The sequence below is a fragment of the Centropristis striata genome, chromosome 1 (genome assembly GCF_030273125.1).
Source record: "Centropristis striata isolate RG_2023a ecotype Rhode Island chromosome 1, C.striata_1.0, whole genome shotgun sequence".
Classification (NCBI taxonomy): Eukaryota; Metazoa; Chordata; class Actinopteri; order Perciformes; family Serranidae; genus Centropristis; species Centropristis striata.
In genome coordinates this window covers 13,027,514-13,099,602 of record NC_081517.1, presented here as the reverse complement: position 1 = coordinate 13,099,602, position 72,089 = coordinate 13,027,514, and the positions used below count along the sequence as shown (strand labels likewise).

The 72,089-nt window shown below is 38.5% G+C and overlaps 1 protein-coding gene across 1 annotated transcript; it reads left to right on the top strand.

The window, feature by feature from the left end:
* The first annotated feature begins 47,761 nt into the window (after positions 1-47,761).
* LOC131978346 (homeobox protein OTX1 B-like) lies at positions 47,762-56,792 on the top strand. The gene is made up of 4 exons (XM_059342334.1): positions 47,762-48,255; positions 50,541-50,785; positions 51,539-51,690; positions 55,356-56,792. Exons 2-4 carry the CDS (start codon positions 50,689-50,691, stop codon positions 56,157-56,159), a joined length of 1,053 nt encoding a protein of 350 aa, XP_059198317.1. The 5' UTR covers positions 47,762-48,255; positions 50,541-50,688; the 3' UTR covers positions 56,160-56,792.
* Positions 56,793-72,089: the final 15,297 nt, after the last annotated feature.

Here is a 72,089-nt window from a genome sequence, read left to right as displayed (position 1 = left end):
CTTACCTTAACCCAAGCCATCTTTTCCTAAATTTAACTGAGTAGTTCTATTTATCCCACGTTTCAAACTGTGACTGTTTCACTGTATTGTTGTGTATATATATATATTATTTTTAGTGTTATTGGCAAACAACCTATTGTGTGTCACCTACTTAAACGCCCTGATACAGGCATATGCTATGTCATGACCGCTGCACTCTTCCAATGAACAGCGACTGGCTCTGCCACCTGTTTGTTCTAGGCAATCCAAACCCTTTCGCGTTTGTCGTTCTCCGTTGGTGGAACGCATTACCAGTTCCTACCAGAGCAGGGGCGTCCCTCTCTACCTTTAAAAAACTCCTGAAGACCCAGCTCTTCCTTCTCTCCTAGCACCACATGACAACTCTACTCCTTAAAGAATCCTCACTAGCACTTATTGCTGCACTTATGGCTCTTATCGAACTATACCTTGATTGTTCCCCTTTTTCTGTAAGTCGCTTTGGATAAAAGCATCTGCTAAATGACTAAATGTAAATGTATTGTGTGTGTAGGTATGAGGACGTGTTACTAGTTACTAGTTACTAGTTAAACCTGAATTTGTAACCAATACAAAAATACACCTTTTTCAAGTTACCTGAAGGTGTGTTTAGCAGTTATGTTGTAGCTTTCGATCATATCATATATTCCTCCTTGGCAGACAGATGTTGTAGATGTTTAAATTGCCCTTTTTTCTGATCCTTTTGATGATTTCTCATCCATGTTGGCTGAACAGTTGAGTTTCAAGATCCATTATTGACCTGAGAAACAACAGTTTACAAATGAGATTAATCTTCTGATTAAGATCATGCAATGTGGTCGAAAGCTTCCCAAAAGGCATTGAGGTCATATTATTTTTTCCAACATCCAGAATAAAGAATTGCAGAATTTTGATTCAGATCAGAAACTTTCTATTCAGCGAACAACCAAAGAAGATTCCTCTTCTGCTCAATATACTTTCAGCGTTCAGTACTTGATGCGACCAATACATTTGTATGACCAACACACTGTTTAACCCATTTAAGCCAGGAAAGCATTACCGCATTTCTACCATTAAAACCGGGAGCGATGTTGCGTTATTCTACCATTAAGGCCGGGAAAGCAGATACGTTGTTTTGTAGTATTTGTATTTTTTTCCACCTATTTAGGGTCTCTTGGCCAATGAAATGCATCAGAATCATGATCAGAATACATGCGGGAGGGTCGCAATGCAACATTGGACATTTCCAGAACTTTGAAATCATGGCGGAAGACGACTATAGCGGAGGAGCTCAGAAGTGAGTGACGGAAGCGATCTAGATGAAAACAGCGCCAATGATTTTATTGCTGATCCGAACTTTGAACCCTCAGAACCAATTGACCGGCATTTATGGATGAGGAATATGTTTTTAGACGACATATTTGTCATACGACATTCATTACCATTAACTGCTTATCCGCATTCGAGTTGCTGGGGGGCTGGAGCCTATCCCAGCTGACATTGGGCGAGAGGCGGGGTACATCCTGGACAGACTATCACATAGAGACAGACAATCACACTCTCATTCACACCTACGGGCAATTTAGAGTCACCAATTAAACCTAAGTGCATGTTTTTGGACTGTGGGAGGAAGCCGGAGTACCCAGTGAGAACCCACGCTGACACGGGGAGAACATGCAAAGTCCACACAAAACCGCAGGCGGGAGGCGAACCAGCGACCCTCTAGCTGTGAGGCGAGAGCGCTAACCACTACACCACCATGTAGCCCTGGAGATAATAATAATATTATTAATAATATATTAATAACAATAATAATAATTGATGGTGATGATGATATAAGAAATCATGACTGTTTATGTCTTATATTACTTCATTCGTTGTTGAGTACCCTGAAAAGTGCAATATATAAAATGTGTTATTATTATTATTATTATTATTATTATTATTATTATTATTATTATTATTATGATAATTATTATTATTTTTATTACAGTAGGCTAATGAGAACTATGTCTATTTCTTCCAGTGGTCATATCATGTTTGCATCTTGCTAATGGGCATGTATTAGTATTATGCATAGGATTTTTATTCAGTCAAATGTAACATTTGCTGAGTTTGTTCATTTTTTTAAAAAATTTATTGAAGGTTTGGACAAATAAACTCAACTTCTCATGAAAGCCACAGGTATAAGCTCTCAAATACTTTTTGAATTTCATTTCTATCTGCTACAGAGGCTGAAAAATCTTCTGTTGAATTTCCAGAAAAACTTTTAAAATTGCCCATAGGTTTTCCAGGCATTTTTTCCAGGCATTTTAGGCCTTAATGGGTTAAATGAAGCTCTGAGACGCAGCTAGCCGTGGGAGCCTGCTACTAACCTGCAGCTTTAACTTTAACTTAATGACAAAAGCAAACAGCATTTGTACATAAAACTCCAGACATGCTGGCTCCCTGGTATTTGTATACAGTATGTACATACAGTAATGTCTTTACTTTTGAATAACAAGGTAATGATTGAGATGCTCAAGTGGATATATAACAGCCAATAACGTCCTCTCTGCATGTTTTGCATAAAAACAGATGACTGTTTAACTGTTCACTTCTGCACAAACACACAATCCAGAGTATCACAGCACAGTATTAAATAAATGTACACTCATCACTGTTTGTGGCTTAGTAATGTTGTCATCTGACTTCACAAGAATAATTATTACTTCATTCACTCGAGGGCTTGTTGTTTTAGTATTTGATGAAAGGACGGTGATGCACTCGTTCTTTTCGGTAGGACAGTCTCGAAATCTGATGCTGAACTAAAGTTCCTAACCAACCCAGTCACCAAAATAAATGTTGGCAGTGTACGCTTCTGCAAACCAAAAATTTGAAATACTAAAGAAACGTAGGGATCAAAATTACTGGTTAAACGTTAGGTTAAAATAACAAAGATAGGCTTAAAGAATGCTTAAAATGATAAAAACACTTTGTCAAAGTTAGGCATAAAAAACACTGATTTAAAAGTTTGGTAAAATAACAGTGCTTGAGTTTAAAAAAATGCTTAAATACTTAAACACTATGTTTAAAGTTAGGCATCAAACTATTGGTTTGAGGTTAGTTAAAAAAGAACGGGATTTGCCTTAGAAAATTTTTTTAAATACTGACACTGACACTTTAGTTAAAGTTAGGCACCAAAACCAATGGTGTAAGCTTTGGCATTAAAACCGGAAAAACATTAGTAAAGAAACTTAGGGATCAAAACTATGAGTTTAAGGTTAGGTAAAAATAACAAAGCTAGGCTTAAAAAACTAGACAAATAAAGACACTTTATTAAAAAAAATTAAAAAAGTGCTTAAATCAAAAACACTATGGTTAAAGAACAGGGTTTGGCTTAGAAAAACATTTAAAATGCTGAAATACTTTAGTTAAAGTTGGCCAACAAATCACTGATCTAAGGTTAGGTATAAATAACAGGGTTCTGCTTTAAAAAACCTTTAAGATACTGAAACACTTTGAGTTAAAAAACACTTAAATACTAAAACACTATGATTAAAGTTAGCCATCTAACTACTGGTTTAGGGTTAGGTAAAAATAACAGAGTTGGCTTAAAAAAGATGTTTGTTCCACGCATAATTTCTAACAACATTAGACAGAATAGTGGGGCAGCTTAGCTAGAAATTATATAAGGATTGTGCATTTTATGATTGAAGCGTCAAATTTGGTACACTTGTAGCCAAAGACATATAGAACAAAAAAAGATGTGGAGGCATGACAAATTTTCAATTTGGCGGCCATTTTCAGGATGGCCGCCATAAAGCCAGCCAGTGATCGCCTGTTTTGAGATTAAATTTCACATTAACAATGGATAATAGGTGATACAAACATGAAATTTGGTAGAGTAGCCAGAGAAATGGGGAACATGTAGAGGTATCAAGACTTTTCAATATGGTCTTGATCCCACCACATGTTCCCCATGTCTTTGGCTATAAATGTACCAAATTTGATGTTTATATTACATATTATCCATTGTTAAGGCGAAATCTACTATATGTTATCTTTCTAGAAACAGTTGTCACTGCTGGCCATCTTGAAAAATGTCTGCCATATTGAAAATTTGTCATGCCTCCACATCTAATTTTTGTCATATTGAAAAGTCTTGATCCCTCCACATGTTCCCCATGTCTTTGGCTATAACTGTACCAAATGTGATGCTCCTATCACATATTATCTATTGTTAATGTGGAATTTCATCTAAAAACAGTTGTTACTGGTGGCCATTTTAAAAAATGGCCACCATGTTGAAAAGTCTTGATCTCTCTACATGTTCCCCATGTATTTGGCTATAACTGCACCAAAATGTATGTTTCTATCACCTATTATCCATTGTTAATGTGAAGTTTAATCTCAAAACAGTCGTCACCGTCTTGAAAAATGGCAGCCATATTGAAAATTTGTCATGCCTCCACATACATTTTTTTTCTATATGCCTTTGGCTACAAGCATACTAAATTTGATGCTTTTATCATAAAATGCACAATCCTTCTGGTTATCTGCCCCATTAGAACCACAACTTCAGAACAAGACTTCCAACCACAGGATGCAAACACAGATCGTGGCTTTGTCGGTCCCACCCGCCCAACTTCTGGTGCTATAAACTTTATATTGTTACATCACAACTGCAAAAAACATATCCAGGTACATGCAATGCCTGCATGTTTTGCTGGCATAAACACTGAAGATCAACGTCTCTGTGGTTTGCAGAAACGTACGATTCCAACATTTTTGGAAGGTGACAGGGCTGATCAAAACAAATATACAGGTTGGTTCAAAATCCAGTTATACAAGAAACAGAAATGCACAGTCAGTCCTATCTGATCTTTGGAGCTAAATCCTGTGTGAGACTGAAGCTGTGTGTCCATGTGTTTTAACCTGCCTGCTCTCTCTGTCCCTGAGGGGGAGACGAGGGGGGAGGCACTGCGGCCTCTGGGCTAACGGCTGTGAATGGACTCCCATTAGGACACTGTTATGAGGTCTCCATCATTAGCATCTCTGCCCATTGTCTCCTCAAACAATGGCAACAAACAAAGCATTAACATGGAAATGGGTGAAATGTACCTAATTAGTTTTCTCTGCTGGTATTGTTAGGCTGAATAAAGATGGGGTTAAATTGTTTTGGGATCCGCCTGTGTGAGCTCTGAAGCCCCACAGCCGCAGCCCTGCAGTGGCTTCTGGGAATTCAGCAGGAAAAAAATAAAACCATCCTTATCGTTGTGTAGCCATGTTGACATCTCAATCAAGGAATCAACAACAGGAGCTGTCCAGATGTTTCTCTGAAGAGCCTGAAGTTAAAATCACAGCAGCTGGAAGTGAATGATCAACAGTGTCTTGAATTAGGATTAAAGAATTATTTTGAACATTTGAAGCTTTTTTTTTAATCATTGGACAAACATCCCATAATTTCCATTCAGCATATTATTATTGCAGTGGTCTGAGTTAAACATGACATCTGCACCTCCTCTTGGCTTTGTTTTGTGGCCTGTGATGTAAGACTTCGGCCAATCACAGAATATTTTTTGGAGAGACTGACCTCCTATTGGCTGTTCTGCCATTACAGATATGCATCCCTTCAGATGATGAAAGCCTGATTCAATGGCAGAAAAATTCTGCAGTGAAAGTTGCTATTCCAGCATTAGCAACAATAGCCTGCACTGCAGAGCAAACCAAGAAAAGGAGGACTGACTTCACTAGAGTTGATAAGAGATTAGAAACGTTTTCTAACTTCTGTCCAGCTTTGCATCACCAAGTTCACTTCCGGTAGTTACATGCATTTATTTAACCTTTTTTTAACTACTACCCATGTACTTTTTTGTCGCCCAAACCTAAGCAACCATTTTACAACATGTATGATGTATTTAAAACAGTGAAATGATGATCTTCTACCACCAGTAAGGGCAGTAGCACTACTATGGGTCGTATCTCAGGGTAGGAACTAATGACAAATGGGGTCGTATGTGGAAGAGGAGTGTCAGGTTGTCTCCTTGTTCCCCTAAACCTGCCTGCGATCTACAGTTTGCTGCTGAGCTCCTCTATTACCAGAGGTCATAATTTAGCTGTGGTCCAGTCAAAGTCTGGGATTAGGAATTTCCCAGTTAAAATTTCTAACGTCCGAACAGAAAAGGTTCCAGCTGCACAATGCCAAATCTAAACAAAAAAACATGGCTGACTTTGACAAACGAAACTGAACTGTCAACAGTGCAGCCTCCTGCAGATATAATTAAAAAAGTGATGCATAAACTAACAGACAATATTTTATGTAATTTAATGGCACTTTTGCACATATGCAGAACAGGTTTCACTAAATAATAGTATGTATTAGTTGTATTTAATACAGTCAAATACACTTTATGCTGCCTGTTAGTTGATGGTGCTGCCATCGTTATGTGACGCCAGATAACTCATTACTCAGCTTATATCATAAACTGTATCCATACTGTATTTGGTTTTTTAGCTTACACTGGATAATCATGCTCTCATTTTTTCATGTGAGGAGGTGTTTTATCAAGGGGAATAAAATTGGCTCCTGTTTGTTTTCTCAAGGTGATTTCTGTTGTTGCCATGTGTATGTGGGGAGAGATATTTGCAAGTTCAACCATCAACAGCAGACCTTCCACTGGATGCGATACCACTGGATGCGATACGACTCCGAAACGGGTCCATCCGCAACGGCTGCGTATCTCCACAGTCCGTCAACACCTATGGTCAACACACACCGGATCCGTCTGTGATCCGCACTGTTGCGGACAGCGGAGTCCCGAGGACGCACAAGATCTTTATTATTATTGGACCATATTAGTAACTTACCATCCACTCCCATTACTCCTGCAATGGTTTTCCAAGCCACTTCCTTTTTATGGTTGTCTTTATATGAAGGATGTGACGGGTCACAGATAATTGTATGATTTTTGACCTCCAGAATCAACATCTCTTCATCCATGGTGTCATTGGGGTGAAAACTCAAAACTAGACTTGAAGTTGGCAGAATTTAAGGTTAAGTTGCCGGGCCGTAGACTTTCATAAGCTATGATGCCCATTTTAGTTGACTAAAATGTTAAAAGAAAATGTTTTACTGCAGTTTATAAACCACACATTTTTACAATGGAAGAATACAAATTGATTTGGGCCTACACTGATGATACATTTAAATTTAAAGAAATAACTTATTACTTTGTATATTTTTGGTCACAGCCTCTGGGAGCTACTGCAGATGGCCTGAAGAGCCTCATGAGGCTCCGGAGCCGCAGGTTGCCTACCCCTGATTTAGACCGTTCCAGCTCTTTCTCTATGGCAAAAAGAATAGCTTACTTCATAATTTTTTCCATCAAATGACTTAAAGATAACGTGGAGTTTTCGACAAGCAAAATATGGAGCAACATTTTGAGAGACTGGGTCCCTGTCTTGTTTTGGCCTCATGCAAATCACTGATAGCTGGTGGCGCCAACATGCTAAGAGTCGTGGAATAATTACACTGCAAGGCTGCGAACATAGATGTAAACAAAGCATTACAAAAATCGTTTTTGCAAATATCTTATGAGGAGGCAAAATGCCATTTTAATACAGCCTTGAGGGTATGCACAGCAGTTTTTGGTGAGAAAGTAAACACAACTCTGTTTGTTGACAAGAAAACTCCACAGGGCATCTTTAATTTGTCCTTAAAGTCCTCATGTAAATGATTTAGTTTGGCTCCAAAATAAGACTTCGTCACACGTCCAAAAATTTGACTCCTACTCCGAAACAGACCCACAGAAAATTGGAGCCTTACAAGCATTAACTTCTTTATCTATTTTAAGAGAGAGACCTGTGGACATTCAGAATCAGTTCATATAATTTAATTATCAGAGGTGTTCAAATGTTTTACTTTAAAGCTGCCAGTGGTGTTGACCAAAGAGTGTCTGGAGTAGTTTTTCAAAAACATTAGTTGTAAACTTTGGTTTTGCGCCCAGTAAACATTTAGTATTTATCAAGAGACAGTGAACATCTGTGTAATCACAAATATACTTTTAAAGAGAAAATATGCTCCTTGATAACAGGTTAAAAATAATAATGGTAGGGAACACTGTGTGGCCGAATCACAGACCTTTGTCAGATGATGTTATATATTTGTTTCTGTGGATTCTTCGGTAAGTGCTTCTGTTTTGCAACAGGTTATTTTTTTTTGCTTGTGATGAACGTCAGGGAGTAAGCTGATCGTGGATCAGCGCCTGCGGGCGCCGGCTGCTGAGCTGCACTGAAGAGCAGGATTAGGCCTGTTCATAGGCTTTACTGGGCTTTAATCTTTAATCCAAAACCATAATATAGACCGCACCTTCAGTGGCCGCTCATTGCAACATAAGATAAAACCATCTCTCAAACACTTGAGTGTCAGAGGCCACTCAAACAAAAGCTGTTTGTTTTACGTCCCCAGAGCCGGCGGAGGTCTGATTGTGGGAGTGTGAAGTGACCACACAGATATGGAGCCTGCGGCGATCTCAAGTCTTTAATATGAACACGTGGGAGATTCTACAGGACTGAGACTCAGGACTGTTTCTATTGAACCAGCACAGAAATATATTGTTTTGTTATATGTGTCAGTACTCAGGGACCAGACTTTGACCTCCACAGTTGACACATTTATTTCACACACATGGTGGCTCTTACTGACATTTTTCATGCAGACCTTCTCTCTTAACATGTTTATATAATAATTTACACACAGTGAGACACGGAGAGATGATGTGGGGATGGGACTGAGACAGACAGGTAGGCAGGGTGGCTCGGTATATTCAGTGTTTATGTTATGAATAGTGTAGATATACTTTCAGTAGCTTGAATAGTGACATTAGTGCAGCACATGAGACGCTGGCGGGCTGCCATAGTCTAGGTAATTAGTGGGAAATCCTTACGCCACTATGTAAAAAAGCAGGAATGTTGCCAATATCATGATATGCCTTTTCTTTACTCATAAAAAAAATATACCGGTATCATCGTGAGCAATACGATATGGCACACCCCTACTGTGAGCTACTTTGATTTTTTAGCCTGCAAATGAGCCACATTATCTCTGACAAATACTCGTCGTACTCAAGTGGAATCTTGTCTTCGCTCATTTGTTACTTTTTTTAACTTCACTTTTACAACAGTAACAATCACAGAGTGAAAGAAGCTGTGAAGAGATCAGCTTGAAAACACAAGAGAGACAATGGAGACAGATTTGAAGTTAACGATGAGCGTTCGCTGCGTTAAAGTCACTGTTTCACAATAAAAGGAGGTTACAGAGGTGAAGAGACATCTCACCGCCTTGACGCTAATTAGCTGCCTGATAGCATCACTGATAAACTGCAGCTGGTCAACAGGACAGCAGTCATTCTGTTTCACAAATACATACAGTTTAGACATGAAATAATCTTATCTTACTGAAGTAAAAGTACAATTAACACACTTAAAATACCCCATTACAAGTAAAAGTCCTGCAAAAACCTACTTAAGTCCATCCTCTGAATGCTCTTGGTCTTTAGTTTGTGGTTGTAAAGTTTCATGATGCTGTGATTATCCTAGAGGTCACAGCAGCTCATTTTATACACTGAGCTTAAGTTTTAATATATATATATATATATATATATATATATATATACAGTATATATATATATATATATATATATATATATATATATATATATATTACAGAAGGCACAAATAACACACATGTACTGCTCGATAAAAACTCCTATACATTTTTTTGGACTTGCATGAGATTAGCATAAAGTGAGCATGTCTGCAATGATTATTTCACACAGCACAGATAAATATGTGTGTAGGCCTGTCGGGATGATTACAGTATGGATTTATTGTATGTTATCTGGACATGAGCAGGACATGTAGGTCTGTTTACTTAATAATGTCAGCAGCACTTTATCCAACATGTTTATAAGACCTGGGCGCAGCGACTAAATAGAAGAAAACAGAAAAAAACAAACATAATTTCTGCTCTCTTCTTTTAATTTATTAAGGAGATTTAAAAAAAATTTTTAAATTCATGTGTGAATGTTCTTAAGAATTAAAAGTTCATTGCTCTCTGAAAGGGTGTACCTGCACAATAATCTTATTATCATGATATCAGCAGCATAACTTGGTCTTAAAATCACAACACAATATATTGCCTAACAGAAATAGCTGTCATGACATGACAGTTATCATCAAGGATTCACTCCTCTCAGTAGCCATCTTCTATAAAATCTTGATTTAATGGGGTCAATAAACATGAGCTTGGTGCTGATTGATTGACAGGTGTCTCAGCCAATCACAGTCAGTTTCCTCCTCGTTTTTTTCTGGCTCCAAGATGGCAGCAGCGCTTTAGAAACACACACACACACACACACACACACACACAGAGTTTTCCAGAGTGACATCATCTCACTTCCTCCATCAACAGTCTCTCCGTGTCCATCAAAGCCTCTTCCCGTTGGCCCCGCCTCCCTGCTCTCAGAGTGGAAGGCTGAGGGAGTTTCCCAGCCTGCCTCTGTGCCGCCGGCCTCGGGGTTAATAGGTGTTCAACCCTCCTATTATCCAGCAGCGTTTGTGAATTACCAGCCGAGTGATGTTTACCACTGATATCATATATATGCTAATGCCCAGGCTTAATTGGAGGGGAGGGGCCGGCGGGCAGGAGGGCGCGGGGTTGCGATCATGTGTAAAATTGATTTGTGAAGGTTGATATTTGATGGACGGCGGGGGGGCCGGGGGCTTTTTTTGGGGGGGGGGGGGGTCTGGCGCCACAAACTTCTTCTTCTGCTGAAACATTTGCGTGTTCTTCCCTCCCTGAATGTTCACTATCACTGTGGAAAAACAGGAGGTTTTTCATGTAAGTTTGAGAGGGATTAATCCTCTACCCTCTTTGCATAATTCCACTATTTAAAGGTTATTGTTTCTTGTATTAATTAGTAATGGGTAGTAGTTAAATTTGCCATTTGATAGTGAGAGAATTCCCCAAACAAATTTAGTTAATTACTGTAAAAGCTCGGTGATAGTCACCAGAGAGCCGAGGAACGCCAGCTGAATGTTTGCACAAAAATCAAGCTGTTGAATTGTCACAAAAAGGTGAAAAAGCACAAAGTGATCATACACAGTAATTATAATAATAATAATAAGGGGTTCAAAAATCTCAGCATTTTTCACATGCTGCCTCAGTTTCTGACTAAAAACCGATGCAGATAATTTGTGCTCAGTAATTCAAGACGATTCAAAGAGTTTTCCATTCAACAGAAAAATGCAGGAAAACAAGAAATAAAAGAAACACAAGACAATATTGAGACAGATATAGACAGACAGATATAGATATAGAGACTTAAAGAGTCTGCTAAAATAGAGAAAAATAAGAATAAAACAGATTAAAGATATAAGATTTTGCAGGATTTTCAATATTAAAATTAACTAACATCATGACAGAAGTCAAGATGTTTATTTGTTTATTTGTTGTGTTAAAGAGATAGCAACCAAAATTAGCATGCTAACCATTTAGCCCCAACACAGCCCTAATCAATCAGAAACTCCATTAGAAAAACAGACATTTTAAAAGTATCTATAGCCTGTGTGTCCCATGGAGAGACCTGCCAAAGCATCAATTCAGACTTTCATTGTTTGACATCAAGTTGTAGTTATTTTGGCTTTACTTTTTATTTGTTCAATGCAATTAAATCACAGCTCAATCTGATTATTTTGGGTTCATACTGATGTATTAGTGCTGTACCTGCAGTCATCCAGACACAGCTCCTGGAGAAGGTGATGAAACTCACTGAGCTGTGTGCACCTCCTGATCAGATTATTAATCCAGACATGACGTAGTTTGGTTTTCAAGTAAAAGCAGCAATAGTGCTTATTTTGGCCACGCTTCATGGAAAATAAAGGCGGCATTGTTTATACTTTTGAGCATGAAAGTTGCTGGAGGGGAGATGGGACCTATGTTAATGTCCCGCATGAAACCAAAAGTAAAAGTAATGTCACCTAACTTCTGTGTATATGTCACTATGACTGCTATAACAGTCCTCCTCATAACTACTTCACTTTTGGTATTTATGTGCATTTATTTTACTTATTTATGCCTAACGAGGAACTTCGTAGCCCTAACTATCTAAATATATCGTCCAACAAAAAGTGGTATCCTGACCTGTGTCTCAGTGAGATTACCTGTAAAAAATAAAGGTTAAATAACAATTATAAAATGTTGGTGTTCTTGTGGGAAAACGTATTTTTCCAAAATATTTAACATTTTCATGAGCCAAGATAGGCGACTATATTTTTTAGCTTTGTGGAAATGCATTTGTAAAGAGGTTTTAAATGTTTATGTTGGGTTAATAAATCTGTGAATTTCCTACAATTAAAAATCAGCAAAATTGAAAATACGTGGTTTTCTCTGGACAGCAGCAATCAAAGCACTGGTATAAATGCTTTAAGCCTCCTGTTATGTTGCAGGTCAAATTGACCCATTTCAAAGTTTAAAAACCAAAAACAAATACTTAAAAGTATTTTTTCAGGATGAAATTTCTTCTGCTTGGCTTAATAAGTGTTATCAACATATGAAATAAAAATGGTTAATTTCACATATTTGCATCTTTATATTACATAGGTACTGAGGTGATTTGTGTTACTTTATCAACATCACTCCATCAAAGAAAAAAATTAAAAATGCAAAACATTTTTTTTTCAAAAACTCAATGTCATATAAAACTATTGTATTTTATATGTAGGTCTTTCCAATGTACATTTAAAAAAAAAGTTTTAACATTCATTGTTTTAAATGAAAAACAAGTGAATTATCCTCAGGTAAAGAACACCATTGCACTCAATATTGATTGATATGGTTAGTAATGGAGTAATTTATGAAATATAAACAATGTTTATTGAGATTTTTTGGGTCTAATTAAACATAATGCTGTTCCTGAGAAACGAACATAACAGGAGGGTTAAGAGAAATCTCACATGCACAATATCAAGTGACTGTCATTTAAACACGCACAGTTTTATAGTTTCATTTCCACACTGACTGAGCCACTGATTTTGTTTTTCAAAATCTGGAAGAAAAAAACTTTTCTCTTGGACAAAGTCTTCGTCTTGCAGCTCTGCAGATCCAGACTGAAAATCCAAACCAAAGTTTTCCACATTTCAGCTCAGACTGTGAGTCTTAATGTGTAAATGGAGCACACTGAGACAAATATGTTTTACTTTGATAAGTTGAATTTGAGCTGCGCTGCCAGCCGCTGCTCGCTCATTGTGGCTGCAGCCGAAGGTTTTAAGCCGGCGTACGTGAGCCGCATGGCTAAACGTCTGCTGGCTTTGAAACAAACAGCCCGCAAACGCTTTAAGTATATTATCAGCCAAGTTCTTTTAGGAACGTATTGCTAAAGGAGCTTACCATTTAATTAATGTAACTTCAGCGAGATTACACCCGGCCCAGCCTTGTAAGCAGAGGCACAGTCTTATTGACCTCCTATGCAAGAGCTTAAAGACACAAGAATGGCGTTTTTACTCAACTTTGATGGGATAACTAGTATAATCGTTCACAGGGAAGGGAGGAATAAAGTGTTTTAAACATAATACCCTTCCAAACTCTGAGTGGGCCTGTGTGTCGCTCAAGTGCCACACTGACACAGCAGCTCTGCGTCTCATCAACCTTGACTTTTTAAAATCTTTTACTTAAAGATTCTTCAGGCCTGTTTAGCTGTGAAATGATGCACACAAAGCAGCTTTCAGCAGATGTGGAAACATATCAAGACCTTTTTTGTTTCTTTTTTTAGCAAAATCTGGAGTAAACGTGGTGTAATTTGTAGGTTTGTCTTCACTAATATGTCTGTTGCGAGGATATAATTCTGTGACCCTCCTGTTTAGCATCTATAGGCACTATAAAAACATTTAAAAAATACTTTATAACGCACTATAATGTAGCTGTACACTGATTCAAGTGTTAATAATGTATTTTTCATCATCTTTTAGCAATCAGCATTATTTTTATCTCAAGTTCTTAACAACTTGTATTCTGCTTTTATTGTAAAGCACTTTGTTACTTTTTGTTTGAAGGGTAAATGTATTATTATTTTATAAAAATATTTATAACTCTTTCCATGGACGCACACAAGTGGATGCTGCTGTATGAACACATAATGTAGTAGAACTCTGTTGTAATATTATAAAATGTGTCTGTATTATAACTACATTATCATATAATTTATTACATGCTCATGGTTATCAATGCTCAGTAGTTAGAGTTAAAGTAAAGATTATTCATTTATTTTTTCAAAAATAGTGTTCATTTTTTTGACTGAAATTAAATTGTCAGAAAGCAGGAAAAAAAATTTAATAAACTGATCCATGAACATACTCAAATATATCAACTTTTATAGTATTATCAGATTATCTTCTTATTTTTTACTTATCTTTCTCTACAGTTGGTCCCCGTGGACATGCATAAGTGGAAGCTGCAGATAATATAGTAAAACGTAAAATATGTCTTCACAAGAGGAGTTGTAATTGTCAACAAATACTGAACAATATTAAATACTTAAAATGTCCTTATAACCCTTACAATGTGTATATTATAAGAGTTGATATAAACATTTGTCAGATGTTTATGTAATGTTTATTTATTTCAGTAAGAGTTAAAGTAAATACAGTTTATATATATTCAAAAAAATTGAAATAAATTGCCAGAAAGCGGAAAAATATTAAAAAAAAAATAGATTTTTATCCACATCCATGACTTACAGAAATATATAAAATGCTAACAAAAATATCAATTTTATTAATAAAAAAATACAGTAACTCATATATATGTTGATGCAATTTATCTTTTTTTATTTGTCAGCATCCATGAACATACATACATTTCTTAAATTCTTCTTTCCTATTGTCCAGTTTTTTTGTTATTCTAACCTAAATTTTATTTTTTGTGAATGAACAATCCACTAAGTGTATGTATCTTTCTCCCCCTGTTGTGTCCTCACCCCCCTCACCCTCTCATATCCCGTCCCAGATGTTACCTCCCCCCTCTCAACCCTCCTTTTGGTCTCTCCCTTTTTTTGTTGAGTTTTTGGTGTCGCCCTTTCAAACATTCTTTAACAGTGGGATAAAGAGGACGGGGGGATTGGGGAGATTAGGCTACGGGATCCTCCAGGCATTGTCTGAGAATCTGCAGATAAAAAAGCATTGCTTTGGTTTTGATTTGGTGGATGGGGGAGGGGGGCAGGGGGGATGGGGCGGAGTCAGCAGATTCAGGGGGCAGGTGGTGGTGTTGGTTGGTCGGCTGCTGTTTGGGCTTTCACAATAAAAGGATCTGATATTTGGATGGACAGAGGAGCCGCTGCAGCTCTCTGCTTCCTATTTATTGTTACTGAAAGATTAGTTTTTATTTTTATTTTTTGGAGGAGTTCCAATAGTATAATCCCTGATCCAGATCTCCACAGATCATTCTCACAGATTCCCCGTTAAACTTCAAACCTGCCTATTAAGCCAAACATTTGAATAGAAACACTTTATAGACATTGCTTATATTATATACTTGACTTTTCTCACTTTATTGATGTAAATTTGGACATTTACATTTATTTTTATCTGTTATTTTCTGTCATTTTCCCCCCTTACTCATTTCATTCACCTTTGTCTTTTTATCAGTTTTATCTAGTTTTTAGTCTTTTATTAGGGCCACGGGGCAATCGCACCGAGCACTGGTCCCATACAGCAATAGCTGTAGCTGTAGGTGAAGCCCCGAGCACTACTGTTATACTGTGGATTTTTTTTTCTTCTTCCTCTTCCGGACGCAATTTTGTCCCGCTACTAGTCAACTAGACAAATTATATATCAAAACGTGCAGTTTGATCAGGATCGGTGTGCTATTACTTTTCTCTATGGAATACGAATATTTCACGACGTAAGTCACGAAAAACTTCCCAAAATTTTGCATTGAAGTGAATGGGACGGCCGAAAAAAATGAGCGGAAAAAAGAACAATAATTGGAGACTTTTAAATGTCTACTTCTCCGGCATAATTTCACCTAGAGAATCCATTTAAACTTTACACAGTAGACACAAGTCTTGTGTATCGGTGTATTAATCCACGTTTCAATAGGTCATATAGTTTTTTATCAATCCCTGTTCAATGACCATGATCATTTTTGGAGAAATTCTGAGATTATAATGGGTGTGTATTGCATGGAATGTTCGTGTAGAGGGAGAGAAAAAATTGTCAAAAAATAATAAATAAATAAAATTTGAAAACTGCGCTCCAGGCTGCAAATTCCACTCTACAGAAATAATTTATACATAGAAACGTAGGAAAATTTGTCTTCTCACTCACAATCTTCTGGTAAAGCTGTCAGAGTTATAGTTTGGGCGTAGGACGCACGGATGCGCCACCAACACGCACCAACAGCCCCATTGGCTCCCATATTAAAAATGCAGGAAAGTTTCTGAAAAAGGGAGATGTAACAGTTTTTTATTAGATCGCTCTAACAAAGCTATTTTTTTTATTTTTCTTAAAAAAACAAAACATATATAGACATTCAGGAAGAACTCAGGACGCTCAAAGTGAAGTCGAAGTCAGAAATTCCAGTCTGTCCACCTCTGGCTGCTGTCACTGTTCCACAACATTCAGGTGGCAGTTAACTCTGTTGATTGCTCTGCTCTGATTGCCTTTAATCTTTGCTCTGATCAAAGCCTTTGATCCTTTGATGTGATAACAGTTACAGATACACACACGCACACACACATGCGGATAAGCGTGCACACTCCTCCAGATACACATGTTTCACACACACACACACACACACACACACACACACACACACACACACACACATTTTGAGGTTAAAGGGCATAGGTTGCTGTATAAAGAAATACTTGAAAAGGAATGCTTGTTGTAGGTGTACTCCTTGTATGTTATATAGTACTGTAACATTACCAGTACTAAATGTTTGAAATCTCTGAAGAATCTCATCATAGTGTACACACACCAGCAGTAGCCCCTGTGGCCCTTTCAGAATTTCCCCAGAGGAAATTTTCTAGTTGCATTTTATTGTTGTCATTATTTAGTCATGTAATCTTGTTTTATTTCAGTTGGCTTCACTACAATTACTCTTCTGACAGCTCTTTAGTATTTAATTTCTTTAATTTGTATTCTTTTTATTCCATTTGTATCATTTTTTATTGATTTTGTCTCCTGTGATTCAAGTTTTCTTGTGTATTTAAGATTCCTTCTGATTCCTTCTGCAACCAACCTGCTGCACAATCATTTTCTGTTAAGAACTCTGTTGGTCAGTTTAGGCTCCAAAACTACTTCTCTAAGGTTAAGGATAAACAGGTCCTGGTTAGGCTTATAAAAGACAGTTTAAAAACTAAAATAAACGCCAAAAGTTAAGTAGTTACAAGGACATCGTCATTACTGGAAGTGACATAAGCACTGAAGTTAAGTGACGTTACTTCAGATAACAGCTAACGGCAGAAACAGGTAATTTTCAACACAGATTTAATGATAATTATTCACAGAAGACAATCATTATTGGCTGTATTAGCTTAAATCATGTGAAATACAATTTTCAAAACCATGGACTATATTATGTACATTATTATGTGCAATATATCTGTATATAACATTCTGCCATATCATCTGCACTCTACTCACTTTACTCCTTAGACACTTTATTTTTTTTTTATATTGTTATATCTATATAATATATTGCTATTGTTACCTATGTTGTCTATATTTATCCTATATTGTGATTGTTTTCGTAACTTTGGAGCAATCTGGAACCAGAATTTCCTTCAGGATTAAAAAAGTTATATCTTGTTTTATCTTATCTTATAAAGTCTCTAAAAAGACAATCTTCTGAATATGATACAATCAAACGTTGAAAACTTTATAGCTGTGACAAAAAAAAGACTCAATTTAACGTATCTTCTGCAGTGAAAACAGCAGTAAGGGCGACCTTATTAAATGTTCCTCTATAATTACAAATTTCTGGTTTAATATTATTACTGGTTTAGTTTGGATTCTTACAAATAAGTAAATTCAGTCTCCAAAGATGGACTTGTTTTAGCAGTGAGGTTGCATGTTATATTGTCGGATTGGTGCCTTCATCTGGTTTTATTAAGCCGACTATCATCATGCAAACAGAAAAGACTTTTCAAAATATACACATTCACTGTTACATTGCATCATCATATCATTTTGCATCCCTTGTATTGAGTATTTTACTTCAGGGGAAATAAAAAGTGGAGGAAAGAAACTAAAGACTGAGGGATTCCAAAAAATAACTTTTATTTTGAAGTTCTGTCAGACGTCTCATCAAGGAAAGTCCTCGGTTAACAGCTGAGTGGACTTCAGATGACTGTGTGTGTGTGTGTGTGTGTGTGTATTGATCAGCTCATGTACAGCTCAGTCTAATAGTATTGATGTACCTATTAACACTGATCAGAGGTGAAAGACAGTAAAGTGGTGATTGATCAGCTCCTACACACACACTCATGGTTTAGAAATTGTATTTGTGTACGACCTCATATCATGACACTTATTTTCCAGAAAGTGCAAAAAAAAGGTTCATAAAATGGAAGTGAAAATGTGTAAATTGATTATTAACATTATGCATTTTTCTACAGACTTATTTAGTTGCTTAATGGTCTGTAAAATGTATAATCATTCACATATTGCTGAATGTAGAATTAAGGCAACTTTTTGTTTTCTTACAGTAAGATAAGATAAGATCAGATATTTATTTATTGATCCCCCATGGGGGAAATTCGGGGGTTTGCAGCAGCACAAGTACAGAGTGAAAACAGATTAAGGTAATAACAACTGAATAATAAAAATGGAATAGAGTAAAGATAAAAAAATGTTATAAAATAAAAATAAACGTACAAACAACCAAGACGAAACCAAAAAACTAGCAGTGCAAACATGTTCAAGTGGCAGTGATTTGGAGAAAATAAGAAACATAAAACTTTAGATTTACTGGATAGAAATAAATCATAAAAAACCTGTAATAAGTCTGGTCTCAAAGGTTGTCACTAACCAATATTATTCTTCATATATATATATAAATATATATATTTAATACAGATATTTACTGTGAATTATCCATATTTTATAAGAAATAATCTGGAAAATAACTTACTATTATTTGATGGGAAGTGTTTTGCAAATTTTGCTGACAGACTTTTTACTGTTTTATATCTATTAAAATGAGTATAAATCACTTCCTTTATGATCTGATCCTGGTGATAACTGATGTGATGTGATGTGATGTGATGTGATGTGGGTGCTGCTGTGTTCCTGCAGCCTGATGGATCAGCAGGTGGTTATCAGCTGCTCGTCAGCAGCCTGTTTGTTTCAGGCTCCATTCAGATGCTCATATCAGTTAATTAGCACCGGCTCAATCCCTCCCAATAATCTGCCTCCATTCACGTGCAAAAGCAGCCGTCCCCTCACCTCACTTTACTGAAGTAGTTGTTATTTCCTTTTGTCTTTAATGCCTCTTGGTTGCAAAACATCCACATGCCAGGAATTGTGATGCATCTGGAAACCTTTCAACAGTTTAGCAGGAAAAGGATTTAGTTTCTTAGTTAAATCTGTAGTTGGTCTCACTTATGAGAAGATATTTGCTGTTATTTTTTGTGGTTTTTATTTGCTTTTGTTCATCAGAGTTCATTTGTTTTATTTTTCTGATTTTGCCATCAGAGATAAACTATCAAATCTTCCTCAGTAATTACACATTTCCTGTTATATATATTATAAATGGTTTGGTCTGGATTCTTAAAAATAAAAAAAATCAGTCACCGGGTCAAAAGTCTTAAAAAATGGACTTGTTTCAATGAGGTTGCATGTTATAGTGATGTTATACTGTGAGATTTGAAGCATGTTTAATGTAAAAAAGAAACTTGCTGTTTTCAAGAAAGAAAAAAAATCTAACGTGATTTTGAATAAAAAAATTCAAGAATTAGTGCTAATTTTTGACTTTTTTAAGCTTTTATTGTGAAATCACAAGCTAATTTCCTCTCACTGCTCCTGTAATTCTTCACCTGAGTGATGCAGATGACAAAACAGACAGTAAATTCAGCCTATTTTTTATTTTTTTTAATTTAATTTTCTTTTCAGTTCATTTTCCTATGTTTCTGTCCCGTATGATGAGCTGAAATCTGTCCTCCCTGCTGGCATCCTTCGCCTGCGTGTCCTCGCAGAGTTAGTTCAGCCATTAGCCGAGCAGATTGATTCATTACGCTAATGTGAGTCTAACCCTGTTGGCCCTGTTGAAATGCGTGCAATATGACACTCCTCAAATTTGTTCTAACACATGCCCTGGGGAGCCAAACAGAGCTGCCGCTAATGGGGGAGGTGGAGCCAATTATGCAGAGAAGAGCTGACTGTCAACAGATATTAGGACAATATCTGCTCTGTGTGCTCTCAGCCTGCCCGCCTCCTCAAACACAACAAACTCTCAGCTCCTCTCACTGAAAACCTCCACTGAGAAGGAGAGGAGGGATATTTCACTGCTGGAAAACACATTTCCTTTTTTTGGAGGTGTGGGTTTAATGTCATGTCATCTTTAAAACTTAAATGATTCTATCTCTATAACTAAAGTACATTTGCTCAAGTGCTACTTTAAGAACAAATTTAACCCTCTGAATCCCACTGTAGGAGTGAAATGTATGTTTTCTTTAGGTAATCGCAATAAATTCACCATTTATCATAAAAGAAAACTGTAAAATCAGGCATTATTGCCGGAATTTGAACTCTCCAACAGTCCTTGAACGGATCATCGGTTATAAAAGTTTCTGTTAATAAAAAATGACCAAAACTAAGCTTGCAAATGTTGATATTTGTGACAGAATCTCTTTATTCTATATGTTTCATTTAAAATAAAGCGTTTGCACTAACCAGATCCTGTTAAAAACATTAAATTCTGCTCCTCAGAGACACTATGAAGACATGCTTGATTCTGCTGAGACCAACGGTCACGTGACAAATATTCACTGAAAATCTGTTTACACAGAGCAGAGAGGAGAGGACAGGAGAGGCTGTTTACACAGAGCAGAGAGGAGAGGACAGGAGAGGCTGTTTACACAGAGCGGAGAGGAGAGGACAGGAGAGGCTGTTTACACAGAGCGGAGAGGAGAGGACAGGAGAGGCTGCAAACATGATAGTACTTCAATATGTACAATAAAGGGAGTTTATTTTTCCAATATTCATGACACTTGTGGGCACTTGGAAAAGTGTTTATTTTTTATATATAATTTATTAGAGAAATTACACTTGCGTTTTTTCTTTTTCTTTTTTTCTGATTTATGTCATTCTAACTGTGTTATTCTGCACAAAGACATGTTTGAGTTGTTCCCACTTCTAGATTTATATAGATTTTAAATATTGCAGTTAGATACAAGGCCACAGCGAGTAATATGTAAAAAGAGCAAACAATGCCATTTAACAGCTCAAAGTAACTGTGATCATATTACTGAAGTTATATCTGTAACACATATATTACTGTGTGTCACAGTGAGAACAGGTTGTGGTGGTTCAGAAACTTCCATATTTAACGTATTGGAGATTCAAAACAGATTCACGTCAACGTGGATCATAAAATCACATGTGGTTCCAGTTTCTGTGTTGTGATTTCAGTGGGTGTCAGTTTCCAGCCTCAGGGAGGAGTAAACTTCCTGTCCAGTGACTGGAAAAGATAAAAAGAGGAAAAAATATGTGAACAACTAAACTTATAACGTGGAGATATTTAATGTGAAGGAGAAAAGTCTGAGTTTGAGGTAAAGCACAGATTGCTCTTTATTTCTCATCCTCTCCTGGTTTTATCTGCTCTCTGTGCTGGAGCGCAGAGCAGAGGTAAGCGGTGTCTGCGGCAGCCGGAGATAAGGCCTGTTCTGTTGTTGTGGATGTGGGGGTGGGTGGTCTTATTTACCTGTAGCTGAAGGGGCTTTCAGCTCCCTGCAGGCCGCCGCTTTACATTGTGTCCCCCCGCTGCTCTGTCAACACTCATCCTGAGCACCACAGAGTCTACGGCCTCGTGCTGCAGGACCTGAGGGACATACGGTCCCCGTTCCACATGCACACTCAGCGTTCAGAACTTGGTTAAAATGAGCTGAAACGTGTAGATGGCGTGTTGGGGCTGATACATTACTAGTGACAGTAGAGCAAGATACAAAACGTCACTTTCATGTTATCAAACAACATCTTAAATATTCTATTTAAATGTTTATCTGTCAACAAACCCCATGGTTGGGATATCTTGTGTAAATGTGCACCGGTAGTTTTTAATTTAGTTCATTTAGTTTTTCTGTTTTATGAGCTTGTGAAAATCCTCCCAGGGTTGAGATTTTCATTTTCAGTGCTGATGGTAGACAGTGAGCGCTGATTAATTCTGGCCTGTGACATCAGAGTGTGCGCTGATATCTTGACATGGCCAAAATATTGCTGCTTCTATATTTACACATACATGTACAGTGAACATCTGACGATGAAGCTGATGTGGCGACCTTATTTACTGGAATATTTTGGTAAAATACATTTTTATCTTTAATTTTTCTTGTGAAACAATGAGCCTTAATGCACCTTTTTAAAGATCAAACCAGTGTTTTTGTATGTTTCATTCAATTCACAATACTCTCAGTTTAAATAGATGATCTACCAAAATGTGATTTTAAAGATTTGAAACTTAAATCAGATAATACATCACGGTTCACATCATGTCTGCTTTAAAGTCTGTAATAGTTATTATTGATGTATTTATGTTATTGTGGTTAATCAGCGCAGAGTTCAGTGAGCTCTATTATCACAACAATAACATGAGTGAACGATTCTTCTACATGAGTTATAAACACGAGATTCACGTCTCTAGGAATATATTTTGATTGATAAATGAATATCCACAACATGTACTCTCAGATACTGTTTGTAACTTTAAACTGCAACTTTTGTCTATTCTTTTTTAAATAGATCCTATTAGATAACTCTACTTCATCGTATAGTTAATAAAATATCAGAAAAAATGTGTTCATTATCAAGATAGTTCCCATATTTTCCCCATCACATTGACATTTTATTTAAAGATGTTTAAAACACAGCAGGGAAAAAAGCTCATTCTCACGGCAGTTAGCCTTTTATCTTTGAAAACATTTGCTAAAAACATGAATCAATAATCAGAATTATTCATTATTTTTCTATTGGTGGACTAATCGATGAAATGACTGATTATTTCAGTGACTTTAAACCCTGACTGGTTATCAGGAGATATTTGCTGCAGCTGTCGAGACCTTTGTTGTGAGGATATGAGCCTGGTTTCAGGAGGGAGCGTCCTTTTTGTTGTTGTTTCGGGGCTGAAAACGACCTCCGAGCTGCTCGCCAAACACTGGTGACGTCCAGCAGGTAAAGCGGTGGAGCAGGTGGGCCGCTCCTCGCTTCTCTCAAAGCCCGTTTGTGATCTTTTTGGCCGAGCGTTTCCTGCCCTGTTTGCTCATTTGTGTGAACGAGGAGTGGGGGGGAAGCAGTCAGTGTCCAGATTGCGCTACATCTGCTGTTTTTCGGCGGCGTGGCGAGGCCTGGCCGGCGCGCCACGCAGGTGCTGCTCCTTCCCCCCTGAAGGCCACATTCTTCTATAGCCATGTGCTGCCTGAGCAAACTGCGCTTGTGAGCGGGCCGGTCCCACCGCTGACTGGCCACTGCCCCGGCAACATGCATTGTTGCTCTATGCAAATCCGGCTCACACTGGGACAGAGGCTTGGGGAGGGGGCATCCTGAGCTCAGTAGCCGGGATAGAGAACGGAGGCCGGCCAATAAATGAAAGTTTGCCTTAAATCCTCGGGATAATAGAGGCAGAGGTTGGGGCCGAGCCTCGAAGCCGAGATAAACAGAGGGATTACTTCTCGGTTTTGCATCACTCACTCTCCTCTGGGTGGCCCTTAACCGTCAGGAAAGCAAAGAGGGGAGAGGGGGAGGCGAGAGAAGAAAAAACGTTTAACGCATGGACATTCACACAACACATAGGGGGAAAGAAGTGAGCCTAATTCCATCAAAGACTGAGAAATTAGCAATTAATTTATTCCAACCTCCCCGCCCCTGCTCCTTTTCTATTTTCAGCCCAATTGTTGGTTAGTTCTGCAACATCTGGTCCAGAACAGTCACTGTGCCTGATGACTGATGCTCCCTCCATTAAAGCAGAATGGCAGAGAAAATCTTCCCCTTTTTTCATTCATTTCTTGTCCATGGGAGATTAGTTTGGTACGATGTGAAAAGTAATCATTAAAAATGTTGCTCTTTTTGCAGGCCATGCATAACCACCGCGGGCAGCGCCTTTATTTGCAATTGTAATTTAAAGAATAATTAAAGAAGTTAAATGATTCTGTAAATGTAGAACAACTCGAGTCTTTGTGCTCAAGGGTGCATGAACCTGCGCCTTATGGCTGGTTGCTCCGATAAACTCGGTAATGAAAGAATGTAGCGCCGCACTAATGACAAATTTTGAAGTGTTTTGGATTTGCTCACTCTCCTGTCCTCCGCTCACACTCCCTCTGATGCCTGACCTTAATCTGGGCAGCCGAGGAACAGGAGCCTTTTCACTACGTTAGCAAAAAAACATCACTGATTTACTTTGTTTGATTGTTTAGAGAAGAAGAACATACTTTAACATGTAAACAAACAAACAGATGAGGGATGCCATCAATATTAAAAAGACACAAAAACTATATTTTTTTAAAAAGCACACAGTTGGAGAGTGAAACTTCACTTTAACCTGCATCAACATCCATTTAAAGTAAAGCTCCAGTGATTATTTTCATAAATGCGGCAACTACTTTTTTAAATACAGGTTAAATATTGTGTCTATAAAACGCAGTAGTGGAGGAAATATTCAGATCCTTAACTGCAGTAAAAGTGCTAATACCACACTGTGAAATTACTTTATTACAAGCTTGCATTCAAAACTTACTGATGCAAAAGTATCAAAAGTAAAAGTACACGTTCCGAGATTGGACCCACTCAGATTGTTTTGCATATGGCAAATATATTATTGCATTATTATTATTGATGCGTTTATGTAAACAGCATTTAAATGTTGTCCATGAAGGGCTCATTTTAACAACTTAATATACTGTTATGAGGATTAATTTATGATAATTAATGAATTGATGATGTTTTTATGTTAAATCTCAACTTGAAAAGTAACTAAAGCTGTCAGCTTAATGTAGTGGAGTAAAAGGTACAAGATTTGCCTCTAAAATGTAGTGAAGTAGAAGTATAAAGTGTAAAATGGAAATACATACGTAAAGTACAAGTGCCTTAAAATTGTCTGTAAGTACTGTACTTAAGTACATGTACTTAGTTACATTCCACCACTGCTAAAACATCAGAAAAAAACTCTAATTTAATCAGTTTACTATCATATCAGACATGAAATAGCAGCATTTTTTTTACATTGTTGCTTAAAAAATGACCCAAACAATGAATTAATGATCAGAATAGTTGCCAGTTCATTTTCCATCAGTTGTCTAATGGGTTCATTGACTAATCCTTTCTCCTGTTTGCATTTATTCTGTGAAAGGAAGCATGAAGAATGATGAAATCACTATGAATCTACAGATGACTATTGGGCCTCATGCAAGAACATTTTCATATTCTTATCTCAACTTTCTCTCACTTTATAGTTTATAATGTAAACGGAATTTTAAAATCAAAATCATTTCAAACTAATGAAAAATACAATGACCATTAGTGGAAAACTATCGAGTCCTACAGCACGTCTGGACTGCTCGTAAATTATGTTTGTACCAAAGAAAAAAGAAAGAAAATGAGTAAACTCACTTGAATGAGAAACTTAAGAATTAATTTGTTCCTGCCCCAATGTGTTGTATTTCAACATTATTTGGTTTCTTTGAATATCAATCAGACAACTTGAATTACAATCTGCACACAATGTTTCAGCAGAGGTGAGCAAATTATTGTTGTTTTTTTAATCAATTTAAGGAGAAGAAATGGAAAATAAAAGTAATCTTAACAGTAGCAAATGAAAAAAACATTACCCTTGGATCAACAGAAAATCCTGACTCAGCATCTTCAAAATCGGAAAGAAATGTCCTCGTATCAATTACATCAACCTGCTGCAGCACCAGCAGCTTACACACACACACACACACACACACACACACACACGCACACACACACACACACACACACACACACACACACTCATAGAAACACAACCCCGGCTCTGGTGGAAATGAGCTGTTGACATTATTTAGGGTCATTGTCCTCGATAGCGGGGCCAACCGCTGGGATTTAGCAGATAAATCCTTCCACCTACATCCATTACACATCTCACTACATCCGCTCACTGCTTACTGTCGGACGAGCCTGGAAAAGTTCGGCTGCACTTTTGCATAAATCATAATAAACAAACAAAAAACAACCTCTCCCTGCAGTCTGAAAATCTCCCTGACTGTGAGAGGATGGAGCGGGGATGGGAGCGGAGACACCGGGTCCTGTGTAGGTGACCTTGAAGGCAGAGGTTGTCCGGGTCGGTCCAAGGTGTCACTGTGAGGCTGAAAACAGGCGACAGCGCAATGTACTGTATAAAACAAGTTAGATTCCAGAAATGTACAGTATTTTACAGTGCAAATGTCATATAAAAGGTAAATTACCTTTACTATGTTGAAATCTGTAAATTAATATAATGGGATATTATGGGTTTTTTTTGTTTTTTTTACAGTATTAATTTATTGCTCAATGGTCTTGAAATTACAGTGGATTCTATGTGAGGGCAACTTTCTGTTCTTTCACAGTTAAACTTTAGAATAAATGTAAGAAAGAAATTGGCAGCAAAACTTGCTAAACACTTCCGTCATATTAAAGTAAAAACATGTTTTTGGTTATTCTACTGATATGTAGTTTTAAAAACTGATATTTACTGTATATTGTTATATTTGAATAATTATAAGAAGGCAGTAGCCAATGTGTTTTGCTCACAGGCCTGAGACAGTGCAGTTTGTAGTCTCACAGTATGTTATCATGTTTAGGCTCTGTAGCTCATAGATACATGCCTGTAAGAACAACAACAACACACACACACACACACACACACACACACACACAATGTGTATCACAACCTTAGAAATAGACTTGAACAACTGTTGGCCTGTCCTGGTCATAGGTAACTGGGATGAGGATTAAATGTGAATTATTACAAAAATCATTCTGACTGGGATCCTGCTTCGAATCTACGAACCTGAGACTTTATAATATAATCCACATTTTTTAAGAAATTGGCAGTAAAATAACATGGTTGTTTACTATAACTGTGTTTTGCAGCCAGACTTTTTACTGTTCTTTTTTACTTACTGGAGGAATAAAAATATATATATTTAATCCGTCAGCAGGTCCTTCCTTGCAACAGTTCTTAACACATATTACATTTTTTGGTAACACATTTCTAGGATATTCACCTATAGATAGTTCAACAATTCATCTGTTTGTTGGTGACGACTGTGGCGAATAGTATTGTTGGGATCGATTTGAGCAATAGAAACACTGACGGCGCAAAATCCATTATTTCTACCAAACTGCCGTATCACAGTGGACAGTGATATCGTTATTGTTTATATACTTTATGTTGGATTTTAATTACTATTTTTATATTTTGCATATCTGGGCCCAGTCACAGCTGGGGTTGGGTATCGTAAACATGGTAGAGGACTTTCAGCATTTGACTAATGTGCTGTAAAAATATTTACTGTCTCAACCAGATGTTCTCAGGTACAGAAATAAGGTACTGAATCGGTATTAGTGATGGGTGTTTGGAAGAAACCTGCCAACTCGATTATCTATAACATTAGCGATCAATTAATCGATTAATTGCTGCATGCATACATGGGCAAAATAAAAGATATATACACAGTACTTTGCAAAAGCCTGTTTTGATAACGGACGCATTTATTTTGAAAGGACGAGAAAAGACTTGATCCTGACAATTGTAAAACTAACTCAACTGAGATTATACTGTAAAGATAATGTCAAGGAGTTCAATGTTTTATGTTTTAGCCTCAGAAGAGGCATAGGTTAGTTTTCACAGTAATCTTCATATTTAAATGTGTTTTGTGTTTAAATAAGTTTTGGATCAAATTAAACTCAGCAATTCATGCTAGCAAGGATTGATACAGTAGGATAGTTTTGCTGAAATTAGTCCTCTTGTACTTCTGTGTTTTATTATTGTTAATGCAATTTTCAGTTTGCAAACTGTAGTTTTATCCAAATTAAAAATTCCACGTGATCGACCGAATTCTTAACAACCATTAATCGATCATCGATTCATTATTGCATTCCCTAATCGGTACGTAACGTAATTGGGTTGGTACGCCTTAAAGAACAGAGCTCTGAAATGTATTACATTATATTTCAGTCTTTTCGTCTACAATATTGCATGTTGATATCGACCCAGTTAGTATTTTGGTGGTGTCATCTCATCTTCTTGTCTTTGTCATGAAAAAAAGGTTGTTGACGAATGTAATTGGTGCGTGTTTTTGTTCAGGAAATGAACACTGTTGATGTGTCGGCTTCAGCTGTTGTTTTGGTTGTTCAAACTACCCAACATGTTTTCCTTCAGAAGACACAAATAACAGAAATTCATCACGTTTCATTTTGTGATTCCACTTTTATTTTGACGCAAACTTGTCCAGCTGCTGTCAAACCTTCAGGCAGCCGCGATATTGTCTTTTCCCATGATCCTCTTGGCAACGTCCCGTCTCGGAAAGCAGCCCGACACGACAAAAAATCTTTTGAGAACACAAAGGCACAAAGAGGAGGAGGGCGCAGCGATGGAGGCGGCCGTCTCGGGCCCGACAGAGGACTCGGCCTCGCCATACAGCCACTCCAATCCTGAGCGAATGCTAATGAGATTGCTCTGATCCCTCCGGTGCTTCCCATGTTTTCAACACCTTCAAGGACCACATGGCGCTCGCAGCATAAAGACAACTAAATGAGAAATCTGAACGTTTTTTTGTGACGCCGGGGGCCTCTGCGCTTTTCAACCTGACCGCCCATTCAGCGTACCTCCCCCGAAAAAGAAAAGATAAGAAAGAGTGTGCTGCAGGGGGTGTGGACGAGTAAACTTTTCAGGAAAATGGCATATTTGCGAACCTGAAGTAATAATCAATTTATGGCCACGCAAGGGCGAAGCCTTTGACGCGGGGGAAGAATCACGGGTTGCCGAAATTGAAAAGGAGGCAAGAGAAAGAGGAGAGAGATGCTCAAATTTTGGAGGCTGTTTCTCACAACCGCTGTAATGAGATCACTAACATCTTGAGCCGGCCTCCACTATAGCCGCCAAACAACAGGCTCCCAGATGAAAGGTGAATGGGCCTGGGTTCCCGCTGGCTGGTTCAGAAGCACTTTAATAGCACAGCACCCTATGAAAGGTTCCTGGGCAGTAGCTCATATTAGCGGCGAAGCACACTGCTTAATAGGATGATGCCTTTTGGCTTTTGTCATGAGATGATTAAGGGCTTCGTTGTCACCGGTGCCTGTTGAGCACAAGGCACTAGAATCCACTCTGCCTGGCTTATTGTCTGGGTCTTCGTGGTAAGAAAAGGGGGCCCTTTTGATGAAAACACCTCTCAGGGATCTATCAGGTGAGCTCTGCTTTGGAGTCTACGCCCCCTTCAAGATATCTTCAAGTGCTTTGTTTTCCTCTAAAGACCCTTGAATGTGTCATCGTGTCCGGACAAAGACAAACGCCGCCGAGGGGAGCAGCACAGAGATGAAACTTGCTGATAATGGTCCTTGAATAAAGAAAATATGTACGCACGTCTGTAATTAATTTACCCTGTAAGTGCAGTAAGCGGCACTTAAATATCTAAAACAATCAAAGGTTATGATAAAAAAACAGTTTTGCTTCAAAAATCTAGCTTATTTTATGGATAAGGCGGTAATATTCCATGTACAGTGGTTTTTTAAGATACTGACACTCGTTGAAAGGAACAAGTGGAACAATTTCTTTCTTCTTCATGTCAAGATGAATATTTTTAGTGTCTCCTTCGATCACTTCAGGAAATCTCAACGATCTTAATTGAAAGCGTTTCTGTCAGTTTACAGCGCGATCCCTGGGCCAAAATAATTCCAGTGAAAAGGCATTAAATGAGCTCTTTTTCCGTCCCAAATGAAAGAAAGATTGCGTGTTATACGCTCGCCACAGTTTTGCGCTCAGAGAAGGTGACTGAACAGGATGAATGTTGGCCAGATTGACGTTAAACAGAGAATGCACTTTGTCCATTTTTTTGCAATCAATGCAGGTCCTTTCAATCAGCAGAGCTTTATACTCGGGATTAGTTTTGGTGACTTAAGAAGCTAGACTACCTCCGTACCCCCACCATCTGCAACCGCTCCCCCACCACCACCACCACCACCACCACCTCCCCTCCACTCTCCTTTGCCCCCTCCAAACCCCCTCACAAAAATAGCACAAGGATACTGCCAGCCTTTTCACTCGCTCCTAACAAGGCGGCTCCAAAGCACAGGCCCACTCCAAGTAATTAAATCAATCCCTTTGTGTTCCCCAATATTCCCCTTCAGTGGGTGACTGCCCAAGATCTGATTATGGCTCTTCATGCATATTCAGGCTCAAGCTACAACTTGTCTACTACAACCTTTTACTTTTTATACCCGCGTCATGTGCAGCCTCGTTTTTTTTCCTTTTAGAAACTTTTTTTTAAATATACATCCAAGAATGCACAGTTTGGATGATGAGATGAGGAGCGGTCAGCTGCTCTGAAGGCATATTTAAGAGTGGAGAAGTTAGGGTGGGAGCCCGAAAGACAAATTGGATTAGCAAGTATTGGATTAAAGGTAAAACGGAGGGATAACAAACAAGAAAAGCTGCCTGTGATCACAGGGTTTAATATATTTCTTTTCCTCTGCGATCCCTTTCTTCTCTCCCTCCCCCTTTTCTTTCTTTCTTTTCGAGTAAAGATCCCAGGCTTAAGACAGACTTATTAAAACTAGGATTAATTTGTAATGCTCCCCTAACCCTCGGGGTCAACCAAAGATTTGTTATCTAAAGCAAACAGGAAAAAATGTACTATAACAACACAACGAGGGCTTTAAATCCGTGTCTGTGGGGCTGCGGGGAGATTTCAGCTTTGTACCAAAGGTGTTATCCCTCACATATTTATTTGAGCAGGGAAGGAAAAACCCCTTTTAGGACAATCTGGAACTGGGTAAATATCATAATTGCAGTAAATCTTTGCAATTATGAAGGTTTTTACTTATAAAAAACTGATGGAAGGAACAAATCGGAAAACATGCAAATAAATCAAGATAATGTAAAATCTGTAATCTTGAAAATGGAGCATTAAGAAGAGGAGAAGCACACACTTCTCTTCCTTTTATGAGAAAATGTCCTGTTTTTAATCAGCGGCTGATGAGAGGTAGCAGTGTTGAGAGAGCGGGCCACTCTCATTAGCCTTATCTTTTTAATGTAGCACCGGCTCAGATTGTGATCTTAATCTGATTTGGTTATGGAGGCTTCGTTCACTCTGACGAGCACAAAGACCTTCGGGGGAACAAATCCAGAGCCTCCGCAAAATATCGGCGCCCTGTTTTCTGCGATGGCTTTTGGGTTTTTTCCTCGGGGTCGCGGTTCAAGGAGCCGAGCTGACCGGCCTCCGAGCCGAGCCGAGCCGAGCGGCCTAAATCTCTTGGCCGGCTGCCCGTTCCTGTTTTGTTCCAAAAAAAGCTCCAGTCTTTGTTTCCCCCCTGCACTTCTTTTCCAAGCCGCTGTTGTGTCTCACAGGGTCGTTGCTGGACCACGAATAAAAAAAAAAAAATAGAAAAGAAACATGAATAAAATACAAAGACAGATATTTTTACACTAAACTATCATCAATTTTAAGGTGAATATTTGAGAAAATGTTGAACTCCACTCAGCAGAAGACTGAGGATAAAAGCTGGACTTTGAGTTAACATTTCTCTTCGAAAATCTATTGATGCTCCTGGGTTTTTGTGCACTTCGCTCTGTTGTCTGATTCGGCTAATTTCACTGTTTTATTTATGTGCATGATTCATGATTTAGAAGTCTGAAGGCCAAAATATTGCATAAGTCAGTCATGACGTCAGGAGCTTCATCACACTTAGTTGTTTTCTTAGAATCACAACAGCTTTTCCACATAAAAAAGAAGCATTTTTTCATGTAACAATTAAGATTTTGAGGGTCACTGCTCCAATAAGAAGATGCTGCATGGAGGATTAAAGGAGCAGAGAGTCTGGGGGAGGGGGTTGTCATCGTGGGCAGCCATGGTTGTTCGTCTCTTCTCAGCTTTACCACCAACTCTATTTTCTGGCTGCAGTGACTTCAAAGATTCAAAGTCTTGGTGGTAAAAGTTTGCACCAGAATTAGCCCAATGATGTTCCAGGTACAGGTTACAGATAGCTGGGCTCAGCCTATCCAAGCTGCTTCACCAGCCCTGAATTTCTCTTTTTCTCTGCAATGTACAACAACAAGACGTCATAATGACATCAACAGCGAAAAATAACCCTCTCAGGAGACACACAGCCCAGCAATAGCAAGCAGCAATGTCCACTGTAAACAAATCTAGGTGTACATGTTGCAAAACCTGGACGACACTCAATGCTCTTTTAGGATTGGATTCCAATGTGTTTTGTTTCATTTTTATTCCCTTCAATATCAGCACATAGACAGGGTTTTCCCTACCATTATAATGTACAACGTAACATATTTTTGTCCACTGCCCAATGCTCCACCCCCCACCCCCGCGCTGGCGTATGACCCCGGAACAAAAACATCCAAGAAAGCCAGTCGCAGTAGCAGGTCACATTAGCCGGTCCAGTAGCCAGTTGCATTAGCCGGTCGCATTAGCCGGTCAGTAGCGACGGCACAAAGTGTCGAGCTGAGGTCAACCGGAAACGGGGCCGTATTAACCCGCTGAAACGACGCATATCACCATCCAGTGTTGAGGAGGTTATTGAAGCAGTTATTTGATTTTCTCAGTTGCATGTAAACTGGGACAAGGACAGAAGTCCGATTAGACACCAAAATCGATTTTTAAGCATGGTTCGATTAAACTGTCCATGTAAACGCACTGTTTAACATGCACTGGGCTGATTTTACACGTCTGACTTTGCATCCTTGAAGCGGCAACTCGTCCAATCAGACTTGAGTATATTTGTGCATCTGGAAAGTTTTCTCTGCTGAGTTTAGAGGTTTTCTGGGAGACCGAGCCAAAAGTAAGATATGCTGTTGCAGCCTGCGGCCCAGAGGGCTGTGTATTAACTTGGTTTGAAGATCTCTATTGTCTTTACAACATCGTTCTCCAAACATGTCAGTTAATTCACAAAAGCAAATGTTATTGGACTTATGTTGGCTCATAAATTGGTTGGTGAATTTTGCAGGCAAGCTAGTTAGCTCATCTGAGTCGACTTAATACACCGTTAACAGCAGATAACTTCAGGTAACATTAGGTTGGCTGATGTGTGAACTTATTGTGAGGTTGTATCTTTGTATGATGCTGCAGATTGTTGATTTGTCTGGGATACTCTGTAGATTTACCATGAGATCAACTGATCTCAAGCATAGTTTTAACTCTGAAAAAAGTCAATCATCTTGATCTGTGTATGATGAGGCTCTAGCTGTGCATGTTTTCTAGCTAACAAACTGCCAAAGCAGTAATTTTGTAGTTGTAGTAACAACTAAAACCCTTGGGTAGAGAAGCTACCAGACTCCTTTCAGAAAACCTCTAATTTTACTGGAGGCTTTCCCTGAAGTCTGAGCTATAGAAGATTCTGCTGAACCTGCAGGATTTAATCAAAATCCAATGGCACCGTGGAATAACTATAAACAAACTGCCAATATTCTCGCTGATGGTCTCGTTTGCTCGGGTTGCAGTTCAAAATTGTAAATTGTGGATGTGAACTAGTTTGTTTTAACCTGCGTGAACTGAACTTTGAGCTGGCTTGGGTGAAGTGTGAACTTGTAAAACACTTTCTATGATAGAACACAAGTCTCTAACCTCCTGCATAGACACCTTGAATGCTCATTCTCCTCTCCCTTCACATCATTAATTTATGCCTCTGTATATAAAGGGCACGGTACACCCTGTTTTGAGACTGAATGTTGAAATTGGACGTAAATGGTGAGATAAGTAATTGCCCCAACACACAGATTCTGAGATGATTCAGGTGTCATCAACACCTGAAAGAAAAATAAGTTTTCTGGTCCACATCTTTGGAGCTTTAGAGCAAATTCTGAATTAATCATTTAGTGACAGAAAAAGTTATCTTAAGTTCTTAAGTGTGTAATAAAAACAGTCTGGTTTACACCACTGCTGCACAGAAAACTATACATAAATGTGTCTTCACCTGCTCGTGTGAAGTCTGTAATCCAATCTGCAGCCCAACAAAGACAATCCTCCATCACTGTACACCCATGAGTGTTGTCCTCAGTCACCTGTGTTTTCTGTTTTAACAGATGTTTGGCTGGAGTCCCGGCGCTGCCACTCACAAGTCACAAACTAAATTCTTCTTCATTCTCTCTGACTCGTGTTTCAGCCTCTGCTTGCCTCACACCCTGCAGCCTTGTTTTGTGTCAACACAAATATTTTGGTTTGCAAAATTATCATAAACTGTATATAAAAAGGACTTAAGGAGATATCCATATTCAGTCCAAGTGCACACCAATGCAGATACATTTAAAGGTGCCAAGAAGTTTACTGGCGAGGCTTAAATGTCAGACCAACGTTCCAGGAAAGTTCCACACCTGTAATTTCAGTTCCAATTTCAAAAATGAAGTCTCAAAGTGCGAAGCAAAGGAGGCTCCTAAGAACAGAGACATCATCCTTTCTTTAGTTCTAGCTGATGAGTATTTCACAGAGCATGTTTAAAGTGGGCTTTAACACATGTTCAGAAAGTAACATGTAGCATATTTAAACAAAAAGCAAAACTGTCTGCCGTTTATGTGTTGGTTGTATTGTCTGGACCTGCCTTTGTTTGTTGTGCTGTTTTATCCGTTAAGTGTTAGACCAGAGGAAGACAATGAATATGAGCCTTTGGGCTTTATTGTGTTTTTATCGTTGCTGATTTTTACGGGGAATACGGGGAAATGGCGTGAGTTACTGCCCCAAGTGAAGGAGTTCAAGTATCTCAGGGTCTTGTTAATGAGTGACGGGAGTACGGTGAGAGAGCAGTTTAGTGTGGCGTCAGCAGTGATGTCAGCGCTGTTCTGGACCAACGTGCAGAAGGCAAAGCTCTTAGTTTACCAGTCCGTTTACTTTCGGACCCTCACCTCTGGTCCTGAGCTTCAGCTAATGACCCAAAGATTGTAATAGATTCAGATCAAGCTGGCTTCACAGGGTGGCTTGGCTCAGTATTAGAGATAGGGAGAGGAGCTCAGACATCCGGAGGGAACTCCCAGTAGAGATGCTGCTCCTGTACGTCAGAGGAGCCAGCACAGGTGGTTCGGGCCTCAGATCTGGATGTCTCCCGTTCGAAGTTGGACATGTCAGGAACCTCTAAGAGGCCCCTGGGTCGACCCGGAACATGCTGGAGAGGTTATATATCTTGTATGGCTCAGGAACGCCTCGAGGCTCTTCAGGAGGAGCTGGAAAACCTTGCTGGGGAAAGTGACCTGTGGAAAACCTTGCTTAGCCTGCTGCCCCCTCGATCCGGAAAACATTGCTTGTAATAAGTAAAAAAAATCTGCCAGTGAAAAGTGAAAATGTGCCCCTTTAAGATGTTTTAAAATAATGTTTATTAAGTGTTACAAGATATTTTGACTAGAATATAGTATATAATAATAGTTTATTTGACAAATATGCTATAAATTTATATATTTTATATATATTTTGCAACCTTTTGCAGCATAGGCGAAAGCAAATGGATGGACTGAAGTTCAGTGTTATTATTCATTAAATAAAATCTGTTAATAAATCAATCAGCTAGCTACACCTGTGAAAGATAGAAACACAAATATGGCAACAATGGCATTAGAGAAAGTCTTGAATTATTTTTATCTCTACATAAGAAGTCATGTCTTCGGTTCTATTTGTTTGTTTGTCAGCCAGATTATAGAAAAACTACTGGTGTAACTGTCAAGAAATCTGGTGGAAGGATGGAGATGTAAATTAAAAGCCGTTAAAAAGAACCTGTTAAATTTTAGGCTGGATCCGAACCCCGGGGCGGTTACTGAAAATATTTTTCTGTGGTCATCAAACGTCTTTCTAGTTCTTTGATTGTCTTAAACACATTAAATTAGTCAGCTCAGCTTCTGTGTGGACTGAACATGATGCGACGGATACGCCAATTGCCGAAATCAACAAACATCAAATGCTGCAGTCTGTGTTTAACGTAAAACAGTCTTGTTTTCCCTCTTGGCTTCACACACATGTTCTTGTATCACATTATTTATTTATTAATCTATTTTTTATCATCTTTGTTTAGCTGAGACTCTGCTGACAGCGTTTGTTCTCTTGTTTCTTCCTCTGTGACAGATGTGATCATGTTCTTGTGTGGATAAAATAACATTTAGTTGCAGTTTAATTCCACACAGCTTGCAGAGCCAAGCACAGGCGTGTGTGTGTGTGTGTGTGTGTGTTGACTGTGGGTGGCCTCACCCAGAACCAAACTGTCAGTGTCACTGGTTTCTTTAATAATATTTCCCTCTTTAAAAGCTTGTTGACCTGGACAACAGAGGAGAGGTTGACTCATCCTCTGCCGGTGTGAATCAGCCTCGTTTCATCCCTCGCCACTGAAAGCGTGATCAATGTCTCCCGTGTCCATTTTCCATCGGTAATCCTCCACCAATTGCCCTCCGTTGCAGTTTGTGTATCAGCTATTTGCACTGGATTAATGTGAGTCACTGGTGGCAAGTGTTCAAATCAATGTTTATTAATGGTTTCTTTAAGTGTTTAAAGATTAAGTCATTAACATATTGATGAAGTTTTCAAAGTTGCCCAGGGAGAGAAAAGGAGAGGGTTTGACGAGCTGCTGAACTGACGCCAGCCGCCGAAAAACAAGAGGCTGAAGAAGAAAAAAGAGCTGAGGGTTTCCTGAGAGCAAGGCATCAGGCGCTCCACTTCTCCCGTTTATTAACACACCACACGTTTCCACAGCACATTTACACACTCCTCAGCTACACCTGCTGCCAATTAATATTTAATTTAAAAAATGTGAACTGTTACAAGATTTGGAGGTGTTGCAGAAGCCGTTTTTTTTTGTGTGTGTGTGGTTCTCGTTGGGATGCGGCGCAGTGGGCTGGGATTGATTTTACCATTCAGCAGCGACCTGCCGCAGCCCTTTGGCTCACCATGGTAATTCTCTCTCTCACCTGATAAGGTACCTGATCCATAATAAATCAATTCTAATTAGTTTTATGTTTGGAGGGAGGAGGAGGGGGACTCTCTCTCAGCTCCCGTCATCCTCAGTTGTTTTCAGCCGCCAGTCATCTGCACACCTGATATCAGCTAATCTCCTGATTATTAAGTGAGGATTATTGATGGAAGGGAAGGGGTTGCGTTGGGCGCCGACTCTTGTATCAAGGACATGCAGGTTTTTGTTTGTTTTTAGGGTGATTTGTGTGTGTGTGTGTGTGTGTGTGTGTTGGTGGTGGTGGTGGTGGTGTTGGGGGTCAAACATGTCCTCAAACTTCTCCTGATAAAGGTTTCCTGCCGGCTGAGGTGTAAAAGTGATGGAATCGTTTTCAGCAGCCGGCGGTCGTCCACTCTGCACGACATTTCATCAGTTAACATTCAGTTAGAAAAGAAAAGGTGGACAAGATGTTAAAGACATCGGCTCGTATTTGAAAAGTCATCGTTTTCCTGCAGCAACCAGTCAGTGTCCTTCAGCGGTCATGTGACTCGCTCAGCTGGTTTATGTATGATAGATTCCAAAAAAGTTGGGACGTGTCTGAAACGTAAAAAAAACAGATCTGGTCATTCTTTTTTGACATGTATTCAATCAAAACTGTATGAAGACAATATATTTAATGCTCAAACTGGTGATTGTTCACAGCGACCCAACAACTTTTGGGGGATTGGGCTTGTACCCAGTCTTGTCCATTAAAATGTCTCAAGTTTTAAGCGAATTTCAGCAAAATAAACGGTGAATCTTTCCAGTGGAGACCTGTGACAGTGTATAGTGACCCGTGGTGTAACGTCAGGTGTCCATCTGCTTATATTAGACTCATTTTTGCAAACTTTTCCTGCTCAGACAACAGGGGCAGGACCTAGAACTGACCTGAAAGGACGTTCATCATTTAAAAGAAAGTTCCTGCAATGTTTAATTTTAACTAACGCATAACTTTTCAACAGCAACAGACACACACAGGATATTTGAGGATGTCATTGAGGCCAAAGGTGACAGAATGTTTTTTTTATAAAAGATTCCCACAATGTCACATTTATCAAATGTGTTGAGGATGTTATTGAGGCCTGAAATGACAGAGTTGGGTTGAATTTTACATTCCTGTATTGTAATATGTCCAGCTGAGAAATAATGCACTTTTTCTAGGCAGCTTGGAGGCGAGACACAAGAACTTCTCTGGTCTTGAGGAGCTGCAGAGTTTATTCATTAGAAACTGGTGTAGGTAGTCTCTTCTGTGTTTCGGGTAAAAACTGTTGTTATGTGAGTCCGAACACACAGTTACAGGTCGAGAGTCCAAAAGCAGGAAGCTTAAACACAAGTAATGCATAAAAAGAGGGAAAAAAACAGGGACACGTAAGCCTTTCACAATAATTAGAATCTGGATTTATGGTGTGATATGTGGACCTGAGCAGGATAACTGTGTCTGACCGTCATGTTTCCTGCAGGGTTGTTAACCTGGCAGCAGTATTTTAGCATGTTTTCATAGCGAACAGAATAAAACATTGTTTGTGCTCTCTGCTTTTATTTATTCAGGATATTTTGATATTTTTTTCACTTGTGTGAATATTCTTCAGAATTAAAAGTTTATTGCTCTTTCTTATCATCCTACATATTATCATTACATCAGCGGCATAAATTGGTATCATTTATCAAGATAGTTTCCTCGACAATATATCAAACAAATATTGTTATCCTGACAGGCTGAGGGACACTGAGCCAGCTTTCAGTAAGTAACTTTCAGCCGAAAGCGTTCGAGGTTGAATGTAGTAAAATGACTGGCAAAAATAAGAAAAAGACAGATTAATCGATTACAGATAAAGGCTTTTACAGGGACAACATTGTGTGTGTTCTGTTTGTGTTGCAGACTGAATGAAGTTTACTTTGTGCTCGTTAGGTTGTTGTAGTTTGAGAAATTAACGCTTTATTTCACAATAAGTCCAATATTAGTTGATTGAGTTAATTTGGGGGACCACTGCAGCTCCAGAACAGTTAGCTCAGCCTAAAATGATTAAGAAACACCTAGAAATTGTCAAAAGCAACATTTCACATACAGTAAATGTAAAGCTGTGTACTCAGTTTGCATTCATTCGTTGTAGAAAACACCACAACATTAATGCCGACTTGATTTTATTCCAATACTTCCCCAGATTTGTGTATTTGTGGTTCAGGACTCAGATGAAGGCCTCTGTCCACAGAGCCGGGCTGTGACAAACCAGAGGAAAGCAATAAAAGAACAAAACTTGAATTTAACCACGTTTAAAACAAAGATTGTTTACTAAAAACTCAGTTTAAGACATATTAAACGCGTCATTTCTATAGCAATGGAAGCTACGTGAGAAGAATTTTAAGCATAAAAATAAATAAATGAACACAATGCGAAGCAGCAAACACGGCGCCGCCCCTCCCCCAGAGCTCGACTCCCCCGTTAACAATGTGCCACCGCACCTCATCCCTAACATCGATTTCTCCACCATTTATTTCTGTTTTGGTTCATGCTCGGGGTCTCTGTATTTGAAAGTTGATGCTCCTCTCTAAAAGACGGATTCATGCATAGACTCCGCTACTTTTGTAGTCCGTGGCGGTTTTATATGATAAGCTTTTTTAGACGTTCAAAATCAATATGTAATCCTGTGCAGGGGCTTATCCCCGGGACTGGGCCATTTGTGAGGCTCTTTGAGCTTTGTTACAGGTCTTCTGGCAGCTCTGTGCTGCAGATTGATTAGCTGCAGTGCCAGAATCCTATCAAATGGCCGGCTCTGATGATGGAGCAAACTCTCTCACCGCCTTGAGTTGACTGGACCTGGAGATAAGGCCGCACGCCATCCCCTCCCTCCTGCACGCTAAGGGGCAGGAGGGAGCGCTCGTCTCTGCCCTCTGCTCCTCAGAGGAAGATCAGGAGCTGCTGGGAAGGTGCTCGCCCACATTTTAGGACAGTTAGCTGAGACTTATCCAAAGTGACGAACAGGGAGAGAGCACCAGCATCAGCAGCTGGTGGAAACTATATTTTTATGAGAGTATTAGTCAGAACCCCAAGCTGTTTTTTTGCTCTTTTTACATTTTGTGTGTAAATATCTTTGTCCTGCAGCTCTGTGGAATCAGCACAATCATGGCTAGAAGTGGGACCAACTCAAACATGTCTTTGTGCAGAATAACACAATTAGAATGACAGAAATCATAAAAAATAAAATAAGATAAAAGCAGTTTTCTCCACATATTGTACATATTAAGGTATTGTCATGTTTCCAGCCTCTCCTGTCCTCTCCTCTCTGCTCTGTGTAAATAGCCTCTCCTGTCCTCTCCTCTCTGCTCTGTGTAAACAGATTTTCAGTGAATATTTATCACGTGACCGTTGGTCTCAGCAGAATCAATCATGTCTTCACAGTGTCTCTGAGGAGCAGAATTTAATGTTTCCAACAGGATCTGGTTAGTGCTAACGCTTTATTTTAAATGACATGTACAATAAAGACATTCTGACACAAAAATCAACATAAAAGGCAATATGTTTGTGTCCGATATCCAGTTCTCATATTACATCCATGGCCTATCAATGTACTTTTTTCCTAACCCTAACAAAGTAAATCTGTTGACTAAAAGTAACAAAACTACGTCCACAACATTAGTATGTTCAAAACTGCGACTGGTAGGTTTTATGTTGATGTAAGTTTTCCGTATAATTTTCATACACAAAAGAAACTAAATACTTTTTCTCCGCAGCTCCAATCAGAGCATCAATGCATATTTAAATCGCCACTTGCATTAAAAATATAAACTTTAAAACATTGCAGACACACAGTTAAGAAGAGCTGACACATTAAAAACATGTATCTGAAGGTAGAAACTAACGATCTGTATGGTTGTACGTTAATAAACTCAGGGACACGAGTGCTTTAAATTTCACAGGGACTTTAAAGCATCTCAGAGTATATGTTTCATGGGTGAAAACTCACAATGAAAAGATAAAAATGTCTTCACATAACAACAGACATGTTCAGCGATCACATGTGCTTTGATTCCATGTGACTTTTTCTCTACAAAGGTCTGCTTTTCTACTTGTCTTTTTTAAGGCAGCCATTTCTCTCTCAAAGACTTCTGGGTAATGCTTTATCGCCTGCAATATTTTCCTCTTTTTTTTTTTTTTTTTTCTGAGTGCAGGGAGGTGACGGGGAGCAGAATCGGTGCATTCCTGCGTGCCCTGCCAGCGCTCACATGGTTACCGCTGCTCCGCATTGTTAGAGATATGTGAATGAGCGCTGGCCATGCAAGTTTTAACGTGATTGCCCGAGGGGCAGCGGAGTGAAAGAGCGAAGAACAGAGCCAGAGAGAGGAGAGGAGGAGGAGGGGGGCATAATCCTAAAAGGATTGGAAGTTAACCCCCCCAACACACACACACCGAAGTAATTCCCCCCACACACACACACACCTCAGTGTTTCAGGGGGTGATGGGTACTGGATGGGGTCAGTTGGTTTGGTGGCTCCGGTGTCTGATTCCCCTCCTCCTCCTCCTCCTCCTCTCTTCTTCTTCTTCTTCTTCTTCTTCTTCTTCTTCATTGTTTGCCTTCTTAATGAGAGGGGCGGGGCCACGGGGCTGTGATTGACAGCTACATGCTCCTCTCTCAGCGCTCCTCGCCGAGTCTCTGTACTGTACTTGACACTGAATGACGAGTCGTTTCTCATTTCCTGTTTTTGAGGCTGCTCCTCAGGTGTCAGCTCATCAGCTTTCACAACAGCAAACTGTAAAAACACACCGACATCAATGATAGATACATGGTTAAACATTTAATAAAGCCGGTAACCCTTTAAACAAGACAATATTACTGTTATTATTGTCAGTAAATAGGGGTGACTGAAGGTTCTTTCTGAGCAGGTTTAACCTAGATGGAAAGGGGCTAACAGAGTATGATTATGAAACAGATTACAAGTAAAATATGAGTAATATTTCATTATGCTACAGTGAAAATTGGTGGTATTTTGTCTTTGTCCACTTTTTAAAAAAAGTAGATTACTTTGCAGGATTATTTTATCACCTTCGCCGGAGATGGTTTTGTTTTTTAAGGAAAAACTACCAGCCAGACATTCATTCAGAGCAGAATTAAGTATTAGATATTCCTCTTTAAGGTAATGCACTGAATTTTATAGTATTGCCATGAAATAACACTGAATTATGTCGGTATTCCCTGAAACTCCGTCTGTTTATGTAGCACACAGACTGTATAATCATTTTGGAGCAGACCTGATTAACAGATAGATTTATGGATCATTTTTAGTAAATTTGCAGGGTAGAGCATGGTCTGTGCTCTCAGAGTGCCATTTTAGTTTGCTTTTGTTTTATTTGCTCCCATTTAATGCATTTTTTCTTAATATGCAACAGTTAATGTGCAAGCAGAGCAGCTGCTACACAACAAACACAACAGAGAAGTTGCAGGACGCTGTCAGAAATGTGTTTTTGGCTTGTTCTCTTTGTTTGATGTTGTGTTTTTTGTAATGGGAATCCAGAAAAATCAGCTTGGCAAGACTTAAAACTGTTTTGAAGTATTGAAAATGTAATCAGAATTATTATTTAGAATATGTTACTTGCTTTGAGTAATCTATTGGAATACATTACAAATTACATTTATTTTAGGTCCTGTATCTGTAGTAGAATACATTAAAGTTACAGTTTGTAAGCACAACATTCTCAAAAAACGTGTAAAAAAACGATCCTTGTTGGCTGTATTTGTGTTTTTGTTTCACTGCGTTCACTATTTCTGGAGCTTCGTGCCGACAGAATGACGCCCAGATCTCTGCAGGTACAGACACAACCACACACTAGTAGCATGAGTCTATACACTCTTTTTTTAAGGAAAACCTTTGAGGAAAGCAATGATCCCTATTATTTTTGTCCAAATATGAGGATAAATCAGTGAAAGATTTACATTTTCAGACCTGAGGCCGATTGTTCTCAGACTTCCAGAAACTATTTCAACTTTTACCTTACAGCTGTTTTGCTTTTTCATGAATTTATGATGCATTTTGATGTAATCTTAATAAAAATAAATGATCACCAAAGTACTATTTTAACTTCAATTAGTTTGGAGCAAATTTGTAGCATGTCAAGATATTAATGATCAACTTAACATGTGTGACGGTTACAGATAATTTTATGAACTAAGCTTGTAAAGTCATAAGTCATATGTCATAAGTCATAAAGTTTGTGTTGCATCCACTGAACTGAAGTTTGATTGTAACTGTAACACAAACTGCTGCACACTGGAATTTCTCTGCGCATATCAGATGACTAAAAAAAGGACATTTTGCAGAGAACATCTGCAAAATATTTATTGTTGGATGCATACACAAATAGATTAATTCTCAGATAGTTTAAATGGCATAAATGACCCATAAATTAACAAGAAATATGTTGAACATGACTTTTTATGCATATGTTTTGAGGCTTTATCTCTGTAAAATGTCTAACATGTTCTAGAAATAATTATATTAGGAGCCCATAGACGGGCTCACATTTGTTAATATTGTCGGGAGAAAGAAAGAAAATGGCATTTTTACTATAAAATGTATAAAATAATTTTGTAAATACAGCCAAAAGGCCAAAGTCACATTCATCTGTCTATACAGACTACCTCTAATGCTAATGCTGGTAATGTTAGTTTGATCTGGATTACAGTAACATTATGAACCTAGTAACTGATTAAATTAAGATTTAACTAAACTGAATCTGGGTTTCAATGTGTTTTAAATCAGCAAACTGCCAACTGCAAACTCTTTATAGATAATCTGTAGAACATATGAGCTTCCTCCTCTCCTCCTTCCTGTTTCCCTTGACTTTCAGAATAATGTTACATCCCCACTGACTCACTCATCTGATTTGGTGCTTCCTGCAGGTGTTTGTGTTTGTTGTTTGTCCTCTGTGTGCAGCAGCAGCAGAAGCCAGGTGAGCTGCTGTTGTTATCTGCTCCGTCAGCCTCCGTCTGCTCCACCGAGCCCAGGCTGTCATTACTGAGACGTCGGAGGCAGAGAGAGAGAGAGAGAGAGAGAGAGAGAGAAGTGCCAGCCGGGTCGAGTGAGCGAACCGTCCGCTCCAGAACTGTCAGAGACGGTCTGTCTGTCTGACTCCACGCCTGCAGATCTACAGGTACACTGTCTCTATTAGTGGCTCTGTACAGATAAAACATGCTGTTTTTAAGTGTCTAAAGCTCCCTAAAAATCCTCTGTTGCACCAACAGCAACATCCAGAAGTCATGGAAAGTTTTATTTTGTAATTCTGTTTGTAAAGGTGTAAAAAGAAACAAACAACAACAGCAAAGTGAATAATAAAAGAGTGAATCCACCTTTCTCTGGACAAATGTATCGTTTCTCTCTCTGTGCATTTTATTTTGAAATTATCCTCTTAAACATTAGATTTTAATTTAAGGAAATGTAATAATTAATTTAGTGTAGTTTTACTGTATTTTCCAACGCCTAGCCATGTTCTCTCTTACCATAACCTTAGAGAAGTAGTTTTGTTGCCGACAAAACTGAAAAAGCTGAATTATTTTAATTACAAATATTAACCATGAAATGGAAGTTATAATCTGTAAATTAATACACTGGGACATTTTTTACAGTGTTATTCAATTGCCTATTGGTCTTGAATGTTAAATTACAGAAAATACACATCATATTGCCAAATGTAAAATCTGTTTTCTTACAGTATAACTTTAAATTTGATGTAAAAAAAAAAAAAAATGTAAAAAGTGCAGCAAAAGTTGCCAAACAAAAAATATTTTTACATTTAGAAATATAAAATAAAATGTAAAAGTTTTGCTGTAATAAAACAGAAAGTTCCTTTAATTTTTATGATGTGAATTTTCTGTAATTGTTTTACATAGAATTCACTTATTTAACATTTAAGAATTAACCATTAAGAAATTAAATAATAGTGTAAAATATCTAGAATGTTGTTGAAATGTTGTTGTTGTAGTTGTTCGAGTCAATATTCGTAAGAAAAGCATTTTTTTCATGGTATTTTCTTTTAATGTAGAAAAAAACCCAAGAAAAAACCCTGTAAAATAATATATACATTTCTGGAAAATCACTTTTTAATTTTTACAGTGTACATTTAATGAATGAATGTGGAGGCTGTTACATAATCACACGCAGACTTATTGTCACACGTCACCTCTAATGTCACAACAAGCAGTTCTGGATTAGTCTGAGTCAGCAACTGTTGTTTATTTTTACTTTTTAGATACTTTAAAAGCTGCTCAGTCAGCGGGACCTTTAACACACGTTCATGCCTGTTGGTTGTTTGTTTTTACAGGTTTCGTAAATCCATCAAAATTATTTCACTGTCATGTCTCATCAAGCTCACTGAATATTCTCACAGCTGATCAGCTCAAAGACCTTTTTTATGTCTTTTCAAAGCAGCTGCGCACTTTAACACAGTTTATCATCAGCAAAAAATCACCTCCAAGATCTGAACAAACTATTTCAAACACTCACAGCAACATTTTTCTGCGGATTAAAACCCAACAGAGCCTTGAGGAAGCAATTACATTGAACTTACACCACCTTAGACATGACACATTTATTTTTATTTTACTATACTGTAAATCTAATGCAGACAATTTGACCCTTTAAAAAACTCTCATGCAAATAATTTTGACCACAAATAGATACAAATAACAAATAAAAATAACAATAAGCAGCAGAGAGATGAAGTTTTCTTACCTGAGAGTTGCAGCAGAGATAAATGATGTCTTCTCATTAGAGTCGTATCAGACCCTAGAAGTGTGTTTCATTTCTCCTGCTTCATGTGTTTTCTTCTGTCTCATCCTCACCAGACAAACTCACTGCTGTCAGCTGATTTAAAGGGCTCTTCCGCCCTGTTCTGTGTTTGCATGGTACGTGTGTGTGTGTGTGTGTGTGTGTGTTATTTTAAGTGTGCAGCAGCCTGGCCGGAGAGCTCCTGCATGCTTTCTGACAACCTGGGATTTTATGCATCATGCTTTTAATAAGCGCCAACAACACAGACGAGAAGCCTCTCCAAACTTAACCCCCACACCACACTCACACACACATACACACACACACACACACACACACACACACCTCTTTAGGCTGCCTGATCCCTGGATTTACGGGCTTAGTATTAAGAAAATACTCCTGCAATTTGGGATTAGATCCCAAAAACCCTCCCAACAACAATGACTCCGTCCATCTGATATCTTGATACTCGTGATCAATCGCTTTGAGGCTTTGTTGCCACTTTATGAGGACACACGGAGGAAATGAGGCAACATGTTAATATTCATTTCCCCTGAACTCAAACTCACATTTGTTTTTTCTTTGATTTCAGTAATATTTTAGGCGACCACAAGTTTACAATTATCAACAAGTTCCTGCATGTGATTTGAATTAATGTTTCAGAGTGGAATTTCAGCTTTTTATTCACTTAAATTATTTATTTGTTGTTATTGTTATGCATGTTAATATTGCAGAAACGTAGACAATTTACACGACTTACAAATAAATACAAATTTAAATAAAAATGTCCTGTATTGATCCTTTAAGTGCAGCCTGTTGAATCAAAGGTAATTTAAGTCAAATAAGTCATGCTTTAATCAGCTGCTGCTCATGTTTCAGCTTGTTGTGGTTTTCTACTTTTCTTTTTCAACAATATTTCTTTTTTCTGACCTGAATCAGCTGGTTGAGGTTGTCATTGTTTATAAAGATATTTTAACTTACTCCTTGTTTTTATTTGAAGTATTTTAAAAGCTCCCAAAAGGAGGCTATTTATTATAATTATCCTAAAATGAAAAAATCCACATAGAAGGTATTTTTTATATGGCAAATATCTGTACATGTAAATTATACATATAAATATATTATAATATTTTAAGTAAAAACAATAAAATATGTGACTGTAGCCTTAGTTGGAAATGTTTTGTTTCAATACAAAATACTTTGTTGTGTGTTGTTGGCCTGATGGAGCAGTTTAATTGGCTACAAAGTAAAAAAATAAAAATAATTATAATGTGTCAACTGATTTAAGCTAACATAATTTTACTAACAAAGCAGGACATTTGCCTCCGCTTTTCATATGTCAAATATAAAGAAAAGTGGTTTACAGGCTATAATAATATTCATACAGTCATGGAAGAAATTATAAAATCTAGACATTTTCTATGGTTTTCTTCATAATAACCAAAATTATTATCAAGAAAACCAAATGTCTAGATATCAGCTCTTAAATTAAACTCTATTTTTGTTGTTGTCTTTGTAATTGTCGAAACAAATGTACCTTTAGTTGGACCAGGCATTTAAATGAACAAGAAATTGAAGAAAACGGGTGGTCTAATAATTGTTTCCATGACTGTATATTCTAACCCAGCGACGTGGTTAATGTTATTAAATTTAGCGCGTAAATGGAACGTTTCTCTCTTTTATCTCCAGACTGAACGTTCAACTCGCGTCACGTGGTGCGCGTTCCGTTCGAAAAGGGGGCGGGCGTTTGGGCGCCGAGCTCGCTCGCTGATTGGCCGTTGGCTCGGCTCCGGGGCGCTGTGATTGGTTCGTGTCGCGCACATAGAGGCTCATAGAGGCGCGGGCCTCGGAGACGAGCATCAATCTGCATCCGTCAACACCGGAGCGGGACACAGCACGGTCATAAATATATATACATCATATATGTTTTATTTTTTTCTGCTGTGAAATGTTTGTTTTGTAGTTCAGAAACTGGAGCTGCTGCTGAAGCTGCTTTGAAACAAACTTTCCTTCATGTGGATATTTTTACGACTCTGGATCTCTTTGCTTTGACATTTACCGGATTAAAAAGATAAAGAAAAAAGAAAAAGAAAGAGGAGCCAGAAGGTGAGACTCACCTGCTTTTATTTTATTTTATTTCTCCTGTTTCTGTACTTCTTTCCTGATTAAGTACGTTTTCTACCAGGTGCTTTTACCTGTACTGACATTACTGAAATCTTATTTAGGAGTAGGCTACTTTTTTCTTCTTGTTGTTTTCAAAGATATTTAACTTACTCCTTGTTTTTATTTAAAGTAATTTAAAAGCTCCCAAAAGCATGCTATTTATTATAATTTTCCTAAAACGGAGGAACGAAGGAATAAAAAATAAAGTAGGCCCTTTGCATGTGTTATTAAAGATACATTTTTTATTCTAAGTCTGGAATAATGAAAACAAAAAACAAAATCCCGGCTGGCATTTAGGAATAAAACTAATTATGAGCTTTTTCTGAGTAAAACTAAAATAAAGTGTGTGTGTGTGTGACTTTATCTTATTTCCTCGGGCCCGTCCTGTCCTCTCTGCTGATAAGAGCCTTTCTGCTAATTGTCGCCCTGTAGATCTAATCTAAATTGTAATGGCCTTGATTTGCACACAGTTTTGACGCATTTACATCTGCGGCTCCTTCCTGCGGTTTATGGAAATAAGTGAGGCTTTTATGCGCCTCAGCGGAGCACTATCAGGAGGCCCGCGGCTCCTTTCAGCAGGTAAACGCACTATAAGGAGCCGCTGGATTATGGAAATGCTTATCTTGTCTTACACTAACAGTTAATAATTAAGGCACTTTATTAACGCTAATGTGAGAAGTTCTGCATGAAAATAGGGTTGCAGGACAATTAATTGTGACACAGATTTTCTCTTTAGCTCGTATATTATGTTTTTTTTTGTCAATCCTTGCCTTTAACAACATTTAGTCTATTTAATTTAATATAATCTTTAAGCATCTATTCATATTTGTCATGTGACACTGAAGGTTTAACAATATTATCGTGCCGGAAAAAAATGCAATATTTTTACAGCTACTTCCCATAGAGAAAATAATTGCATTTCGATGTATGAAATAAATAAAAAAGCCTTCATATTTTACATTAAAGACATGGATACAGTGCCCTAAAATCAACACAATAATATTAAGAAAAATACTTTCAGTCTAAAAAATATATTCGAAATGCAACACATAAAAAGCCAACTGAATAAAAAATCCAGAAGTTAAAAAAAAAATGAAATTGGCCTATATATTTACTTGCAGCATTATTCCACATGAAAGTGTGTGTGAGAATAAATCAGATGAGATGAGAACATTAGACATTCCAGCTGATATCAGAGGTGAGAAAAGTCTCGAGTGGCTGTAATTTAAACAGGTCGATTTAATTGTGAGCTATTGAATTAATTAAAGCCTAATGAAGATCTGGGTGATAACAGTCTCCCTGTGTGATCACTGACGCTCTGACTGTTGCGTTACAATAAGAATTTGTCCCGTGAGATCACCGAGCTGCTCACAGCTTCACTTATTTCTACAAACTACTCGGGTTTTCTCTGTCTCTTCATCTAAATTAAATTTACAGGAGGTTTTATTTCCTCACATTGGTTTTCAGTGTCACCCTCAAAATTGACCCTTCCAGCTTCTTTGGTGTCTTTTTATTCACGTTAAGAGTAAAATGTTGTTCTGCACAAATAAAAAGTATCTCTCCAGTTCCAGTTTAATTCCACAATATTTAGTTTCCTCATATCAGTCTTTTCATTATAATTACCGAGGCCTTCTGGAATAAAAACTTTATTCTAAACGTCTGAAACGTAAAATATAAAAGCTTTTTCTTCATTCAGCAAAATCATTTTTAGGTTCAATGTTCACACTACAAAAGTGTTTTACTGTGTTTTACTGTTTAAAAAAAGAAGAAGAAGACATGCACACCACAGGGGAGGTGAGAGCTCATAGAAATAAGCCATTTTTAATATAATAACGTTATTAAGGTAACAACAGTAATTTAGTTCCATAAAAACATCAAGAAAAAATGAAGCAAGACAGATAAAAGACAGCAAATACCTGGTTATAATTATTAGTTAAAGGGAACTTTATATGTTCCTATATGTGACAGGCCTCTGTAGGCATTTATATGATGATGATGATTATTATTATTATTGATGTTGTTATTATAATTATAACAAGCTAAAAAGTTTGAATCGGACTGAAAGTTTGTTAATGCAGATTTTACAGGCCTGTGTTTGGAATATAAACTTTTTATTCCTTCATATGACTCCGTTTAAATTCAGTTTATTGCGAAATTAAAACACAGGGTTTTGATAAAAATAAATGATGATTTGTGTATCACAGTCTACGTGCTTCTTTACCTCGCAGGAGCGGACTCTAACACCAGGGACCTGAGCACCTTTACCAGGGATCTGAGCAGCTAAACACCGGGACCTGAGCTCCTTTATCCGGGTACTGAGCAGCTTTACCCGGGGACCCTGAGTCCAGACTCCGGTCTCCCCTCCGCGCTCCGAGCATGATGTCTTATCTCAAGCAGGCCCCGTACGGGATGAACGGACTGGGCCTGAGCGGAGCCGCCATGGACCTGCTGCACCCGTCTGTGGGCTACCCGGGTACGGACCAGACCAGAACCAAACATGTCCCAACAAACACACATAGGAATAAAAATCTCAGAGGAAATCATTCATTGTGGTTTTAACAACAAATATGCAGAGTTTATATCACATATTTCATATTTATCATATTTCTATAATTGTATTTTATCATTGTGACTGTAGAGTACTTTCACCTCGATTATTCCCAATATTTCTACACATATTTTTAAGTGTATCTTTCACTACAACCTGTTGTCTGGTCATTTAAAAACCAACATAAGTGAAAAAAATAAACTATTTTCAAGTCATTAGGTGAGCTTAGAAGCTGTAAAATAAGCGCGGCGGTGACCCTGTGTTTGTGCATGTTGTTAAGTAGCCTATTAAACATTAATTATAAGTTTGTGCTTCTGAAGCCACAATGAAGTTATGATTTGTTATATTTTGCCGCCGTAAAGTTTCTTCCTCTCTTCTGTCTCGATGATAAAACGCTGCAAGTGGAAATATTTTAATTAGAAGTCCGAAAACCCATTAAAAGACTTCGAGGTGCGCGGTGAAAATGTGCTTTTTCTTCTGTAAAAATAACATTTCGAGCATTGAAACACGTGAAGACACGAATTAAAAAGTGAAAATATCCACAGAAAGACGCAGTTTTTAGGCAGAGCGCGCGACGAGGTTCTAACTAACTTTTTTGAGGGATATTAAAGAGTTGTTTTACAGTTTTACAGACAGAGTGACTAATTATTATTATTATGATTATTATTCTCCTCCCAGGCAACCCGCGGAAGCAGCGCCGAGAGCGGACCACCTTCACCCGGACGCAGCTGGACATCCTGGAGTCTCTGTTCGCCAAGACGCGCTACCCGGACATCTTCATGCGGGAGGAGGTGGCGCTGAAGATCAACCTGCCGGAGTCCAGAGTGCAGGTCAGAGACACGGCTGCGGCGTCACACGCTTCATTCAGAGAGAAATAAAACTTTAAACCGGTGTCTGTTCTGATCTGGGACAATTAAGTGCAGTTTCCTCGGAACCAAACTCCATCTGCGTCGACTTCATTTTGGTTTTCTTGAAAAAAGTTTGGCATAAAAATGAAGTTTTTCCTCTAACAGAAAAACATCCAGAGCTCAAGGAAACGTCCTTGCAGCATTATAAACATTTAAAAATTATACATAATTTGTGAGATTTTAGTGTGTTTTTCTCACTTTAATCTGCTTTGGTTTATCGAATAACTTCCCATTTGCTTCGAGTTTATTTAGATTATTAGTGTAAATAAAGTTAATCGTAAAAATGAGTTAAAAAGCAGAAGAACTGTGGGGCAGGAAGCTTTCAGAGCTCACAATGTAAATGAAATAATTCCCATCAATTAAATATAGTTTAAACTATATTTAATTAATGAGAATTCTGTGTTTCTTCTGGCTTTCAGGCTAAACTCAACCTCCTGTTGGAATCAACTTTATTCAGGTTAAAAGTGAAAAAAAAAATTGGCATAAAAATGACAGAAAAGTTGCAATTAATAAGTTCAAGTTTCCTATAAGCAATGTAGACGTTCAAAAATATATCTAGAATTCACAGTTTTCTTCCTTCTATCTTTAATATTCCTAGGCTTATTGAGTAACAACCAATTTGCATTGAGTCTGTTTAGTCTGTTGCAGGAAATGTGGAAGAGATCATTTAGAGCTCAGGTGTCTTTGATGCAGTGTGAACATTTAAAAATCTATCTAGAATTCAGTTCTATTTCCTCTGACTTTAACCTGCTGAGGCTTCAACTCTCCTCCTGTTTGCATCCAGTCTGTTCAGCTTTAAAATGTCAAACTTTTCTCACACTTAATTGTGTTTTAACTGTGTTTTAATTGTCTTAAGTTCCCCTATCTTATTTCTTTCTTTTTATCTTCTGTAAAGCACTTTGTGAAAAGTGCTATATAAATAAACTTTACTTATTTACTTTTACTTACTTACTTACTTACTTACTTACTTACTTACTTACTTACTTACTTACTTACTTACAAAGTTTGGCATAAAAATCAGTTTTAAATAAAAATTAGTGCAAGAAATGTGGAGCAGAAAGTTTTCTTGCATCACTATAAACATTTAAAAATAAATCTTATTTGTGAGAATTCAGTACAGTTTATAGAATAATAAACTTTCTATTGAGCCTATTCAGGTTATTGATGTAAAAGTGGATAAAAAAAAAATGAGCAACAAAGGGATGGAGCTTGAGTTTCCTTGTAGCAATGTGAACTTTTAAGAAATATAATTTGTCTGAATTATTGTTTGAGTAAGGCTCCAACTTGTCTGTTCATGTCATAAATGTTTAACTATTCTAGCACAGTTTGAAATAAAATTGAGCTCAGGTTTCCTTTAAGCAATTTAGATGTTTAAAATATATGTAATGTGTGGGAATTCAGTGTTGTTTCCTCTGACTTTAATCCATTGAGGATTATGGAATAATAACAAACTTTCCATTGAGTTTATTTAGAAAGTTTGGCATAGAAATTAGCACAAAAATGTGGAACAGAAATCCTCCAGAGATCAGGTTTCCTTGCAGCATTATAAACTGAAAAAATAATAATTTTTAGAACTCACTGTGTTTCTTCTCCATTTAATGTGCCGAGGTATTATGAATAACATCCAACTTTCTATTGAGTCTATTCAGGTTAAAAGTTTGAAATCTTTCTAAAAAAATTGGCATAAAAATAAGCAAAGAAGTGCAGGAAATCTGGAGCAGAAACGTTTCCTTGCAGCAATATTTAAATCTAATTAGTGAGAATTCAGAGCTGTTTCCTCAAACTTTAACCTGCTGACATTTATCGAATTAAGTCCTTTTTCTGTTGAGTGAATTCAGGTTTTACGGAATAAAAATGAGCAAAGAAGAGCAGTAAATGTGGAGCAGTCAGCTCTCAGAGCTCAGGTTTCCTCTCAGCTGAGAACGAGCAGCTTTATTTAGTAAATGAGCTGAAACACAAGTTTAAAACCTGCATGATGGCCTCTGAGTGTCCACCTCAGGCCTCTGCTTGATTCTCTCCACTGTTGTTGTTATTGATCGAGTAGAGACAAGTCAGTGTTCAGGTCCAGCTCTCTGCAGTAATGGCTGCTGCCTCTTGGCTTTCTGCTGCTGCTGACAGGACGCTTTACCTGCCGATCCTCTGACAGGACAGTTATCACCATCAGGACACTTTCTGGTGAAGCATTTTATTTTTATTTAAACCTCTAAAAGCTTCACTGCAAGTTCGAGCCCTGATTTACTAAAAATATTTTCCAATTTTCCTAAAATGTTATTTCACTTCTCATCATGTCGTCGTTAATGTGCATGTAAATACTAAAACATCCTGTTTGCTTCGAGTTTATTTAGGTTATTAGTGTAAAAAAGTCATAATAATGAGTTAATAAGTAGAAGAAATATGGAGCAGAAAGCATTCAGAGCTCATGTTTCCTTTCAGCAATGTAAATGATCAAGACAATATTTAATTTATGAGAATTCTGTGTTTCTGACTTTCAGACTAAACTCAACCTCCTGTTTCATTTCACTTTATTTAGGTAAAAAGTGTAAAAAAAAAAAAAAAAGAAATGAGAGAAAAGGTGCAATTAATATAGGGCAAACAGCACTCAGAGCTCAAGTTTCCTTGAAGCAATATAGTTTAAAACGTTAAAAAATATATCTATAATTCACAGTGAAATACAAAAATTTACTTTTTACTACAATTGTGTGTTTTTGGCTTGTTAGGAGGAAAATTCTGACGCAGGTTTTCTGTGTTTTGTGTCAGTTTTGTTTTGAATTGTTGACATAAATATTTAATTTTAAAGTAGGCCATCACATAGTCATGAAGTTATTTCTTTTATTGTCCCTGATGTGTTAATGTTCTACAAAAAATGTATAAATAACATATAAACATGTTGTTCTGATCAAAAACTTGAAACTCAATACTGGGAGTTGACTCAAAGATCTAAAGCAGACCGAAAGTTTTAAAGTTATTTTGTCTGCACATTTTTATGCATATTTTATTTTTGAAAAACCACCTGTTTACATCTATTTATACATAAATTAAATTTGACATAAATTAGTAATTTTTCTTACTCACCATGCTGCACTTTTACTAATATTGTCAATAATTTATTTAGTTAGATAAATATTTTACCATGTCATTTTTTAAAATGTAAATTTCACTTCATTAACCCAAAACTTAAGATTTCCGTTGTTTTTCATTTCCTCAGGTACGAGTGTATAAGGGTCAAGTAAAAAATATACAATAACTATAATGAAAATATACACATTATAACAATAAAAAGAGACACAATTAACAGATATAAATATGTAAATCCTGGTCATATTTTATATTTACAGTAGCAGTAAATCCAGAGGACAAAAGTTCAAACACAAAAACTTTTATAAGTGACTGGACACAAAAACGTTGCACTAGAAAAAAAAGTAAGTGCTGATGTGGTGGTTAAGCGACTCTTCATCAGTGGATGAAGTGCAGCCAGCAGTAAAGGTCAAAGGTCAGCGCTGCAGCTCCTCAGTAGGATCCTGTTAGAACGAACTTGTTTGCTTGTTTTTTGGTTTCTGTGACGTTGACCCTGTGACCTCTCTCCTCAGGTCTGGTTCAAGAACCGGCGGGCAAAGTGTCGGCAGCAGCAGCAGAGCAGCAACAGCGCCAAGGTCAAACCCATGAAGAAGAAGTCATCCCCGGCCAGAGAGAGCACGGGCTCGGAGAGCAGCGGCCAGTTCACGCCGCCGGCGGTGTCCAGCTCCTCGTCCACGTCCTCCTCCACGTCCTCGTCCTCCTCCTCCGTCTCCTCCGCGTCCTCGGGCCTCGCCGCTCCCGGCCTGATCAGCACGTCTACCTCCGTCACTGCACCGGTGTCTTCCATCTGGAGCCCGGCGCCCATCTCTCCGGCCCCGGCGCCGGTCACGTTGCCAGACGCCGCGGCCCCCACCAGCGCCTCCTGCATGCAGCGCTCCGTGTCGTCCTCAGGTGGCGGTGGCGGCGGGACGCCGTCCTACCCGGTGTCCTACAGCCAGACGGCGGCAGCGTACGGCCAGGGCTACCCGGCCTCGGCGTCAGGCTCTTACTTTGGTGGCGTTGAGTGCGGCTCGTACCTAGCGCCCATGCACTCCCACCACCACCCGCATCACCCGCACCAGCTCAGCCCCATGACGGGCGGCTCCATGGCGGGCCACCCGCACCATCACATCGGGCAGACGTCGGGGCACCACCACCACCACCACACGCCGCACCACCACCAGGCGTACAGCGCGCCCGGCCTCGCCTTCAACTCCTCCGAGTGTCTGGATTACAAAGAGCAGACGGCGGCGGCGGCGGCCTGGAAACTCAACTTCAACGCCTCCGACTGTTTGGACTACAAAGACCAGGCGTCGTGGCGCTTCCAGGTGCTGTGACCTCCCGCGTCCCTCCTCTTCTTCTCTGCTTACAAAGAAGTATTCTTTCTGTTGTTGGTGGTTTTATTTTTGATGAACTGACCGTAGAGACACTTTCAGAGTTTATTTGTGAGCGAACTGAAGCGACGGCGTCCGATCAGATCCGTCGACTCGTCCAGGATTATTTTTCTACTCCAGAACTCGAGAGAAACTGAATCACTTACAACTCGTGAAGGCCTTTCAAAGTAAAATTTCAGTGGAAGCTGCGAAATTGTGCAGTCTGGGATCAACAAACTAACTTCAACTTGACTCGGATTATTCTTCAAATAAATGACACAAAAAAATTAATAAATCATGAATTAGACTGTTGAGTGGGCTTTTCCTTTTGTTCATAAACACGATGCTGCTATGATTTTCAGGTTGCTGATGTTCATTTTGTATCTGATGATCCTGTCCGTGCAGCCTGGGGGGTGTGTTGTATTTGGGAGAATTGAATCGCAGCACTTGTTTATAAGGTGAAAGATTTTTGCTATTTGTTCTTTTGCGGAGGAGAGAAAATTTAAAAAATGTGAAATTTAGACACGCAATGTCAGTATTCCATTGAAATTTGAAAGATGTACATTCGTGTCTTTATAATAAAGTCTTGTAAAAACACGAGCGGTGCACAGAACCTTCATTTCTACAGCGACTGAGTCAAACTGAACTGGTTTAACTGGTTCAAAGTGTAAACTGTGCCACATTAACACTTTGATCATTATTGATTATTAGAAGCAGCATTGATCTGCCGTTTTGGCCGTGAACAACAAAAGGCAGCAGTCATGTGTGTGTGATTAATTTAGCTTTGATTTAAAGTAAATTATTGTTGTTTGTAACATTTATGTAAATGGGGAAGTTTCCCCGAGTCGTTCACACCTGGAAGCTTCCCAGAACAAACTGACTCTGAGTCTGAGTGGCAGCCGAGGGGTTAAATGATCAAGTTTCACTGCAAAAGAAAATAGATTTATTTAAATGAAATCGCCCACAATCATAAGTAAATATTTGGGAATCCAGTTTCAACAGAAACTTCAGCTGATGTCTGAAAGAATGGAGAGTCCAAAGGCAACACGGCATTTGTTCCGATTGTCTTTGAGAAAAGTTGTTGTTTTATTCCGACTCCTTCTGTTCGATTGAATCCTCTGATCGTCAAGCTGTGACCTGACGCTGCACATGGAAAATAAATAATAAAACTGCACCTCAGCCCCTGTGGACTGCTCTGGCTAGTTTTGTTCCGTTTAAAAGCTCTGAAAAAGGCAGAATTTTTTTATGCCCTGCTGTCCTAAGTTTTTTACGTGTATTTAACTTTATTTGTTTTGTTTGCGAGGCCAATTTTTTCTTACAGCAGTGGCATCTGAAATCGTTGGTGTAGATTGTAGCAAACAGTCTGAGCAAAACACGACGAAAAATGCTTAAAACAAGATTTTAATGTTGCTGAAAAAATCTCTTGTGCGCCTCACGATGTATTTAAAGACTTCAAGGCGGCCTCTGCTTTTACCTCAAGAGTAACGACCCCCTCCACTTTCCCTATGTTATATGTTATATATCGCTAAACATCCATGCCAACACGAAACAGGGTATCCACAGGGTCTTAAAAATCCAATAATTTAAATATAAGGCCTTAAAAAGTAAAAAAAAATCTTAAAATCTCATAAAATGTCTTAAATACCATTTTTTAAATGTCTTAAAAATGTATTAAAGTTAATTTTATTTAAAACAAATACATAATCCATCGATTTTTGAGGATGCTTTAACATAACTACAAAAAAGAACTAAGTACTTGTGCAGCAAGGTCACAATTTGAGCTGTGAATAAATTCATATAGTTTGCAGTTATTCCGGGCCTTCCATTTTCCTTCCAATGTCTTTTGTACTTTTTTGCCAGTGTGGATGTGGATTGGGTCTTAAATTGTGTTCATTATGTTCTTAAAAAAGTATTAAAAAGTCTTAAATTTGACTTGTTGAAACCTGCAGTGACCCTGATGAAGCATGCATGGAAGTTTCTATTTTTGTACTTAAAGGGAAACAATGGAATGGAAACACCATGAGAAGATGTGTTGTATTATTATTCCTAAGAGTGTTTAAACACCATATGAATAAAGGTTAACCTCTAAATTATTTCTTTAAATCTGGGTTAATGCTATCTATTGTAACTAATCTGGATCACTCTACGTGGACAGCAACCAACGATTTCAGCTTAATGCAATATCACAAATAACATGTAAGGAAAGAAAATGATTATGCAATGCATACATTAATAAAAAAGTTTCTTATAAAACATGTTAATGCACATGCCAACGCTGTAAACGAGTAAAATATCATAGTTCTCAGGGATGTCCCGATTCTTGTAATAAAAAGTTAGATTCAGTTTACGATTTAAAACTCTTCTATATTGGTAAAGATCATTAGAAGGTTAGTGTAGTTTTTTTTTTTAAAGTATGAATAATACTAAAAGAAGAACTTTGTTCCCAGCTGAATGGTGAAATAACAGTTGAGCAATTGAAGGAGAAGAGGAAGTTTTCTTTGAAAGAACAATCTAGAGTTTACGAGGTACACCTGAATGCACCATAAAAACATTAAAAATATATTATTTAATTTTTTTGCCATTTTAGGTCGCTGATGTTCGTTCAAGTGTTCATTTCTCCATTCAGTTTGGTTTCATTTAGTTATTTGACGTGAAAAATTAAAAAAAAGAAAGAAAGAAAAACTGGGCTGTGACGTTAATACTGACTTACTGACTTCTGATTGGTCTGGAGGATGTTGCCGCGGCGCTACTTTGTCACTACTGCGCAGACTCTGGCTCCAAATGACGTCACCAGCGCAAGGCGGCAGCACCTGCAGCCGGATATTTTCCATCCAGTATCCATGGTGAAGGAGGGGTAGTTTTCACTTCATCTCTGACTCCAGTGCGGCCGCAAATTGGGATATTTCTGTGTTTTTACAGATATTTGTTGAGACTTGGGACCTAGCTTGTTTATATTTATGCAGAATCATTGTCTTGCTAATCTTGCTAACTGACAGTTAGCTTAGTGAAATTGCTTCCCTTCTCCTCAATAATACCATGAACAGAAGTAAACAATTCTTTTCATTGGAGATTAAAGTGGCAAATATGTGCCGGCTTGGTAGGTTTGTGCTTTAGTGGTTAGCTTTCCAGAGTAGCATACAATATTTTTATTTTTTAAAGTAACTTTATTAAAGTTGGCTAAAGTAACTTAGTTCCATAATAACATCAAGAAAAAGCCACATTAGAGATGATGAATTCAGAAACACAGAAAGAGAAAAACAAATGTGGACAGCAAATTAACATTATATATTAGACATATCACTAAATAACTGGTTATAATCATTTATAGTTATTGTGTTCTATGTTCCAGCAATTATCTCATAAAGTTAAGTAGAAAAACTTTGAAACAGGGAGGATTTTTCTTTTTGAATTTGTGTCTATGGAATATGCTTATACATTAGACCATAAGTGATTTAAAAAATAAAATAATGTATAATTGTTGTTTACATGTTCCAGCATCAATGTCATAGAATCTAGTACAAACATGTTTAAACAAGGGGATGATAAAGCATCTCTCAAATGTACATCGCTTTGGACAAAAGCATCTGCTTCATGACAGTGTGGATCGTAGATTGTATTTTCAAGCTCCCAAACTGGTACCTTTAAGTGCACACACGTTCATGCACGTCAGCCCTGAAAACAAGTAAAATATTTAAAGTCTTAGGGGTGTCCATACATTCCAAATCCACAATTCAATTTAAATTTAAATTTAAGCTTTTTGTCTTCAGCAGTGAAGGTTCTGCTGTTGTTAGACTTTGGAGTCTAGATTCATAGAGATCAAGTGCCCATTGGTTTGAGGCCCTGACAACTGTCATTTACATAAGTCACTAAGCTAAGTTACTCATGTAAACCAAATATATTTTTCAGTGTCTGAAAATAGATCTCGTCACTACACTGCTATAAAATAACTTGTTTATGTCCCCCCACAAAGACTTATAGTGGAGTTTTAAAATTATTTTCCACACTGATTTTGTCCTTCAAAATAAAATGTATTGTCTGTAAAAAAAAAAAGAAAAAAGACCTGCATTTTCAACTATGATTTGTTAAAAACACATAAAAGTTTAATCTCATGCTCTGGTTGTGAATGTGATTACACCTGAAAGTGTGAATGAAAATCCACAGCTTAGTGATTTTAACTTGCACTGTTTTACAAAACTATTAGCTGTAGAAAACATGCTGTGGCTCCCAGAGCATGACGGCAGTTTAAATGTTATCTGTGGCGCCCGGCGGACGTCCAAACAGCGAGTCAATAATCAAACCCCTCCTCGCCACCGCACAGGTTAGCAAACATGTACACTGGCATCCCCGCTGTTTGTTTGGCCGTGTCGACAGTAATGTACAACTCTTTTGATCCAAGGAAAAAAGGACCGAATCACGATTTTAATTAACAGCCGTCCGCTTCCTCGCGACGTCCCTCCAGCAGCTGGACAAACAGTTTTTGGGTAAACACCGCGTCCAGGACGTGTGTTTGCCCGCTCTGCATCCTGCTGGGCTTTACCAGCGTGCACCGCTGCCTCGTGCAAACACGAGCCGGGATTTACCACATTAGGACAAACTAATCTTTAGGCCATGTTCAGGCAATCTCTTCTGCCTGTTCTGAAAGAAAGGACGCCCCTCACCGAACAGCTGTTCTGGATGTCTTATTATCCCGCCAGCCTCTCCCCGGGGGCCTGAACCTTTATTCCCGTCTTTGTAGTGACAAAGTGACTCGGCTTTTTGGCTTCTTACTTTTCCAGAAGGCCGCTGACAGAAACGCTTTGTCTTCTCAGGGGATCACCTCACTTCTCCTGACGAGGCAGCGCTTCAGAGGACATCAAAGTGTCCTCTCGAGTGCCCCTGAAGAAGCAGCGCCGCGGCCTCTCCTGTCCTCACAATCAATGATTCACACAGGACGAGGCAGCACGGAACAAAGAGGCTTCCTGGACTGCATGTGGACCCGCTGATGGAGCTGAACTGTGACAGGAGTCCAGAGGGTCGTGTCGACTTCACCTGTTGGGTCAGTGCATTAATACTTCATAAAAGAAAGTTTGCTTTTGAACTCTTCATTGTGTCTAGAAAGACAGAAACACGTGTTCTCTTGGTAAACTAGAAAAGATCTAAGCCAGGTGTTGATCTAGGCCTGCATAGCATAGTTCGGATTCATCCGGACTTCATTCGGAAAATTTTAGCAGAGAAACCTGATAAAGCATGAATTCAGACTTTTTACTAGGGGTGTGACGAGATCTTGTGCCATGAGATCTCGCAAGATTAAACTTGACGATATTTCTCGTCACGTTGAAATTCAGTCTCGTGAGAATTGTGAGTTATCCAAACTTCTATTTGTGACCTGTGGGGGCAGTAAAATGAAAAGAAGAAGAGGAGGAGAAGGAGGAGAAACAGCAAGCTGCAAGCAGCCAGGATGAAGTCGCAGGAGACAGCGGCTCGTTAAGAAGAGTAAGAACGAATCGAATCGGCACAGTCTTCCTGCAGCAGTCTCTCCCAGTTGCAGAGTTGGAGTCTGCCAATTGCTAATAGGCTAACAGTTAGCTCTCTAGCAGTACGTGTGTATGTGCTGCTGCTGCTGGAGGTGTTCACTTAGTGATCTCTGTTTGTTTACAACAAGCACCGGACACTCTGTACACAGTTAGCAATGACGGTTAATTAAAGATCGATATGTTTATGATAATTAGCCATGCTGCTTTGTTTTGATCAGCTGCTGATGTTGTGCAGTTAGCAACGGCGGCCACAGTTGCGTCTCCCGTGTTTAATCCCTCCTGTTTGTGATCACGGATAACGGTCGAAACTGTCGCTAAGCGATTATGCGACGATAGAAAACCATACGTCACCTCTGGAGTCTCATTAATCCCTCTGGGGGATTTTTTTAATTTTTAATTTTCTTTTATAAATGTTAGTTTTAGTTTCAATTTGTGGAAGAAGAAGTTTAATAAAAGTTCATGCTTACATCATGCATGTAAAGAGTTATAATAAAACATTTCAAAATGCCTGTGCAACTCGGTTAAATAAAAGTCTGTTGGTCCAGTCATTTATTGTGTCATTGTAGTTTTCTTAAAATCTCGTCTCGTCTCGTTCTCGTGAACCCAATATCGTGTCTCGTCTTGTGAGCTGAGAGTATCGTCACATTACTTTTTACACATCAGCATCATGTTTTGGTTATTTCAACATGGTTTTGATCCATTTATTGACATGAAATCACAGAAAATCATGTGTTTTAGATGATTGCAAGAAATGCCTCTGCTATGTGACTGTAGTACTTATTGAGTTGCGCCCACTACAGGCCAGAGGAGTGAGGAGTCAGAGTCAATGATGATATAAAACAATTTAGAATCACTGCAAATATAAATATTCAAAACAAATTTAGGCTGATTGGTCCATTTTCACAAGTTTTGTAAAAAAAAAAAAAAAAGAAGTCCTTTTCTTCTGCTGCGTAGACACGGCGGTGACCAGTTCAAAGTTCCACACACTCAACAGTCCGGGTACTACACTGCATTTATGCAATAATTACCAGTGTGAATGCACTCCTGCACTCAAAGCGACAATAATAAATACAGAATAACACAAATTGAGACTGTTTCCAGACAAAATGTATTTAATAAATTGAACAATCTTTTTTTTTATCTTTTTTAAAATTGGGTTCTGATTATTATTTCAGAGCAAAACAGCGTTACCTCACAAGAGATGTGATATAATGTGAAAAAACACAGGACAAAAAGATGATTATAGCAAACTGAAAGTGTTCTGATAACAGACGAGTGCTGCTACCTCTGTCTGCTAACATGCTGCACAAATTACAGCAAGTGTGTGACTGACATGCTTTCAGTGCTACTACTCAGATCATTTACACAACCACATAGTGTGTTTATTCTGGTCTGAACATTTAACAACCCAAACAGATGACATAAAAAAAAGCATTTTGACCCTTCTGTTATGTTCATTTCTCAGGAACAGCAATAATGTTTATGGGTTAATTTGACCCGGGCATGTTTAATTACCCAAAAGTGGCAGAAACCACAAAATATTTAGTGTGATGGTTTTCTCTTCACTCGTTTTTTCATAAAAATGCATGTTTAAACTTTTTTTATGTACATTGGAAAGATCTACATATAAAATACAATAGTTTTACTAGACATAGTTTTTTTTAAATGTATTTTACTTTTCAAAATAAATTCTGATATAACAAAACAAGAAAAAAACGAAATAGGAGATTAGCAATATAAGTTGCAAATATGAGATATCAACCATTTTCATAGTATATGTTGATTACACTAATTAAACCAAGCAGAAGAAGTTTCATCCCCAACTTTGAAATGGGTCAATTTGACCTGCAACATAACAGGAGGGTTAACTAAAATGAATGACATATTCTAGCTTTGAATTAAGAGGCTCCATCAGACTCAGTTTAATAAACAGCTAATAGAAGTCTAATAGAGTCTTTTTACTGTTGTTTATCCAACGTGAAGACAGCAAACAAGAGTCATAGCAAAATAACTCAGCAGCTCTGCCAGTATGAGATATATTATTTACAATTTAAATAAGAACAAGTGACAAAAATCCTTCTCTTTTCCTTCTTTACCTACAGCATTTTCTTCGTAACATTAGGTAATTCAGACAAATGACATAAGTTTTATATCTTAACATGACATAAAACATAAATGACAGTTTGTTTGTGTAGTTTTATTTGTGTTACTTTAGATGTGCAGGTGTTTATTATGTGTCCTCGGCTGTCCTCAAGCAAGAGTCCAACCAGCACAACAGCCGTGGTACATTAAGAGAAGTTAAAAAGGAAAAAAAAACACAAACGGGCTGAAGAAGTGGGTAAAAAGCCAAATGATGATTTATGATTTTGAACACTTCCAGCATCTCTGTGTGTATAGTTTCATATGGAAATCCCTTTAGCACGGCGGGTAAATAGATTACGATACAGTGAGGGATTAGGGACCGCCTCGCCGCTGGCCCGCTAATCCCGAGCACAGACTGTCAACAGCCCTGACATGTCCGGGACTCCTTCTGCACAAAATGGCTCCTCGGCTGTTTAAGAAGCCAATCTAGAGACACACACACACACACACGCACACACACCACCTCCTCCTCCTCCAACATGAATATTCCTATCAGGGCTGTCAGCGACGGGAAAGACAATGACGTTCGTCTTCAAAGGAGGGAGATTAGATGCTGCACGAGACAAAACGAGACTCTTTGAAGTGATTTCGGCTCACATTCCAGCAACTTTGTGGGTTTTTTTTAGGCCGCACGGGAAAAAAGAAGTTTGTGCGTTTTTACGAAACTTCTGTAAGACTTTCAGTTTGAAAAGCATGTGACCGCCTGAGCAGATTTAGGGCATGAGTCAGGTTTCCTTGCTCCTTCTTCGTGTAGTTTTGTTCAAACGCTGCATCAAATGAGGTTTGGTTTTCACCAAAGTGAAAGTTCACAGCTAATATTTGTACTCTGAATTTACTCATGTTTTGTGTTAATATTTGGTGTCTTCTTTTTAAGATATTGAAGGCAAAAAACAGTTTTCAGTGTGTCCTTTACAAGCAGGGTAGAAAACCTTCTGCATTCATTAAATCACCGGACAATAAAACTTAAACCAGACTGATTTAGTTGGCTTGAACGTGGTCAAGTCATGAAACAGAAGTTTTGTGGCGTATGTGATGGACAGTCTTATTAACACTCTTTACTCTACAAATACACTGTTTATCATAGACATATACTGTAACAACAGGCATTATTGTTGGAACTGGAACTTTCTGACAACCTTTGAAGGGATCCTATGTGTCAAAGTTTCTGTTAGAAAAAGTGACCAAAAGAAAGAATCTCTTTATTCTTTATGTGTTATTTAAAATAAAGCGTTTGCACTAACCAGATCCTGTTAAAAACATTAAATTCTGCTCCTCAGAGACACTGTGAAGACATGATTGATTCTGCTGAGACCAACGGTCACGTGACAAATATTCACTGAAAATCTATTTACACAGAGCAGAGAGGAGAGGACGGGAGAGGCTGTTTACACAGAGCAGAGAGGAGAGGACAGGAGAGGCTGTTTACACAGAGCAGAGAGGAGAGGACAGGAGAGGCTGTTTACACAGAGCAGAGAGGAGAGGACAGGAGAGGCTGTTTACACAGAGCAGAGAGGAGAGGACAGGAGAGGCTGGAAACATGACAATACTTCAATATATGGAGACCCAATTTATTTTCCCAATATTGGTGACACTTGTGGGCACTTGGGAAAGTGTTTATATGTGAATTTCATTTTATTCCATTTTTTTTAATTTTTAAATAATAATTTATCAGATTAATTCAACTTCAACTGATTTGTTATTCTGCACAAAGACATGTTTGAGTTGTTCTGATGGTGCCGATTCCATAGAGCTGCAGGACTTATAGAATGATAGAGATGTTATATATTGCAGTGCAAGGACACAGAGAGTAAAATATAAAAAGAGCTGCCACCTGCCGTTACAGCAACTTTTTGCACTTTATACTCGTTTCCTCGCTTCCCTTCTTCACTTTCAAACTTAAAGCCTTAAAGCCACTTTTTGCGTCGTTGAAAATCTCTACGGCTGCTAGTGGACGCTGTCGTGATTCGGTTGTAAAGATAATGGTTTGAATTTTCGTAGATGCTTTTGAAGCTGCAGCCCGTTTTTCCCAGTGGAAATGTTTTGTGACCTCACATGACTCTGTGTGAGGAAACAGAGATGACTGTTCACAGCAGCTCCTGAAGAACTCCTCATAGCTGCTACAGTTTAGTTCAGATCAGAATTGAAGAGAGTTTCTTCAGTAGAAGATCAGAGAAAAGTTCTGAAGGCTTTTGCTCTTCTCCTGACTGGTTTTAGCACGGACACTGTATCAGTGATTGACAGATGGATTATCCAATCAGCTGCCAGTTGTTTTTTCAAGTGTCCTCCCAAACAGTTTCCAATGATGGCTTCTGGTCAGGCATCTGGTCGAGTGAAATGTTTTGAGTCGTTGTAGGATATTTCTGCCACTGTAACTACAGCCATTAATATTTGTGCATTTTTACAATGTATTTATTTTAGAGAAAGTATGAATGTAGGAGTTTAAGTATTTAAATTGGTAGTTTTACTCAAGTAAAGGACCCAAATACTTCTTCCACCACTGTATTTCTGGTACTATACATGAAATTTATAAGAATAATTAATTCTCTACATGCTCCATCCATTATAACTGTTTAAGGTTGATATAATTGAAAAAAACCCTGCTGTATTGTGTTACTTTTGGTTGTGTTTGTTATGTTGATCATATCATTGGCGGCTGACTCTGATCAGCTGATAATTGATGGTAATAGAAGATCAACATGACCAATAAACAATCTGTTTCCTGTTCCCGTGCTCTTTCAAATTAAAACCGCCCTGAGGACAGTAATCAGTGCCTTGGCATCGTGTAAACAGATTCCTGCGCTCCTCTATAACCCGGTGTGCGGACCATAAATCAGACCCTGCAGAACTGGAGTGCGTCTTGTTTTCGAGTTCCTACGTTTGATGTATTTGCTCTCCAAGTGCCTCTCACTTCTGAGGCCGTGCTGGCTGAAGCGGGGCCTCTCCTTGAAACAAACGGCGATAGGGAATCTCTTTGACGGGGCAATGCCTAAGCCTAATCTAATGATTCAGATGACTGGGGGCCGTACTTAGTCGGATAGCCACTGGCTCGCTTCAAACAAGCCGCTACGGGTGGAAGTTTCCCAAGGATTAACACTTAAAGAAGCAGCAGAAGAAGGGAGAAAAAAAGAAAGAAGAGAGCCGGTGCCTTCCAGGGAATCCCCATTAAGTCGAGTCTTGGAGTGCCAGAGAGGAATGTGTTTCTGCTGAGCTGTGATCCAGGTCTATTTCGGCACTAATGGAAAAACTGGCCTCCAACGTTTGATCTGTGACTTCTCACAAAACAATAGAAACATGGTGGCGATTTAATTCCCTCTCTGGTGGAAGCTGAGTTTTCTGTGACACAAACATGTAATACTAAAACTGCAGACCTCATTTCAGCCTAGTGCCAATCTGAGACTCATGCAAGAATCACTAAACAGATCTCTTCTGATTGAGTGATTTTGAAGAACTTGCTGCATTCACCAATTTTCTCATATTTTGAATTTCCCCTTTTTGCACAAACAAAATTCATGAGTGATCCAGACCTTCCAGCCAACCTGTTTTTAAGGTTATTAATAGATGTAATAAAATACAATCCCTATTAATATTACTACATGACAGATAATTCACATAAGAGAGTCTCAGAGGGTTAAATGTGCAGCAGTAGAGGCTGATGAAACTTTTTGGACTCTATCTGCAGCATTGATGTCTTAAAATATGCAAAAACTCAAATCAAAAAAACATTGTTACGTGGAACAATATAGAAGGAGAAGAAGTTAGCAGCATGCTGTTGCATGAATGAACCCCCGTCAGAAAAGGTTTATTCTGCAGGTTTTTGTTGTTTTTGCAATACTATTTTACAGCATCTTTATGTGGATCTGTTGATTAGTCACTGTGTGTGTGTGTGTGTGTGTGTGTGTGTGTGCTGACCTCACATTATAAATTATATAATTCGAACAAGACACTTAATGGTTCAATAACCTGTTTTCTTTTTGTTTGGTCACAAATGTGTCTGCCGTTATCCGATCACGCTGAAGGTGTTTTTGCTAATTTGAGCTTCACCCAGCGAGAGTTTGTTTGTGTTGGACTTTATTCCTGGAGCTGCAGTAACGAGTCAGTGCTTGTGTTTGGGTGCCGGCTGTGCGAGGTGCCCTTCGGTGCTGCTGTCACCGCTTTGACTGACAGGCCTGCGCAACACAAGAAACCCGGGATTAAAGTTAGCCGAGCGTAAACAAACACTGACGTTTTAAGAGACTTCAGACTCCACAGATGTTGTTTCACAGATGCACTCAAACTCACCTTAAATCTCTAATAGTATCTAGTATTTTTAAAGCATAATATCATGCAATAAGGTCTTTTACCACTATCCATTTTTAGGCCCGACAAATATAGTCAGTTTCTTTATTCTTTTTTGTGATCAATAACTATATAGGCGGTAAGATTTTGTGGGCTTTTGCCAAAGTATTGTTTGAAATGGTTTTATGTTGTAAAACAAATAAAATAAAACAACAAATTTGTGATGAAAACAAAATTTTTGATCAATTTCACACAAAAATGATAAGTTAGGCCAGACCAGGTTGTAGACCCCGCCCCCTCCATGTAAGTGGATGGGACATGAGCCAAACTAAAAACTAAAAGTAGAGGTCAAATAAATGTTTTCCAAAATAGTTTCTGTCATTTTAGGTCGTTCTTATCACGCTGATGTTTATTCAAGTGTTCAGTTTTCTGTTTGGTTTTAATGAGTTATTTGATTCTATAAAATGGGGCTATGACGTCATAAGTGACAGCTGTGACTGACTCACGATTGGTTGGGTGAATGGCAGTTCTTGTATCCAGATATTTAGGCCCCGATGTTGTACAGTGGGAGGAAGTTGAGATGCAACGCCCATTTTTTAATAGTCTGTGGTTGAAACATCCAAGTCAAGCATCCGAAAGCCTCAGCTGGCTGAAAAGATGATGAGTCATTGAGGAGGTGCCTGCCAGCCAAAAAATGATTGAAAAAAGCCCTCAGATTTCTGTTTTTGTCAACTGCTAAACAGATTGCAGCCTGAAATAAAGTTAATCAAGTTAATGTCACAGAGACGCTGAAGGGAATGATGAATGGATGGATGGATGGATGGATGGATGGATGGATGGATGGATGGATGGATGGATGGACCTATGGGTGGACCAACGAATGGATGGATGGAAGATGGATGGACAGACGGAAGGAAGGATGGATGATGGATGGATGGATGGATGGATGGACGGACGGACAGATGGATGGATGGACTGATTGATGGATGGACAGACGGATGGATGGAGCATGGATGGATGGACGGACGGATGGATGGATGAATGGATGGATGGATGGACAAATGGATGGATGGATGGATGGATGGACGGACAGACGGACGGACGGATGGATGGATGGATGGATGGATGGATGGACGGACAGATGGAGATGGACTGATTAATGGAATGCTTGGACAGATGATGGATGGATGGATGGATGGATGGATGGACGGATGGATGGATGGATGGACTGATGGATAGATGGATTGATGGATGGATGGATGGATGGATGGACGGACAGATGGATGGATGGACTGATTGATGGATGGACAGACGGATGGATGGAGCATGGATGGATGGACGGACGGATGGATGGATGAATGGATGGATGGATGGACAAATGGATGGATGGATGGATGGATGGATGGATGGACGGACGGATGGATGGATGGATGGATGGATGGACGGACAGATGGAGATGGATGGATGGATGGACGGACGGACGGACGGACGGATGGATGGATGGATGGACGGACAGATGGAGATGGACTGATTAATGGAATGCTTGGACAGATGATGGATGGATGGATGGATGGATGGATGGATGGACGGATGGATGGATGGATGGATGGACTGATGGATAGATGGATTGATGGATGGATGGATTGATGGATGGACCGACGGACCGACGGATGGATGGACAGACGGACGAATGGATGGACAGATGGATGGACGGACGGACGGACGGATGGATGGACGGACGGATGGATGGACTGATTAATGGATGCTCGGACGGATGATGGATGGATGGACGGACGGACGGATGAATGGACTGATTAATGGATGCTCGGATGGATGGATGGATGGACTGATGGATAGATGGACTGATAGATGGATGGATTGATGGATGAACAGACGGATGGATGGATGGATGGAGGATGGATGGACGGACGGACCGACAGACTGATTGATGGATGGATGGACTGATTGATGGATGGATGGATGGACTGATGGATAGATGGACTGATGGATGGATGGATGGATGGATGGACTGATGGATGGACAGATGGATGGACGGACTGATTGATGGATAGATGGACTGATGGATAGATGGACTGATGGATGGATGGACTGATTGATTGATGGATGGATGAATGGACGGATGCATGGATGGATGGATGGATGGATGGATGAATGGATGGATGGACAGAGAGCAGAAGAAGAACACACAGGGCTGATTTGGATAATGCGGCTCACGGGCAGATCTGATAGCACTTGTCTTATTCACAAATGTAACACGGGATGTGCTCTAATCTTATTTATTTAAGAGCTTTAGGGGCTCACAATGAGGGGCTTTAGTCTAAGCAGAGCTGCAGCGTTATCATTAGCAGAGAGAGAAGGCGATTAAGAGCAAATTATAAAACAAAGAATTAAGTTCTGAGAGCCAATCTAGATGAGATCTCCGTTAAACTGAATCAATTTCGAAAAGTGAAAACCTCACAACGGGGGAATGTTAATGCTGAGAGGAAACTCACAAATACACTTTCTCTCTTTCTCCCCTCCATCTTTAAATCACTACGTCTTAGTTTTCTATTTCCAACAGTCAGAACTACTAAGTAACGTTTTATTCATAATATATACCATTGTTCATGAGTGGGAAGAAATTAGACATTTGTAATATCTGTAATGACCTGTTCACACCTGTTTCACAGCAAGTGCAACAAATTAATCTCAACTCAAAGGTTCACTAACTCTTTTTTCTCATTCTCTCACAATTGAGAATAAACTTCCCTGCTCATGCACCCATTTCAAATGCTATCACAAGATTTAATGGTTGTTTATCAAGGGAGGTGGATGGGTCAAACAAACCAGGATTTTCACCAGGAGATGTAAAAAAAAAAGATGTAGAAAATTGAAAATGACCCAAAAAACACAAAAATAGACACAAAATGACAAAAAAAGGGGTGAATGACCCAAAACAGATGTAAACCCAAAACAGATGTAAAATTACCTTAAATTTACCAAAAAAAATACACAAAATTACATAAAATACAAAAAATACATTAAATGACAAAAAAGACGTAAAATGACCAAAACAAATACATAAAATGACAAAAAAAGGACACAAAATTACCAAAAATAGATGTAAAATGTCCACTTAAAATGAAAAAGTCCATAAAAGTCAAGAAACAAAAAAATAAAACACATTAACTGTTTCCCAGCAGAACAGCATTGGTGTCCATGTGAAACCAAAGTGCAGCATGTGATTCAAACATCTCTTAACTTCCTGCATCAGGTTTTTACTGAACTATGTCACTTCCAGTAATCACGTCCTCCTCCACACTACTTCACTTCCAGCATTTACATCATTTATTTCCCCTTTAAACGCCATTTAGAGCCGAACCAAGAACTGTTTGGCCCTAACCTTAGAGAAGAGCTGACGGAGCACAAATTCAACCAAACACAATGACGTGTGTGTTATTTTGAGAATGCTCCACTCCACTCTGTACCAGTGTAGTGGTACTACACACAGCACACAACAGGAGTGTGTCCGTATCAGATGCATTCACAACTACTGGAAATAATCAATTTTATCTAGTGGCAGATTTAGGTACACTAAATGAAATACCATTTTAAGGTTCAAGTGATTTTTTTCATGTAAAAATATTTCACATTTTCATATTTTTCTTTGAATGATTACCATTTTATTTATTATTGGTAATAACTGACAAAACAAACACAGTAGAGGTGTCACTTTAGGTTTTGGGTAGCTGTGACCAAAATTTCTCAGTATTTTCAATATTTTTACAAACCAAATTATCAATCGATTAATGGAGAAAATAATCAGGAGATTAATCCATAAATAATATAATGTGTGTGTGTGTGTGTGTGTGTTGGGGAGTGGTTTAATTTAGTGACTAATTAAAGTAGAGGGTGAGCGGCTGGGTGAAACGTCAGCGCCTCCTCCTCTCTCTCTTTTGTCATC

Coding starts and splice junctions, on each gene's coding strand:
- LOC131978346 (XM_059342334.1), top strand. CDS start 50,689: ATGATGTCTTATCTCAAGCAGGCCCCGTACGGGATGAACGGACTGGGC. Junction 50,786..51,538: donor CCCGTCTGTGGGCTACCCGG/GTACGGACCAGA, acceptor TTCTCCTCCCAG/GCAACCCGCGGAAGCAGCGC. Junction 51,691..55,355: donor TGCCGGAGTCCAGAGTGCAG/GTCAGAGACACG, acceptor CTCTCTCCTCAG/GTCTGGTTCAAGAACCGGCG.